Below are 72,089 nucleotides of genomic sequence, written 5' to 3'. Positions count from 1 at the left end.
TTTAAGATTTTAAACCGTTAATGTTCAGTGTATAGTACAAGTATACATATTCTTCTATACCCATGCGCAATGCATACATTTCATTTGATAATTTCATGCAAATTTTGAACAATGACATGTATGAAATTATTTTGAAAGAAACAAAAAACATGAGCTTTCGGCATCGAGAGAAAATTAAATTTCAGTTTAATTTCAAAACATTAAAATTATCCTAAAAATTTAAGCATGAATATAAAATTGTCCATCATGTGCTTCATTAGGAATAGCTTCTAGTTTCTTTTTGGGGAAATATGGATTATGCTCTGGATCAGAATTTAAACTAAAAAGAGTAAAATCAAATGAGCAAATTATTTTGAGAATGTTTTATATCTTACTGATAATAGTTTGTAGCTTCTGCACAATTAACATTATACCACCAATCGCAAGCGAATTCTTTCTGATTAAAAATAGTGCCGTTGGTACAAAGAAATTGAGCTCCTTGATGTCCTTCTCTACCATCATGACATACGTGGTAGCCCTTAAATATACAAAGGAACAGTAAATTTACTATAATCCAATCTATTTATAGTTATATGAATGTTTGCATATTGTAATAACAACCTGACATCCTGTTTCCACGTTAGCATACATTCCAGGTACAGCTGGAACACTACCGCAATGGAAATTTGTATGTGGAAAAACATGATAAAGTGGATAGTCTACGCCTGGTACACCAGGAATTTTACTTAAATCCTGAGGTTTTTCTTTTTTTTTCTCGATGTAATTTTCTTGCGGGTGATAAAGAGCTCCATAAGTCTGAAAATATTGATATACATATAAAAATTAAGAAATGCATGAAGATGTTCCTATAATAAATTTAATTACAATTTTGTAATTCAGGACTGCAAGTTTAAAAGCGCAATTGTAGTTTTAATACAGCGTTTCCGATTTCTATCCTTTACGTGGTGGCTTACGTGTAAATTTAAAAAATTTTTAAATAAACTTTTTAATTACCTTGACAAATTTTCATTGCGCCCTACAATTCTTAATTTTTCTTTGATAACTTTTCTTATCTAGCAGAAAAATCTAAAACATCTCTTTCCATGAGATAAGCACATAAATCATAAGCAATAGGAAAAGGCGTTTGTCATTGAAATTTTGGTTTGAAATAAAGTAGAATTTACTGAATATATATATTCAACTTCAAATTAACTCCGCTATACATATATACATATACAAACCTATAATTTTCCTTTCCTACTTCAGAGAACCTAACAAGCTGAAAAGGTTGCAAATATCTCGATGGCACCTTCATTTTTATTATCAAACCTTTCACTTTCAAAACGTCTTTATTTTAAAAAGTGGCAGGAAGGGTGTTACGGATATGTCGGAATATGATAAAATGGAATAGAACTTCGGTGACCGGGTTTACGCTTCACGATTTCAATTATCCATCACGACTTCAAATTTCGTTGTGGTGACTTCAATTTTATTAGATGGATTTCATTATTTTCCAGCGTTCAATAGAAAAAGTACATATGAAGTAAAATATTTTTTCAAAGAAAAACAATCTTTTTCTAAAAATATTCTCTCTAAATATAAAACTAGAGACCCTTTTGTTTTGCTGATAAACAGTATTATCTGCTATATTTAACTAAAATTTTTGAAGAACTGTATTCAATTGCTTTTGAAAATTTTGAAATTATGGTGTATTTTCTACAAGTGTTCATTTTATCCTTAGAATTTCTTTGAATACATCAAATAACTTAAATGCTAGAGACTTCTGTTGAAAAACCATGATCGTTAAAAAATTTCACAAGCATGCAACATAACAACTTACAAAAATTTCCATCAAAATCGGGTGAATGATATTGAAATGCGGACAGGACGCATATAGAAAACAGACAACAGACATTCATTTTTATACATTGACGGTGAAGATTAAAGATATGCTAAGTTTTTAAAATGGTTTAAAAGTTTGCAAAAAGAACCTGGTTAACTGGTAAAAAGAAGCTGGTATTGTTATATAATTTAATTTTTATTCCTTGTTTTTTCTATTAAACTTCTTAAATTAGTTTTTGACTTCAAATAAGTGTTTTTAATAAGATTTGAATTTTTGCGAAAAAGGTTGTGCACTTTAATATAAAGACTAAATAAATTAAAAGACCTATTATTTTTTACTTATAAAATTATATGTATAAGTTAAGTTTGTCTTTCGAAATTTGTTTCTCATAATTAATCATTAATTGCCACGCTTTTAGTTTCATTTACTTGCACATTAATAATTTAAGCTTTGAATTTTGAAATTTATAAAAAATTTAATAATTCATTATTATTTTATATTTTTTTTTAAATATCCATTAATATAAAAAAAAAATTGTTACTAAAAAATAATTATAGATTTTAAGTATTCGTTTAACTTTGCTTTAATTTCTATGATTTGTTGGACATTGAGTAATTAGATTATCGCTTTGTTACCATTACATTCACTTGCAATCCAGTCCATATCGCAAGAGTGTTTTTAATTATATTTGCACATTTTTTTGTACCGTAAACTGGTTTTATTATATACAAGTATGTATAAACATTTAAACTATGAGTTCCAAAAAGTTCGTGTCTAAATAGTTTTCATTTAACGCTGAGACAAAAAAAAATTAAAATAAGTAAAGAATATGAAAACGGTAACCTGTGTTTTTCTTTTTCTTCGTTTTTCGGCTACTGTTATAACTAAACCGTGTAACATTAATAAGACGCAACTAAAAGCTTACTTCAATATACATAATAATGTATTAAATTCACAGGAATGTTCGGAATCCGACAAGAATTTACAGTTTGAACGATTACATTTACATATTTGGCATGAATTAATCAAACAGGCAATGTAATTAATAATATAAACAAGTATAAACCAAACCAGTTTAACCAAAAATTTTTAGAACGTTGCATTAAAATCGCAAATGACTTTGCTAGAGCTCTACATTAAAAAAAAATTAATAAAAATCATAATATTTAGTAAACTGAGCTCAAAAGGAAAAAAAAATTTAATTGAAATCTTTCAATTTTTAAAGAAATTATTCAAAATCAATTTTACAATTGAAAAAATTTAATGTTTATTTTCAAAATAGAATGATGAAGAAAGCAAAGGATCTCAGTAAAGGTTGAAAAATTGTAAAACAAATTCTTTTACATAAGAACACAAACCAATGACCTACAAGTTACGTACAAGCTAAGTTGTACTTAAGAAGAGATGTGAAGTAATCATCGACAAATCGTTCTTTAGAGTCCAAAAGCACCAACGACTTTTCACTTTTTCTTAATCTATCTTTAAAAAATCACAAAATTAAGTTAAAACAATAATGAACTATACTTACAAAAAAATACTTTTAGTACTTTTTTGTACTTAAAAAGTTAAAAAGTAAAAGAAAAAGCGGTTGTTACAAAATGACCTAAGTCGCTTTCTTCAGTAATTGACATGATAAATTTTTTTGTTTACATTATACTTCATTCGATCGTCATTGAAACATTTAACATATATACATTACATGTAAAATGGGATATGGTCTATTAATGAATATTATCATAAGTTTTTGTTTCTTCTATCCATTTATCTGTTCTCCATTTGCTTTAGGAAAGTTTCTTTGCTTATTTTCTCTAAGAATTTAATGAAATGTACACGTTATTGTTTTATCATTCATTAAATTGTATAAAAAAAACTCTTGAAGAGCAGGTAACAAACAGTGGGCTTACAACACATTGATTAAATAAGAGTGAGTTTATACACTCCTGCTTAAAATCTTCACTTTAAAAAATTATTTCACCAATACCATAAGAATTACAAACTAAATCATAAACTGTTAAAGATAAAATTGTCTTAAAGATATCTTTACTCAAAATTCAAAAATGTTTATTGGTTTGGTTTTTTGAATTTTTGTATTACTTCACTTTTTGCTATGCAAGTTTGTTTTTTTTTGTTTTTTGTTTTTAAGATGAAAACTTGAAAATCTAGTTAAAAAGTTCTCATGCCTTTTGTTATGTAACAAACTAAAATATATTTTTTCCAACATTTTGCTGCAATCTATAATTCCAATATTCAAGTACTTTTATAATAAAAACGTTTACATTTTTAGTGGATTTGTAAAAAAAAATGTTTCGTGCTTCAATGGAATGAAAACCTTGTTATTAGATTTTTTTTTCGGAATTGGCGTTTAATTAAAAAAAAAAGATATAAAATTTGCCTCTCAGAATATAACAAATTTATTATTATTTGTAGCAGTGTCTTTTAATCCCAAACAATTATTTTCAATACAAAATATTTAAAATAGTTGTTAAAACTTTTGGTATTCAGTAATCATTGGTTCGGCTTACATACACCAAAGTAATGCGCGCGTAATAATTTTATTTGAAAATTTGAATTTCTCTGATTTTCTATAACTTCTGTCAAGCTATCATTTCTCATTTCACTTAAAAAAAGTGACATAAAATTTCATTTAAAATTTTAAAATGAAATGCAATAATATGAAATAAAAAATAGAAATTCAACATTGTTACTTCTTGTTACAAACAATTTATGAATAAAGTAAATAAGGAGACGCGACTAAATGTATACATATAGATATATATATATAATATATATATATATATATTGTTTCTGACGTCGGCTTTTACGTTATAAAAAGAGAATGGGAAATTTATAGCAAGCATCCTTTGAGTATTGTTTAAGAATTCTTTTTCATATACGAGTATTTCCAACAAAAATTGAAAACCAGCTTTATTGGCCGTCGAATTCAACCATTATGATAATGCTTTTGTAATGCGAACGAAATCTCGTACTCCACTATTCTATTAAAGTTTGGTTGCGGTTATCTTATCTGCCATACAAAGGCAAAAATTATTTGTATTTAAGTTATAAAATTTAAAATATGTACACCAAACAAATAAAAAAAAAGTTAATAATAGATTAATTTTAAAAAATTTTGGTATTGAATATTTTTCAGGTAACTTTAATTTATGTCAGGTAACTTTTTGAAAACATTCGTATGGGTATCACAGATTTGACATGGTTAAGTATATTTTTCTCGTTTAAACAATTTTTTTCAAAGAAATGTGCTACTTTATAAACCTGTATTTTGGTTCAAATTTATTTATTTCGCTTTTTTTGGTATATGAAAAAAAAGGAAAAAATATAATAAATACATAGGTTTTAGGCAACGGTTTTTATATTGTATAATACTTTCTAAAGTATAACAATAAAAGTATTTAACAACATCGGATTAAAATTTATTAGATTGATTCAAATTTTGTTTATCCTTGGCCTACCTGATTTTCTGACAGGATAACATTCAATTTAGCTTAAGTAATCCGCGATTTTTGAGTAAATTATAGTGGTTTTTGTTTTGTTACTTGTTATGTGGTTTCCCTGTAAATTCTATTTAAATGTTAATATTTTTAACAGCCTTTAAAAATCAAATAATTATGGAAAACATTAAAAGCTTTGCAATGTTATTTTTAATAATGGTTTTATAATAACTCTTAGTTTAGTATAGTATTTTTATTTTAAACTTGCTATAAATTTTAAACTTATAAACCACAGAAATTGCTGTGAAGCAAAAGTTTTTATACTTAGTATTTTCTAAGTTGCCTTGCTATGTATTTTTAACTTATTGAAATAGGGATATTTATATGAAGAATTCGAAGGGATTTAGTACACACAAACTAATTTTGGTGTTAATACATTTAGACAAATACAATCTCAATAATCAGAGAATTTATATTTACAAGCAATTCGATATTCGTTTGTTCTATCTATTCTTTTATGCCAACATCGAGTGAACTGGTCTGACTTGCAATCTTTACATTATTTTCACATTATACTACTTGTTTATTAGGCAGTCATTAAATATATTCAGCTAGAAAGAAAAAAAATATATTAAATTTCTTTTTTATATACATATGCATAATTTTATTATTTTTTTCAAGCAGTTTTTCGACACAGAAGAGATATATTCCCACCTTTAGAATTTTTAGAAGATTACATACAAACTTCTTTGCAAAAACCTCTAAATATTTTGTTTCTTTTTATTTCTTTGATTAAATTTCAATAAAACAATTTACTTTAATTCTTTTATTGAAATTAAATTAGCTAATTTGACTTGAGTATTTTTAATCAAAGAAATAAAAAAAACAAAGTTGAATTAAACGAATGATTTGTTAAGTAGCACTTTTCCCTTGAACACGTAAAAATACTGCTTTAAAAACTTTCTATGAAGAACATTTTTTAAATTACTTTCATCATATTTTGGATGAGACAAGAAGACAAATGTAAAGAGGCGTTTCATGATGGCCGAGTTGAAGGTTTAATTGCGTGAGATAAGATAAATAATTATATTTTTTGATGGCATGACATTTGTCGTTAGCTTTCTGCATTCTTAGAAAGTTGGACAACTTGCAAATTCAGAAAGATAATTGGACGAAAATTCAAATTTTACAAATTGCGAGAGGCCAAAACTTAAAAGAGGATAGTGCAAAAAAATTTTCTTTTAACGAAATAAATAATTTTTTATTGTTTAAAAGCTTTTAAAATTAAATTTATTTATTAATGTCCTACAGGAAGACAGCCCCAACTTTTCTGAATTTGCAGAAGTTAAAAAATGTTTGTGGTTTCGTAACAATAAATGATCAAAAATTGCTTTTGAGTTGGCTAGTTAAAATTTTCTTCTATGAAAATAAGTTTCTGGTAAAGATTTATCTATACATATGTATATAATTTTATCTTAAATTTTTTTATAATAAGCTTTCTATCTTAAATTTTTCTTAAAAGGCTTAAAAAATATTTTTGAAAGTTTTAAATTGCAATATCTAGGCTAAAAAGTTTTAACGACACAGACGAAATTAAGCTCTGCACTTAACAAAGAAAAAACTAGAAAAAGAAAAGTGAAAGCAAAAATCAAAAATAATTGTTTCGCCCAAAAAAAATTATGTTTAGAAGGATGTATGGCGCTTCAATTATTGGGCTAACATTTCTTAAATGTTTTAGTAGATGCAGTGATTGAAATGAAAACTCAATCTTATCATCATGTATTTCGTTTTGTTTTTCTGTGCCTATATTTTGCGCCGTGTATGCGAAATATTTTTTAAAGATATGGTTTTTCGAAAGAGACAGGGATAAAGGGAAATACAATTTCTATTTCATTGAAGATGCAAATGTTTTTTTTTACTTTTCTTTTTTATGAAAATTTTATATCCAAATAATGATATTAAAAATTTGACACTACATCCATGTTAAGTAGATGGTATATTAGTATTACTAATACAATTTTGGTTTATAAATTTTTCCGTTTAACAAAGGCATTACTTTAGTTTGATTAATCATTTTAACATAAATTTGTTTCTTAATTTATTTTTTTTTGATTACCTTAAGTTAATTAAGGGTTTAGATCAAGGAATAATTTTGACAAGATTTGAATTTTGCACTATTTGTGCGGTAAAATGTTGCTAACCCCAAAAAAAAATACGGGATGTTTGGGGAAATGACAGTTCAGATTATTAAAAATGGAGCAAAAATAGGAATAGTGATTTAACTTCATCAACTGTAAAAAGACTAATTTAAAAATTTAGAGAGATTGAATCAATTAGTCCTGACAATCTGGCCGTCCTTCAACAAGTCGTTCAACACAAAACATTGAAGCGGTTTGAGAGAGTGTTGCTGAGAGTCCAGAAACATCGTGCGTGGTCAAGAGTTGGACATTTCGAGAAGCTCTCTAGACCGTATTCTCACAAGATTTGAATCTTTATGCTTACAAAGATCTGATTGACTTAAGAACTAAAGCCTACTGACCATGATCACAGCGAAGAAAGTTCGTTGAATGCATAATGGAACAACAAAAAGTGGATGGTGATTTTTCGAAAAAAATCATCTTCAGCGATGAGGCTTATTTTTATCTTGATGGCTTTGTTAATCAACAAAATTGTCGCATGTGGGTTTCAGAAAACTCACAAGTGATTGTTGAGAAACAAATGCATCCACAACGTGTCACTGTTTGGTGTCGTTTTTGGTTTGGAGGCATTATCATTACCGTTCTTCAATGAGAGTGCAGCTGGCCAATAACGGTTAATTGTTCTCGCCATCGCGACATGATAATTTAGTTTTTTGTGCAAAAATTGTAAGATATGGATGTGGACGGCATGTGGTTTGAAAAAACGGTGCCACATGTCATACAGTCCAAGAAACAATTCAATAACTGCATGAGTGATTTTCTGGTCATGTAGTTTCCCGTTTGGGGTTTCTTGAAGTCTAAGCTTTATATCAACAAGCCCACGACCACCCAAGCCTTGAAAGAGGAAATTGAGCGCTGTATTAACAAAATTAAGCCACATTTATGCAAAACAATTATGGAAAATTTCAACAAACGAGTGCGTATATGTAGCAAAGTCGTGAAGGTCTTTTACCCTGGCACATTTTCCGACACCTTTTATGTATGTCCGTCTGTCCGTTCATCCGTCCGTCCATCCGCCCATCTGTCCGTTCGTCAGTCCGTATCAACGATATCTCAATAACTAATTAAGCTAAGCTCATCGAATTTCAAGATGTAGGTACCATACAATTTCTAAAGTTATTTGGCTATATCTTAAAAGTTATAAGAAGCTATAATATCGAAATTTCGCACAAGGAAATATATTATTGGGACTATTATATGTGATAAAATTCGTTGAAATTACTTCACTCCTTATTGTAGGCTTACAGGTTCAAAAGTCATTCAGCTAGAACTGAGAAGTTATAGAACCTACAGTATTGAGACTTTACACAAGCAAATATTTTATTAGCGTTCTTACATTTTGTAAAACTAGTTAAAATTTCTTGACTTGCGGTGGTAGCTGCCATACAACTTCGAAAGTCTTTTGATCTTATGTTATGGTAATTAATGAAGTTACGGTTCTGAAATTTTAAGCAAAGGGATAAAAAACCAGAATTACTAATGGAACAGTGTACCAACACACAGCACTTAGAATTATTTTTACGCGTATCACAAAGTTGACACGGTCAACTCTGCCTATTCTCTTTTTATAATATTAAATTTTGAAAAGCTATTGTTTATTTGTTTTTGAGGTTACCCTGACATACAAAATGTATAGTACTAAAGTAGTAAAAGGTTGTATCTGTGATCTATATTGTAGAAAAAAAATTATAAAATGTAACAATATCAAAAACGATAAAAGTGGGTTTTAACAGCTTAGTGAAAAAATTTGAAAGCAAACAACTTAGTAAAAAAACCTTACTACTTTTTTACTAAATGTAAAAGTAGTGTGGCCAATGTTATTTAATTAAACTATTTGACCAGACCAAATAAATTTGTTTACCACTGTCGTGCCTGATTTAATACTTTAACCTACCGATATAGTGATCCAAATTCCAAAATGTTTAAATTTCTTTCCACTTCTTTTACAATGTAGCCGTTTTTAAAGTTTTACTACGCTATTAATACTGCAATTAAACTATAGTTAAACTTTCTTCATTGCGTTTTGGATGTCACGGTTTGTATTGAACATTATGGATTATTGCTAATAAAACTGGAAAAATTTTTATCTAAATTAGATATTTTTTTAAACAGAACAGACGCAAACTATGTCTGAAGTCACAACAACCATATTTCATAGCTAAATTTCACATACATGTATCCTAGCCCTTTATTTTTACTTTGAATATAATTCAAAACTTTTGAAAAATATACTTTTTTCAAATTAATTATACTTTGAACTGTTTATGAAAATAAATTATCTAGTTAGATTTAGAATAAAAAAAATTTACTATAATTTTGTCTACATTTATAACAACATTCATATATCAAAATTAAATTATCAGCGTAATTGCTTAATATATTGTCTTACTTTTAGTTTTATTTTATCCATATAATTGAAATAATTTTAGCGCGTTTTACAATTGAAATATGTACATATGTATGTTTACGTTACATAAAAATAAAAATTGTTTCTACTTTGAACAAAATGTTACGAGTTATTAAATATTTTATTTACAAAACAGAAATATGATCTTCGATTGTTTATAGTCACTTTGGATATGCTTTTTTTATATTACTGTGTGCTTTAGAAGAAATTACAATCAAGTTGTTCAATAATAATCCGTTTTTATTATTTTCTTCATTTTTTCCGTTCCTAGCAATAAAAGAGGTAAAATGAGGTTAGTCTTATCGAAAACTAACAAAGAAAGCTTGTTAACAGAGGTATAAAAAATTTATAAAAACGTTGTTCTCCTTGTAATTCTCTTAAATGGAAAGTCCTTTTTATTAAAAAAACTTCTTTTTTTATAAAAAAATATAAATTCATCCTTACCGCAATTTCAATAGCAATTACTGTAACTATCGATAGAATCAAAAATAAAAGAAGATTTAATGAAAACATTTTTAATTTTTGAAAATGTTTTAAAATAATAATGTAAATGAAAACGAAATTTATTAAAATTTAAAATATTAAACAAAAATTAAATTCGCGATAATTAATTTTTTGGTCTTTATTCCACTACACTTCAATTGAAACTAGTTCATCCGTCATATGTACGAAATATATAATATTGTAACAGTTTTTTTTAAGATTTCTTTTTGTTTATAATATGTACTTACCTTACATTTACGTGCATATGTGCATAAATATGTATATGCGTTTACATTATTTTGAACATATATACACGTACATTCATCTGTATGTACATACGTACAATATGAACGTAATATCATACTCATTTTACAACTCTTTTATTTCTAATATTCAATGAAAAACTGTTAGCTGTGCTGACTAGTTATATTGAATTTTTAATTTTTTTGTGATTTTGCGATGCTTGATATTAATGTAAATTTAATGCAAGTATATACGTAAGTATGATCAACATTTTATATGATAGAGTGGCCATAATTTGATTAAAAAGAAGCGGGTCACATTTATATTCATTACATATTTTGTTTTTGAAATGAGATCAATGCATAATCACATATTATGTATGTCTGATAAGTGGTAATAAAAATATTAAGAAAATCAACCAAAACAAAACCATTTTGTAAAGCATAGAATAGTGGCAGGTTTTAAATTAAGAAAAAATCGATGCTAAGTCAATTGGCACTTAACTTTTTTATCTTATATACGGACTGTAGAGAAAGAATATGCACTAATTTTATTTATTGCTATCTGTCCTGTTTGACAGTTTACGAAATAGCGAAACATTGTTAGAATAATCATATAAGAATTATGTATAATCGTCCTAAACAATATTTAAACGAGTGTAAGTTTGTAACACGGAACTACTTTTTTTTTATATATTTTAAGAAAATATATATGTATATATATACTTTAGATCATTATTCTTTAAAGTTATAAGAAAAAAAACAGTGCACATTATAAAAAGGAGTATAAATACGAAATACTGAAAGAAAAGACGCTACGTTGGTATACGAGTATTTGGCTCCCAATTAAGAAGATAAGTTTGGGAAAAAAGGACAAATGTTCACCTTATTAAAACATACGTATGGCTTTTACCTGAACAAATGTATTAATTTACCGTTATAATCAAAAGCTTGCATGTAGATAATTTATAATGTAAAAATTTTAAAAATTTCTTATTTCAGTTACAAAACTTTAAAAAATGTTGTGAGTGGTAAAAACTTAAGTTTGTTTAAATTTAAGGTAGTAAGAAAGCACATAATAAATTTTGAAAAAATATATGGGGTAATGATGTAATAGTAGAGATACAAAAAATTAAAATATACTCTTATAACTTTTTTCGAGAAAGTATTCGCAAAATACTCTTTGTTCCATACCTTTATTATGACTGCTTATTTGTACCATGACATGAAATAACGGAAACCTTAATTATGTCGTTAATACTTCATTCAACATTAATTACAAAATACAATTATTGGATATCGAAAAAAGTGCTAATTTTGTTTCAGTCGGAAGAGAAGTAAAGTATTCTATATTTTAGCTATATAGTTGAACTAATCATTGTCTGGTATCTAAGGGGGCTGAAGACAATTGTTTTTGTCATTAATTCTTTATCTCATTGAATAATTTTGAGATATAACTCTTATTTTTGAGATGAATCCTTATTTTTGAGAGGAAAAACGGAAATCAAAGGGGGCTGAAGACAATTGTTTTTGTCATTAATTCTTTATCTCATTGAATAATTTTGAGATATAACTCTTATTTTTGACAATTGAAATAAATTTTTTTTCAAAAACCTTGCTGAAAAAGGTCAGCTACTCGTTTTTGTTTTTAAAAGTTTTAAGGTGAAAAAAGCTGCATTATACTCAAAAACCGTTTCAGTAACTAAATCCTATGATATAATGTTGAACAAAATAGTTATAATAACGTATTATACATAACATGCCATAAAAAACAGCAATCAATTAAACTATTTTCCAGAGAATTCTTTACGAATTATAATTAAAAATATATTGGTTATTTACAGCAATTAGAACCATGAAACGGTTGGAGTTTCTTAAATGTAATTAAATTCAGTCACCATCAAGGCATTTTGTCTTTGAAGAGGACAAATTCAATTGCAAAATATTTTTATCAATACAAATCAAATCTAGGGTTTTCTGTCAGAATATGGTATCAACATTTCGGCCATTGCGAGTAAAACGCTATTGAAATTTTATCGCCTTATTTTTTAAAACATTAACTAATGGAAGTTAAGTGAAGATGGTTTAGAAAGTTAGCGTTTTAAAATGTTGCTACTAAATATTACATAGTGCTCGGATTTTAACATATTTTTCTATATCAAATGAGATATACAGTTTTTCCAATTGCAATTAGTATCAATCAGAGCTGAATAAGTTATCTTATCTAGTTTTAAATGTTATATGAAAATACGGTAAAAAAGTTAGAATACATTTTCAATTCAAAAATGTATAACATGACATATGTATCTATATTTTAACGCCATATTTTATACATATTTACTCTTAAAAATTCCGAATTTGAAACTAAAAATAATTCATAACGTTTGATATTTTAGAGAGCTGGCGTATTATAAAATAAAATTGCTTTTTAAAATTGGACTAGAATTTGGTCTATGTTTTTTTTTATTTTGTTAAATCATAAACTACAAATGAAACTTAGCTATTGAAGGTTTTAAAAAACTTTTGAAAAATGTATAAAATGCAAAAACAAATTAAAAAGAAAAATTAATAAAAAAAAATTTTTCAAATTTTACTGGTAATTGGATTTTACACAAAAGAGAGAAAAATAATTAAATTGATTGTGCATTGAAAAGATTTCGTTTTTTATACCCTGCACCTTCGTGAACCCGTCCGTCGTCTTTTCGTCCGCCCGATCGCACGATAAATCAAAAACGAATAAAGCAATCGACACTAAACTTTCACAAGTTCTTTCTTTTCTGACAAGGACGGATGCTATTACAATTTGACCAATTCGGACAGTAGGTTCGGGTAGCTGCCATACAACTCAGAATGATTTTTTTAAATATTTCAAAAACTAATAAAGATATTAATATCAAATTTTGCAAAGATGTGCCCAATTGCACTCTACATATACCCTAAAAATTTTAATGGAATGGCTGGACTGGTTTGGATAGCTTACATAAAACTCCTAAAGCTAGTTTTAAATATTTGGAAAAAAATTAAGTCAGATTTATTTCGGCAATCGTGTATCCAATTATTAGTCACATATATTCCTGAAGTTTTGGTGAAATGACATGACAGGCTCATGTAGCTGCCATAGAACTCCAAAAAATTCGAAAGTAAACACTAAAACTCCAAAGTATTCGAAAAAATAATAAAGCTAGATTCATGAAACTTGGCAGTCGTGTGTCCAATTATAGGTCACATATCGCTGTTGCAACAGTGATACCTCGTAACCCACAAAAATTAAATTTTACAGGGCGATGAAAAAACCGAATAGCTCTTTTGGTTCAAATGATAGGTCTGATTTTTTTTAAAGTTTCAAGGAATAAAATATTAATACATAAAACTTCCAAAAATTATCATGACTGGGAGAAAATGTTCTTACGAGGTTCCACAGTAAAAAGTATAAACTGTTGATTTCCTACTAGAAAATGTGTGATTATTTGTAATATTTTAATACAAAATTTTAATAAAAAAAAAACAAAATTATCAAAAAATTACAAATATATTTTTTATTAATGCATAATAAAACAAAAACAACTAATTCATTATGTATTACTAAAAAAAATATTCTTTGTTTATTTATGAAAGATTTTATGTAATTATTTGTTAGGAAGGTTATCATAAAAGGAGTGATAGTCCTTTGGAACTACTGCTTTTAATTCTTGTAAGTGGAGACATTTGCGGTGTAATATTTTCAACGGCTCACTTTGTACGCTGGTGAAATTTTTTAAATTTGCTGACTTCATCATTTTAATGTTTGAACGTCTTAGTGGTTGCTCGATCCAACTTCCAGTAAAAGCCGTTTTAACTTTAATGCCACTCGGACTATATTCTATAACCTTTACGTTACGTTATTGACGTTGAGTCAACTGGTTTAATAGATTTAAATATTTTATTTTTGTCATAGTTTTTTGTAAATTCATATAGAAAAGTCTTCTTATTATATATGGATTTTTTTTTCCTTGCATTTGTAGTGCCTTTAAAATAATCGTCTGGGATGTAGATAGGTTTATTCCTCATTTCTTTTTCTATGTAAGCATGTACCGAATCTACTTCCATTTGTGTATGACCCTTTTGTAAAAACTTTTGATAAATCGTAATTTTCTTTTCAATTGCATAAGTTAACAAAGCGTTTGATAACGTCGAATTTTTGTTCTGATAACCACAGTCAAATCACTCCATATAATTATTTTAGTTGCATTTTCTCATCGTTCTGTTAAATAATTTATAACACAAGATGCAAACGTGTTAGATGTCAAATCCGATTCTGTTTCGGCAAACCAGTAGCAAATAGCTTTCTTTGAATTTAAATTATACATCGTAAAATTATGACAAGCAAGTTTTGTCTTGTAGAAGACAATGTAATAATGAAGAAGCATTTAGCATAGGACAAACTTTTACAGCCTGTGCTAAAACTATGCTTCTTTTTTGTTTGCAATATGATTTTGAAAAATCTTTTCACTTAAGTTGCTGCAATCATGAGCAACACAAATATCGCACAAATATTTTTTTGGTAATGCAAATTTTAATTTTTTTTCTTTCATTACCTTATCAAAGCCTAGTCTGCTCAACCGTTTCACATTATAACTAGTATCAATTTGACACTGTTTTTGATATTCGTTATATAAACTATTACGGCTATTTTTAAAAATTGGTTCTATGTATAAACTCTTAGTATTTCTCCTACAATAATGTGAAGGAAGTTTAGGTAATTTATCGAAAAATTAAACAAAAATCTCTTCTAAATATTGAAAGGGTCTGTTTTTTGTTTTTATTATTTAGATCTGTAGATTTCTGTATACCGTTAATAGATGTTTTGACCCAATTTTGAATTGTCCACTGTCCAAGAGAGACGGTAGACAAAAACATTTTCTTGCGCACTCTTAAGTTATTATTATTGATTTTAATGTGATAAAAGTAAGTTTTACTCCTTCTTGAAATTGTCTCAGTGTATCGTCTTTTAACATTTTCGATTGATACCAATGATGATACATATACTTTTTTTTGATCCCAAGACATGTTAGACCAAAAGTTTTTATGCAGCTTTCTTTGATTTTCATCAATTTCATTGCACTTCAATATTTTTGATTTTGCACATTCATCAGAAGTACATGGTAATCTCATTTTGCTTTCTACTCGCTCAGCTCCCCTCATATATTTATTTTCATCATTTCTACTCCATCCAATATACTCGTATTTAACTCCTCTTTCACGTCGTTTTTTATTTTGAAAACCACTCAAGTTACTTAAATTAAGTTTACGTTTTTTCGCTTCCCTTTTTTCAGGTGACGAATTAGATTGTGATATTTCACATAGAATATTAGTTTCCTCTATTTCACTATAATTTTCCAATATGTCTGGTGAAATATTTCTACCTTGAAATCCAAATTGTATTTCTAATTCATTTGGAAGAAAAGTTTCCATACTAGATTCTGTATTTAGAACTAAATGTTCGTCTTCATTCTCATTTTCAAACATATATGGTGAAATATTTCTATATTGGATTCCAACTTCTGTTTCTAATCCGTTTGGAACAGTTTCTGTGTTTGATACTGAGAGGGATTAAAAAAATAAAATTGGATTTTCTTATTTTTAAGAACATTGCTTTATTAATTTCTGGCATTAACTACTTACTATTTTCATTGTTGCTCTCAGAAATTTTCTTTTGTTTAACATTTTTCTCTAACAAATTTTGACTTTACGAATTTAACGAACTCAAGTCTATTGTTTCTATATTATTTTCTACACATATACATTTTTCATCACTTTCACCAAACAGTTCTTTTAAGATATACTCACAACTCATTTTTCAATTATTGTATATTTAATGCTTAAGTTATTGCACCTTTAATAGAATCTTTTTTTTTTGTATTTAAAATGACAATTGTTTTTCAGATATTTTCGCATTTTCACTTTTATTATATAAAATTAAAAATGCAGTCATGGCAAAGATTCAAAATATAAAATTTAAAATTGTGTGGTAACAAAGGGATAACTCGTAAAGGCAGAAACGAGGTTGCACAAAAAATTTTATTTTTTTTTTTTGATACGAGGTTTCACTTAACTTCGTTTCTAGTAGCAATTACTAAAAATTTTTAGAATTTTCATGAACTAGAAGATATATTTTATTGATTTAAACCGCAAAATGAAAAAAAAGGATTTTTGAAAAATTTGTTGATACGAGGTCTAAATAAATAAATTTGTTAGCTGCCATACAACTCCAAAAGCAAATTTTAATTATTTGGGAATATAAAAAGATTAGATTCATGAAACTTAGGAGTCGTGTATTCAATTTCAAGTCACAAATATTCCTCAAGTTTTGATGGAATGGCTTGACAGGTTTTGGTAGCTGCCACACCAATCCAAAGCCAAATTTGAAAAATTCGAAAAAGGTAATAAAGTTACGCTCATGAAACTTGGCAGTTGTATGCGGTTTATATAGAGTGGTTTGACAGGTTGAAGTACTTGGTGTAAAACAGTTAGGTATTTCAAAAACAAATTTTAAACTCATATTGCCGGCGCAGGGTATAATTCGGTCGGTTTATATCGAGTAAAACGTTTTTACTTGTTATTTAATGTGTTTTTCTTAAGAACATCTACACAATACAGATAGCTCTTACTGTTTTTTTGGGACTGAAAGAGTATTCAGTTATATTTAATTTGAGAGTTTGATAGATAACACCTTATGGATATTAACTTTGCTTATGCCTGTTTAAATATGCAAGAGAAAAAGTGAAAAAATTAAAAATGAAGATTTAGAAAATATTTAACAATGAAAATAACCAGAAAAATTTATACAAACAAAAACTAACTACGAGAACATAAATTAAATTTCAATTTTAAAATTTCAATGGCTATCCAAATTTTATAATAGAGGTCTATGTTCCTTAAAAATTTGAATATTTTCTTCAAAACACCTGGATCTTCACTGATGAGTACTTTCGAACTGTGTAGATTCAAAATTCTTTGTTTAGTTGCATAGTACGAACAATCATCAAATATATAATGTATTGTAATATTTTCATTGTAAGTACAGATAGGTCAATTACTATTATTGAAAATATATTCATGAGTTAGTCTCGAGTGTCCTATTCTGAGGCGGGTGAGTATGATAGCTTCTTTTCTGCAGAATTCATTTAAGCATTTCTATGGAGGTATTGTGTTCTTTATGTTTCTTAATTTATTTGTAAGCGATTCTTCAATCCACTTATTATTCCAATTTAAAAGTATTTCCCTTTTAATTATTGCTTTCATGTCTTTGTAAAAGATTTCACAGTTGGTGGTGTAATCTTGACTAATTGAAGTTTTTGCAAGTTTGTTAACTATATTTTGTTTCCCCTAATTTGCATATGAGATGGATCCCACAAGAAAGATATTAGTTTGTTTTCATTCTATTGCTCGAACTACGCACAGTTGATATCTTAGAGATTTTAATAATAATTTTTGAATATTGGTTTTGTCTTGCAGTAATATTGTAAGTGGGTGGTTATCGAAATATAGCATTTTAATACCAAATTTCATAATTTGTTTTCCCTACGTAGAAATAGAGGTTATTGTCCTGAATCCACCAAAATACTTTTTATAGGGCTCGTACGAAAGGCACCGGTGCATATACGTATTGCTGTGTTATTTTATTAGAATTTGTAGCATTTTTAGTAGTTGCTTAGAAGCAGAGCTATATTATACACTCGTTTTTAATTTTGGGTAAAATAACCATTTTATATATACTTAAGAGTAGTTTTGTATCTGAACCGTTATTAAAACTGGAAAGCATTTTTAATAAATTCATGTTCTTATTAGCCTTAGTTTTCGTATTAGTAATATGTCCTTTTCATGTTAATTTAATGTTAAAAAGCAATCCTAAAAATTTAAATTCATTCACATATTTTAGAGGACTATTTTCAATATTTAATGCAGAATAATAATATTTTTTGTTTTTCTCGTGAAAAGTATTGCTGCTGAAAAAACTTACACCAATAGTTTTCGTCCAGATTATCAGATTGTTAATAATATTCTGTATAGATTCTTGTAGATAGTTTAGACTTTTTGAAGACATGTAAATTACTAAATCGTCAATAGGGTATTTTATTTTTTCAAAAATAGTATTGACAGTCACAATGAATAGAGTCACACTAAGGACAGATCCTTGAGCGATGCCATTTTCCATAAAATACTCGTCTGATGATTTATTGTCAATTATAGTTTGGAAAGTTTTATCTGTTAGAAAGTTCTTTATAAACATTAGCATATTGATGCTAATGTTCATAAAGAACTTTCCCTGATGCCACTTTTTTCTAGATTTTCCAAAATATCTCTCCAACAGAGTCGATCATATGCCTTTTTTATATCGAAAAATACAGACAGGACATGTTCACTTCTGGAAAACGACTCCATTATACGTGCTTCTAGAGTTGCATTAGTACCATTTGCAACTTCGATTTTTTCGAAAACCAAATTTGCAGATATCTACTTTTTCGTTTTGCTCTAAGAACCATTGCAATCTTTTGTTGACCATCCGTTCTAAAACTTTACATTAACAGTTAGTTAAGGATATCGGTCTATAGGTCGAAGGCAATTTCGGGTCCTTTGCTTTTTTTAAAATAGGTATTAATAGAGCTTTACGCCAATTTTTAGGAATGAGTCCTTTTGTCCAAATATTGTTATAAAATTCAAGTAAAAAATTTTTACCTTTTGAATCTAAATTTTTTATCACGTGGTATGTAAATAAGTCAGGACCTGGAGATGAACCTTTGCAATGAATTAAGCTATTTCCTAATTCAAATATAGTAAAATTTTTGTTGTATATATAATTTAGATTAATCGGTACAGTAAATCTAAATTTTTCTATGGATCTTTTATATGACTTAAATTGATTTTTGTAATTATTTGTACCAGAAATTTTGCTAAAGGATTTAGCTAGTGTGTTTACTATTTCTTGTGGTTGATTTATTATGTTGTTGTTGTGAATAAGATATGGTATTTCATTGGATTGATCCTTAACATTTAATTTTTTTAATTTTTGAAAAACAGTTTTTGGTTGTGTAAAACTAGATATAGAATTAACATAATCACACCAGGTCTTTTTTTTTAAAGAAAGAAATTTTTCTTCGTGCAAGATTTTTTGCGATAAGAAATTTTTTAAAATCTTCTAAATTAAATTTTTTTAAAAGTGTTTTTCTGTTTTTGATTGATTATGGGCTACTTCACAATTCCACCATGGAACATATTTTTTGGTTTTATAGATTTTGACATTGGAGTAGTTTTTTTAGCTGCTGAAATTAGATTTTGACTTAATTATTCCTCAATTTGATCAATTGAATTAAATTCTGTAAGGTTTTTTTTAAATTCATATTTGATCTAAATGGATCCCAATCGGCCATATTTGTTTCGAATTTAGACCGAAAAGTGTTTTGGCATTTTGAGAATGTTTTTAGAATAATAGGATCGTGTTCATTACTATGCGTGTCTGGATCCTCTAGCCAATCAAAATAATTTAGAAGAATTGGAGATCAAATAGTTAAATCAATTGCGCTTTCTGATTTATATGAATAACTAAAAATGTTGCTTTACCAGTATTAAAAAGACATAATGAATTTTCTGTAATAAATTTTCCTATAATTTTTCCGCGTTTATCTGTTTTATTTGAGCCTCAGAGATTGTTATGTGAGTTAAAATCACCGAGTAGTATAAATGGATCAAGTTAATTGTCAGATTATAATATAAATCATAAATTGTGAAAATTTCATCTCCTGGTGGGTCAATATTATTGAAAATAAAAGTTATAGGAAAAAAACATTTGATTGCTGTGATCTGTAAATGTGAATTTAATAGGAATTTTTCACAACCATATTTTGAATTCTAATGAGTTTGACAATTTTTCTGAGTTATTTTAAAATTGTTTAAGTTAGCTTAATAATTGTATGGAAACTTGGTCTCTTGAAGTCTCGTCGAAATGGCTTAAAAAACCATCACAATTCCATTGAATTATATTCAAATAAGATAGATAATTCATATTAATTCATAGCAATGGAATCTGAAAAAGTTTCATCAGAACTTGCACTATTATTACATATTTTTTGTATTTTATTGTTGTCATTAGCTTTTATTACCGACTGCATTGTGTATACAATAGGTAGGTTATGTGATGGCAACTAATTTTGCATATGGAGTTTTCGGTGGAAATGCACTTCTCCATGGTAGTGAAGTGTAAATGAACTATTTTTAGCAACCTGTCGGTATGTTAGTTTGTCGGTCTGTGTGTGTACGCGTGTATCTCAAGTTCAGCTGAACTGATTTTGATGAAATTTTATATGAAAGTTTATTCGACCATGGCACGGATTGATCAACTTTTGGGATATATCAGGTCTAGGGAAATGGACTTCTTAGTGGGCCTGTTTTAAATTTTTGACCATTTTGAAGAAAATAACAGATTTACTTAAAATTTCATATATAAGCTTCGCTCGATCGTCCGGGAAACCTCCTAACTTTTTGAAGTAATTAGATATCAGCAACTGGATGTTTACTACGGACCAAATATATATTTTAGCGTATATAAATAGAAATAATCAACTGATGTCATTGAAATTTAATATTTAAATTCTATCATGGTATTAAAACAATGAACATATAAATTGTTTTGAAAGATCGGGGCTCGAAAACTGATCTGCGGGCCGGTTTTATACTTTTCACCATATCTACAGAACGAATTGATGAAACTTTTCGAGCATTTCAGGGTATTCGGGTAGCACAAAGTGAAACTCTACAAGAGCCAAATTTACATTTTTCTAGGTATGTTAACTATAAGCTTACTAATGTTCTAAAAATTGGAAAGAAGTATTTACAGACATTTTTATAATATTCTGTAGCACTTTCACTTAACTAAACAATTCACATTCCGGTCGGTTATGTGCTGACCACATCAGATTTTTTTATTTTGCTTTGATTGTCTTTCCTTAAACTGTTTTCCTGTTCTAGACCTATTTTTAGGTAATATTTGAATTCTATTAGAATTGTTGTTGTTTAATTTATCTTGTATTGTTGTTTTCATTTTTAGCAATAATTCTTTATTTTGAATTGGATTATTAAAATGGCATAGAAATTTCAGGTAGATTAATATATTTTTTAGATGTTTTGTTTTCAATTGTTACTGGTTTCCTATTTTTATTTTTTTCCACAATGTTCAAAGCAACATTATTTCCATTTGTTTTGTTGTTGTCATTATTATTTAAGTTTGAATTGCATTTTACAATGTTTGAAAAAGAAACAAGTCGTTAGATGTCTTGCATTATATCGCTTTTTTGCTTCAGAAATACTAATTTTTTATGTTATTCTTATTTTTTGAATTTCTTTTTCTTTAATAAAAGCTTCATATTCTTTGAAGAAGACATTGTGGGCTCCAGAACAGTTAATACATTCAGCATTATTTCCACATTTTTCTTGTTCTTTTAATTGATAATTTTCGCCACAATGACAGCATTTCTTTTCATAAACACATTTCATAGTGATCCATGGCGAAATTTAAAACAATTAAAACATCTGTATGGTAAAGGAATGTATTCTCTAACACGATATAATTCGCAACCTACAAATATTCATTCTGGTAGGATACTTGTTGAAAAAGTAAGAATATATAAGCCAGTTTTTATGAGTTCATCATTATTTTTTTTATCGCCTTTACTTCTACGATATTTTTATCTTTTAGTTCTTCCATCAATTCCTTATTTTTAATATAGTTAAATTCAGGACAGAAAGCTACTCCCTTGGAATTATTTAGTGTTCAGTGCTCAGATAGTTTAAAATTAATGCCTTCAGTTAATCTGGTGATTTGAATCAATTTGATGCTTGCTTTGATTTGAAATTTTTGTTTCAATCAACAAGGTTCCATTTTGTAATTTTTTGGCTTTATTAATTTCACCTGCAGTCGCATTAATTACCTTTTTGATTAAGAACGTGGAAACTTTTTCCATTGTGCTTCCCTCGTCAGTTCGTTCCATTACTAGAAACTTTGCACCTGAAGTTATATTCGACATTTTAATATTTGAATCTGTTTTAATTAAGTATTTGTCAGGAGGAACATTTTTTAAAATAATTTTGTCCGGTGGCTTTGTAGCCATGTTTTTAATTATTTATATGTTTTCGTTAAGTTTTATTTCTTAGTTAATTATAACAATTTCAAAATCAGAAAAAAATAAAAAAGAAAAAACACAAAAATTCTAATGAAATCAAAAAAATGTGATATGCACGTGCCCTATCAGAACTTTACTGTGATAACTCTGATTTATGTGATATGCGGTCGCTATAGATAGTGAGTCTTGACTATCATAGCAATCACATATCTGGGCAGTCAAAATATTTTATAATTCAATTAGAAATGTTTTTTTTAAAAGATTTTGATTAAAAAAAGTTGGAAAGACAGTAATATAGGGAAAAAAATTATTAGGAACTTTAGTAAATTGCTAAAAACTGGGAAGATATAGATTTTTGCGCAAAGATGCTTCACGTAAGAGTCAACGATTTAGCAAAATAATATAGATATTTTGTTAAAGTAATTTATGGTAAAATTTGTGTCTAAGAAATAAATAAGAAATTAGTTCAAATTTGGTTGAATTAGGGACACAACATGTTCCTAATAAACACTTTTAGCTTATGGTTAAACACTTTTAGCTATATGAATCTACGGCTTAATTCCCAATTTGATTTTACCGCACACACGAGAAATTTAAAAAGTTATAGTGGTATTGTAGCAAGACTATTTTATTACTTTGTTTTTTACCTTGTTTTACCTTGTTTTTTTGTACGTAAACTTTTAGTCTCAATTTATTATTGTGTTGTTTCATTTTATAGGTTTTATTTCCAAACTTATATAGTTTCGGGAATTGCCTCAGTTCGCCGAAATCTTTAATATTTTCGTTCAGCAAATTTTCGACCGTCGGACCAGGCAATGAGAAAAATCTTTTAAAAAATATGTGGGTACATTAATTTCAAAGAATTTCTTATATAATAGCTTAATAGGTTTATAATTTGTAAGAGTTTTTAAGTTTAGAATTAAAATGAAACTAGCATAAAATAGTACATATTCAATTTCCGGCCAAAATTAATTTTTTCCCTATTATTCTTCACTACATATTATACGTGTGTATGTATGTAAGTACATGTACATTATGGATTTTTCTTTCACTTACTAAAATCAACTAAATGACTGTGGTTTTCATTGCATATGTTGATAACATTATGAAAATTAATTATATGATCCTGAGTTTATGCATTAAAATACAGTTGACTAGAGTAATGAAAATTTGTCGCCCGTAATCAGGCAATTATTTTTGAAATAAATAAAATCAAAAATTTTTTAATATTTTCAATTGTTTGTTTTTAGTACAATTCTTATATCGTTAAATTAGGATTGTCTAAAACGTGTTTATTGAGAAAATTCATTGTTAGATTTTCTCTTTTCCTTTTGTAGTAGCCTTTTAATAATATATTTGCGTTTTTAGCACTTTTCCAAAAAATTTTTTGAAAAAAGTGCTTATTAGTTTCACTCTGTCTGTCCGTCCGTCCGTCCGTCCGTCTGTCCGTGTGTCTGTTTACAAAACTTCTACACCTTTGAAGATAGAAAGCTGAAATTTAATACGTACATAGATCTTCACTAGAAACTTATTTCCGTAGAACAAAATTTTTACCTATCTCCCCCCCTCTAGAAGTTATACCCCCCCAAAACCCTAAAAATGGCCTTTTTTAAATATTTGTTGCAATGAAACCATAAGCATTTTTGAAATTGTGCAAACGCAGAAAGGCAGCGACTTGTTTCCCCTAGCGCGGTATACTATAGTTAAACTTTAGAAAAACAAAATGGCCGTTCAAATTTACCGTTATCTAAAGTCTTTTTTTTCAAATTTTTGATTTCGTTTTTCTTCTAGATCCCAGACTGTAGAAACTTGAAATTTTAGGAGCTTTTAGATATTAATAAATAGTTCATTTTGTTAGAAGAAAATTTTTTTCCATCTCCACCCCCTCTCAAGTTATCACCTCTTGAAATTCGTAAAATTTGAATTTTTGACACCTTATATTTCCGAAACCGCAAACTTTTCCAAATTTTTGTAAACGCAAAAAGCTAACGGTAAATTCCATGAAGTTAAAAAATATAATTATTTTTCTTAACTCACACAATTAACCCTTAAAATCGAGCATTATGTTAACTTAACCCTTTTTATATTAATTTTTGCTTTATTTCAAAGACTGCATATATGCGTCATCCTAAATATATGCAATCCTAGAAATAGTTTTGTATATTAATGAAAATAATTTTAATAGTGTGATAGCTATACATAGACTGTATTTAAAAGCAGAATTTTCACTTGTTGAAGGGAAAAGTGCTACAATACAAACCATTGGTTTGACCCAACTTTTTTATTTGTTAAAAGTATGTATAAATATGGAGGTTAATTTAGATTTTGCTATGAATTGCTTTTTTTATAAAAGAACTAGAAAGCAAATTGAATCTTAATATTTGATTATTGACGAAAACGTTTCATATTGATGTTGAAAATGTTCTTTTTGTTATAAACATATGACGTATAAAACCCATATGTATGTATATTTGGAGTATTTTTTCACAAAACAAAAATGAAATAATCAAAATCGATCTCCCATTTCCTAAAATACAAAAATCAAGTTATTGGAAGCGGAAAAACTCTTTATTTAAGCGAACTGATTTTGAGGTTTGAAAAATTTTTTACAATAACGCAGTTCAATCAAGAAGTTGGATATATATGCCATTTTTAAGATAAGTTACACGGGGTGTAAAATTTCAGCTCTCTATATTAGAGGTTGAAGAATGTAGACCGGTATCAGGACGAATAGACGCGCAGACGATGGACAGGGCGAAGCTGCAAGTTCATTTTTTCCTAATTTTGAAATTTTTTTAAGAAACGGTTAGCACGGTCACAGTTGCCCTTTTTTTTAATTTTCTACCAAAGTGATCACTTTAAGTTCGTTTAATAACTAGGAAAGTTCTCTTTTCATAAATGCAGTATATCGTGATATATAGCAAAATTGCTCTATATATTTTGTATTCATAAACAAATATTGTTAATCTAGTTTGTTCATAAACAATGCTGAATTTTCGCAATTAAACGAAATTAGTATGAGTAACGCAAACTATAGTAACGCAGTTAAATTATATTGCGATATATAGCGAGAACTGCGCTATATTTGTGTTCACAAACAAATATTGCTAATTAAGTTTGTTCATAAACATTGCCAATTTATCCCAAAAATATTTAAATTATCATGGCTAGCGAAGTTATATCAGCTGTATTTGTTTTACTAGTTTTTGCAGTTTGGTTTTACACTTTTGAAATGTCTGGGTCTGATCCGATTGAAAGTCATTTAAGGTAAGAAAGCATAATTTCAGTAAAATTTCATATAGCCTGTTTTCCTAAAATAGAATTTTCCACTGTTTGGCCCAAAATAAATAAATTTTTTTTTTCTTAACGACTTTTTTTGTTCATGAACCCTATACTGCAAATTCAAAATACCAAAAGTTTTTATACAACTGTTAAAAATATATTTGGTATATATTTGCTTTACAATATTGTGTTTATGAAAATGCCTGCAATATTTTTGCAGTATTGCATTTATGAAAATCTCTAATATGAAAAAACAGTTATTTAATTGTGTCAGTAATAATAATAAATGTAAAACTTCATAAAATCGGGAAAGATGATAACACTAAATGAGTAATTAAGCACTGAGTGTGTTTGTTTTTTTTAAAAAGATTTTTATTTACAAATAAAGCTTTTTATAAACTAAAAATTATTAGGGACAATTTGTAGTAGATGTTACAACTTATAATGAAATCAGTTATTGATTAGGAAAAGATATGCGCATATTTTATAAAATTAAAACCGAAATATGAAATCTGTTTTAATTAAATAAATTAAATTTTTTTTGTTGCATATTTTTTTAGTTATTTAATTTTTTTTTGTTCATTTTGTTTTTTTAAAAAAAGATGTAAATATTTTTCTGTTGTTTGTGTTTTAAATTAATTTCTATTTTATTCTCGTTGAAGATGGCTTCTCTTTGCTTGCTGTTTCAGTAGCTTTTGAATGTGAACTTCGAATTTCTCGCAATTGGTAATCGTTATTGAATATATCATCAAAACCATTGAAGAGCTAAAAAAATTTAAATTATATAAATAAAAAAAATATAAAAAATATTTGTATATGCATATGTATACATATATTTATATATGTAAAATATGTTTTTATTTAAATATTTATGTTTATTTATTAAACAATTAATTAAAGTTTTATTAATTAAAAAGAAAATATAAAAATACACACATTTATATACATATGTTCTTATACATACATATGTATATGCAAAATTGTATAAAAATATTTACTTTTTACTCTGTTAGATTTTAGAGACAATTTTACATACTCACTCGTATATGTAAGTATAAATTCAGCGAAATTAATAAACAAAAGAAGTATTTATATTGTTTTTTCGGAATTTTAATTACTATAAGACGTCAAGGTAAAATTAATTTTTACATATTCATTATGTCAAAAATTTTATATTCATTATATTCATTATGTCAAATATTATATTTTTATGTTATTTATTCAAATAAAAATCTTATGTGCAAATGAATTAAAAAATAGTTTTTGTGTTTATAAAAATATTTTTATTCTATAATGTGGCAATGCTCATTTATGAGCTAAAAGAGAGCGCTTTTCAATCAAACTCAGAAAATTAACACGCTTACTTTTCAATGTTAATTCTATAAGTTATTTTTTATAAAAGACTATTCTACAATACATCGAAACACTAAAATCGTTTTTCCATACTGGTCGCCTTCTTCTTTCTTCTCTCTAGTTTTTTCATTACATGTTACTTTGTGAAATTAAGAGCCTACTAACATAAACACAAATTTTTTTGTTATGTTGTTTTTCTGCAATTTTTTTATTTAATTTTGAAGTGTTCATTTCAGACCGGAATGCGTTAATATCGACCGGACAGTTAAATATTCTCTTTATAATGAAAAATTCACTTTTATTTCATATATATGGAACATTAGGTAACGGTAAACTTTAACGGCTATTTTGTTTTTTAAAGTTGAAGTATTTGCGTTTGCAAAATTTGAAATGGATTTAAAGAAAATGACTCTAAAGGAGGGGAGTAAAAATTTTCTTCTACAAAAATAACGTAAGCTTCTAGTAAAGATCTAGGTATATGCGAAGATCTAGGTATATAAAAGTTTTGTAAACATGTCTACGGACGAACGAACATGCTGAAACTAACAAGCATTTTTTTATGAATTAATATAAATAAATTATATATAGGGACTATAATATTTTAGCGAGAAGAAATAGATAAAATTTTTTTTACAGAAATAAGTTTTTTACAGATCAGCTGTATAAAATTTCAGCTTTCTATCTGAAAGGGTGTAGAAGTTTCGTAAGCAGATATACGGACGGATGGAAAGGGTGAACTAATAAGTACTTTTTCCAATTTTTGTTTAAAGTTTTAAAGAATGAATAGATAAAATGAATAAAAAATCAATTTACATGCGCTGTTAAGTAGTCTTGCTGAAATTCACTCCACGAAAAGCCATTTAAAGGGTTATTTACGATATTAACAGTGTTAATTGATTTAATTGGGTTCACTGAATTTGATGCTATTTGAGCTGACTGAAGACTTCTAGATGTATCTTTTGGTCCATAGGAAACTAAATATACAGCTGAAATACGAAATAAAAGACAAGAATTATGTATAAAGTATTTTATATTTTAAACATTATATTAAAAAAAATGAAAATTTTCTTAAATATTTCAAAAAAACTTTTACTATACGAAAAATTAGATAAACATTGCGAGTTTACACTTTAATTCAGAGTTTACTTACTCTTTTTATTAACTTTTGGTGGATTATTTGATAATAGTGGGCTTGGTAAAGTTAAAGGTCGATATTTTGGTATTTTTGGTGCTGATAATGGGGGTGTCATTAATGGATAGTTATGTATTTGTGGATACAAATATGTGGTTTCTAAACTGGGTGGATATTTGTAAGTGTAACGACCTATATCTGGTATAAATCGAGCATCTGAAGTTGAAGCCACACGGAAAACGGTTCGACTTGCTTTGTTTGTATATGGATGTACCTGAAACAGAATAACGCATTATTATTATTAATGTAAGTATAACTAATAATTGCATATATAATAAAATATTATAGATACTTGAGGATTTCGTTGTTCTAACACCACCCCATCTGGTATAGCAATTCCTTCCTTTTGTAATTGATTCAAAAGTAAACGATCTGTTTGAAAAGCTGTATCAGGAATTTTTCCACCTGCATGAGGCAATACTTGCTCTCTATAAATCTGTCTTTTCTGAAATCGAAAATTAATAAAGCATTTTAAATAAACAAATCTTTAAAGATTAATAATTATTTAATACTTTATAGATTAATAATAATAATAATAATAATAATAATAATAATAATAATAATAATAATAATAATAATAATAATAATAATAATAATAATAATAATAATTAATAATAATAAGGTGATGAGGATTGCAATTAAACGAATTAACCAAATTTAATTTTAGGGATTCTTTACCAACCGAACAAAAAAAGTACATACTTTTCCTTTAAATGCACCCTAAAATTACAATCAGCTTAAACCGGGAGTTCCAGGTAATAATTCAAGCGGTTGTAACATAGGTGCATTTGGAGATGGAGCAAAATTGATGGCATTTATTACATAAGGGTGATTTTTTCATACATAAAACATTATATTTATGATAGAATTGATGTAGTTGTACTATTTTGCTTCTAACTCGTAGAATGTATAACTGATATGAGTCTACTGAATGCATTAAACTGACATAAGTTGGAATTTCAATTATTTAATTTAAAAATTTTAAGACAATCATATATTGCACAGTTTAATTTTGATTCTAGTTTGTATTTTTTTAAATTGATGAAGTAAATTTTGAAACTATGATTAGAATAGAACTGTGTAATTTACAGGTTTAACGCACGGCCAACTTATCCAGTGAAACATTTTCAAATATTCAGTTTTTATACTCCTGGAGTATTATCACTTTTCTAATTAAAACGGTCACAGGGAGCATAAATTCAAAAACGCCAGCCAAAAAAATAATTTTACCTTTAAGTGTCTAGCTCCTAAGTAGGTTGCGGTAGAGGTTTATTTTGGAATAATTTCTTTTTTTTACTGACAATGATCTACTCGCTGGTATATGCCATTGCACTACTATTTATATGTCTACAGCGTCTTAATTTATATAAAAAACTCTTTATTTGGGCCAAGAACCAAATTCTTCGAACCATTGAAATGTGCGTGCGGTTCATCCTGGAAAGGGGATATCGGGAACGGGAGCTAATGATTATGTCGGGTAGCCGCGCTGCGATCGGAGCGCTGAACTCGTTTTCAGTATCCTTCCCGGCAGTACTGGGCTGTCTTGAGAAGCTCAATGAGTTGGGTAGATGCAACCGGGTCACACTGTGTTGGATGCCGGGCCATGTGGGCGTGGAAGGAAATGAGGCCGCTGATGCACTTGCAAGGAAGGGGGCAAACACACCTCTTCTTGGGCCGGAGCCCTTCTGCGGAATCGAGCCACATACTATCCGTTGGGGATTTAGGAGGGAATCAGAAAGAAGGCGGTCGGAGCGCTGGAGAAGTCTTCCGGGACTGCGGCAAGCCAAGGAGCTCCTGGGAGATTATGACCAGAAGCGATTTAAGAAAATTATAGGGATGGGCAAGAACCAGGTGAGAGTCCTCACAGGAATTTTGACGGGTCACTGCAGGCTTATTGGGCACCTCAGTCGGCTGGGCCTGGAAAATGAGGATACTTTCAGATTCTGTGGGAAGTATGGAGGGACCTCGGTGCACCTCCCGGGGGAGTGTGATGCTCTTGCTCATAGGAGGGAGGAGGTGCTGGGGGGACTTTGCTTTAACGCCCTTAACGGTGGCGGAGTTACGGTCCTCTAGTTCTCACAAGTTGCTTGAGTTCATCAGGAGGGTGGGTCTCAAACGTGTGTTGTATTGATGTGTGAAGCTGCACCAATCAATGTGGCAGCCCATAATTTTATGCACAATATTGTTCTATTTCATTCTCTTTACTACGGAATCATTTAATCAACATCAGTTAAAATGTCTCTTGTGTTATTACAAAATCTTTTATTTCATACAAAAAAAAACAAAACTAAACCAAAAAAACAATTTTTTTTTCCGTTTTTCTCATTGTACCCAATTGATTTCAACAGCTTCTTTTTTGCTCTTCAATTTCTGAATACATTAAAACGAAACTCATTTTTTAGGTTATTTTGGATTGCGAATGCCAATAATTTAGTTGAAAGTGAAATTTAGTTTGATGTTCAAAACAAATTAATAAAAGTAAAATTTTATTATTCAATGAAATTTTCTTAATGTTGATAAAGAAAGAAGAAAAAAAGAAGTAAAGGAGTGCCTTTAAATTTGCTTGTAAAATTTCGTTTTATAGCACTAATAAATAATTTGCTTTTATATTTTTGGTTTGGGTTTTTTTTGTGTGAAAAGGTAAAATTGCTTATAAAATAAGTTTAAAGGTTTCCTCGCTGATGTCAGATATTTGTAATTTCTTTCAAAATGAAGTTATAATAAGCAAATCGTGAATTCTGTAATATTGTAGAAGACTGTCCTTTTAAAAAAAGTGGTGAAATCTGAAGTTTATACTTACTTTTAATTTTGTACTATATAAATGTATATAGTACTAAATAATTCCGCACATTCAGTATAATAATATTCACGGTAGTAAATGGGCAATTATTGTCAGTGAAATGACAAAAACAAAATTAAAACTTTTTTAGATATTTAAAATAATCTTATGTATTTGGTATTTTTTCGGAATTTATTGTAATCTGAATTTATTGGATGGGGAAATAGCATTACCCATTCTGTGGGATTGGTTTAAAGAACTTTTAATTTTGAAATTAAATTTAATTTGTTTTACCTATATAATCGGATACGTGTGCTTTAAAAAAAAAGTTAAAAGTTTATCCACAATTGTTATTTTCGAACTTGTCAGTTTCTGAGTGTGAACGAAAGAAAATAAACTCATATAAACGAGAAGAAAAACATAAAATTTCATATGACTTATTTTATTATGGCACTTTCATATTTTTTTCAATTATTTTTTTTTATTGTTCAAAATTTACAAATTCAATTTAAAAAACCTGAGAACCATTGAATAATTCAACAAAACATGTTGTGTTACAGCTAGCTTGTTGGTCGAAAATACGTTGATAAAGTGTGACACAAACCTAAAATATATTACGAATAATTGATCAATATTCGAAAATTCTAAAAATTCTACTTAAAATCATAAAATAAAATTCCAAGAGTAGCACTAGTGAATCATGTTATGCCAGCAACTGTTACTTTTATTAGGAACTGATTTATAATTTTTGACTATTTTTAAAAATATATAAGCTCCGTCGATCCACTTAGAGTTTCAAAGAAATCAGGTTCTTTTAACTGGAGTTTTGCTTTTGGCTCAATTTATATTTTCGCTCAAATGTAGAAAAATAATCGATGAAATATTGTTATTATATTGTTAAAACTATGAATTATCAAATTTTAGAATTCCTAGTACATAAAGAACAAACTAAACTAAATTCTTGCAATTTCATATTGGCATAATATTCCGACGAAACTTGGTAATAAATTTATCAGAAAGTTAACCTTTTAAAAAAGTTAAATTTTACTTTTTTTTTGGGTTTTATCTAAAGACTAGTTTTCTTAAGATTCAAAACACATTAGTGTTTAAAAGATATTTTAATGATCCTATGCACTTCTTTTGATGAACTTAAAAGAACTATAATAAAAATTTTTAGTTTACCATTACATGGACAAACTTATGTTAATTAGTTATCATTTACGAATTAGCCTCACTTCTCTGTCAGACGACAACTTTGTTTTTTATTGAAATAACACGATTGAGATTTGTTTCTATGTTAAGGTAAAAGAATTGATAACAAAAAACTTTATAGAAGTTCATTCAAATTTAAACAATATTATTATTTAAAATTGATTTACACTTAACATTACTAACAAATAATAGCCTATGGGTGTAAGATTCTTTTTTTAATATGTAAACGACAATTAGAGTATTGAACAATACATATGAAACATGACAGGGCAACAATTTAAAAAAAACTAATAATTCGTTTATTATTTAATATAAATAATACCCACACATTACTGGTCACCCAATAAGATATATGTAATATCAATAGAAAATAAGTTAATGTAAAAATTTACTTTGAAAGATAACCATTATGGTTAATGAAGATTATAAAATTTTAACTTATATGTTCTGCGGTTATAACACGCAATATAATAAATAATATAGGGTTTGTTTAAATGAAAAAAAAATATGTGTAAGTTGATGTGAATCAATAGCAATTTTTCAAATTGAATAGACGATGTTTAAATACTACAGTTTTCAAAGAAATTTATTTCTAATGTGGTCTACATAACTCTTAATTTTCGTTCTTTTAGTTCGCTTAAAAAAAGATAAAAAAATTGTAGTTTCACTGATAGTTAGTTTATATTTTTATTAGCAAAAGATTTATTTTCTTGGACTTCCTTAAAATTTTCCTAGAAAAAACCTTAAAAAAGTAGTATTATATTATTTTTTAACAATGTTGTGTTAAAATATTTGAATCATATTAAATTAAATTCTTATTACGTTTTCACCTCATATCAAAATACTATTAGTTTCTTGCATTTGTACATGCAGTTACAGCCTTCTATCTTGAAGGGCGGACAAACGGAATGATGGACAGAGTGAGACTAAAAATAGTATTTTCCTTTTTTTTTTGGGAATGTGTTGAAAATAAAAATATACAACTTGTAAATAATTCAATAAATTTAAATTTTTGACAATTTTGTAAAGTCATAAAAAAACTTTTATCGCGTATGGTAATGTTTGAGTGACATTTTCAGTGTGTGGTTCAAAAACATTTTAAATTCAAAAAATTCTTCAGTGGTTAATAATTTTCCCGAAATATAAATTTTTTTTTTCAGCTATATAAAAAGAAAACTCCCTTTTATTCGAAGAAGAAAATCAGCTTTGATAAAGTGCGTATGTAGCGCACGAAATATATTAGCAAAAATAAAAAGTATTTTATTCCGAATAAAAGGGAGTTTTTTTTTCATACAGCTAAAAGAAAAAAAAACATTTTAAATTTTTTTAAACAATATTAGTTATGTCTGTGGTAAAACTTGAAAGAAACAATGACGAAATTTCTCGCAAAAAGGAAAAAAATTCTTATTTAAAGAAAAAATAAACCAGACGGAAAACTTTTAAAAATTTTATAAATATACTATAAACGTCAAATTTCATATTTTCTGGTTAGACCAAAAACCGAAAATTTTGGTTTTGATTTTGGATTATAAAAGTATGAAACTTAGGAGAAACCATTTGTGAACCCATTTTGGTTATTTTATTTTTAATTTAAAAATTTTGAAAAAAAAGTTATTCTTGATGAAATTTTTTTTTTCAATAATAAACCCTTCTGACATAACCAAGAAAAACATATGTATGTTTTGACAGCTCCAAGATTTTAAAAGTTTTTAAAACACTAAATTTTACTTTACAAAACTTGAAAAAACTTTAAACTTTGAGAAAATGAGAATATCATCATTTTCTCTCATTTTTGTTCAAAAAGTATTATCCCGCATATTTATAAACGCTTTGCATGCAAAGACTTTATAAAGTTTCTAAAAGTTTTTAAAAACTTTATTATAGCGGACAGACTCATTACTTGCTCATCTTTTCAAGTTCATTTTCATGAAATAATCTTTTTCTCAGTAGTATTTGAATGTATATGTTCATTGTAATTTGATGAATGAATAAATCGCATAATAAGTGAGGTTTTTGGAAAAAAATATGCCCCATTAATGTTTCTAAAACTTTATTTATTAACTTTAAAATGCAATTAAAAAAATGAATACTCTTTCTTTTTATTTTTTACAAGACACTAATCATACAAGAAGTTAGTAAAAAATTATCATACAAAAGAAGTCGCTTATTTTACATATTCATTTGTATTTGTGGAACATGCACAAAGTTTTGAATTCATTTGTGAAGTGTGTATACGATTTTCAATGCATTGGTAAAATAAAGACAAAATTTAAAATGTAACTTTAGTATATTAGAATAAGAAAGGTCAGTGTAAAGGTAAGGTCTTTCTGTATGGGATTTCGGTCACTTGAAGAGGAATGTGAAGTAACCATATGTGAAGAACCATGTGTTATTTTATAAAAATAAGGCCAGATTTTACTCTAAAGATAGCGTATTATTTCGTTTATTTTATTAATTGTTTTTTATTTTCGTTGTCGAAAGGATGAATTTTATTCAACTTTAAAAAAAATCAAAGGCACTACATTTCGGAGTTGTTTACAATTATGAACGACGCATCAAAAATAAGTAAAACACCTATCTCAGTTCTTTGAATTCAAATTCCCCTTAACCAGATTGAATGTTGTTCACATAAATTTTAATAAATACAGATCAAATAATAATTTGATCAGTATTCAAAAAATTTTTTTTTCAATGGTTGAATATTTTTCCGAAATATAATTTTTTTATTGGTGTGAAAAGAAAACTTCCTTTTATTCGGAATAAAATACTTTTTTTTTTTTTTATTTTTCGCTAATATATTTCGTGCGCTACATACGCACCTTATCAAAGAAGAAGAAAATCAGCTTTGATAAAGTGCGTATGTAGCGCACGAAATATATTAGCGAAAAATAAAAAAAAAAGTATTTTATTCCGAATAAAAGGAAGTTTTCTTTTGATCAGTATTTTCAAATTGTGCTCAAAATAAAAAATTGTAATATAAATAGTAGTAATCAAGTCACCTATTGATTTAGAAAACTGTTTTTAGCTATTGTAGACTGTAAACATGGGGTAACAATGCACCACGACCACGCAAAGGGTGTATTGTGCCCTTCTCAGGCAGGTCTTTGACCCATCAGTGTACTATCTGATGGTGTGAGACCCCGCCAGGTGACTCAAAAATGCGGGATTTCAACTCGTTCTGTTAACAAGCAACGAGGTAAACCTTTTCTCGAAGCTGAACTTTCTTACCATGTAATCCCTAGGAACCATGCCCTAGGAGCGGAACCTCCCTGAGAAGACGATCTTGATCTTATGTCCCTATCACATCAATTCCATTCCTTCCCAACCTCAGATTGGCGGCCTTAGCAAGGGAGTTAGTCCCAAAATCACCTCCACTGCCGCAGTTGGGCACGCTCTCATAGCCGCTGTGATGCAGATGCATGCAAGTCTTTGCAATCATTTCAGGTCCTTCCTAGCCGTATCAAGAGCCACATTTCTTGTCCGTGCCACTGCTCCATATGTCAGAAGTGGCACGACCATCATGGTATACAACCACCACATGATGGACGGGAAGCACCACCATGTCCTGCCGATATGGCCCTGCATCCCATAAGCGCTCGGGTGGCCCGCATACACCCTCTTCGTGACTTCACCAAAGGAGCTTGGAATCAAATATCACCCCGGTATTTGATCCCGGATTTGTTTTCAGCAGCCGTCCCGCCTACACGAATTGTGTGCAGTTACTCTAGCCCCTTTTTTCTGGTGAATGGCACCAAGGTCGTCTTGCTAAGGTTTAGTCTGACACCTACACTACCGCACTATGTCTGTGTCATCCGCAGGCCCCTCTGGACTGTGTTGCAGAGAATCATCGACCTGAGCCTACTGAGTTTTTAGCTATAGGAGTATTCTTTGATATTCGTATTTCATTAAAACGTTGTGTTCCGAATTTTTTTAGAAAATTTACGTATTAAATTTTTCCGTGAAATTTTAAATTTTCATGTGCTTGTGCAACATAATAATTATTTTGATGTAATTATTTAATTTATTTTTCGTTTTTTTTTTTGGAAGATCAACCAATTTTTATTGAAGAAACAACCACATGTCACACAAAATGGATTTATGATTATAATATCAATATGAATATTCAAAATTTTAATTAAGATGTGTTTCTATTTACCTTAAAGAAACCATGCAAGCGATTCAGTTTTGTATGAAAGTTGTGTTAAAGGCGGAAAAATCGTGTATTGTTAGGCATAAAAATCTTACGAATGATTTGTGATATTGTTACATAGTAAGTTAATAAATAAAAGCATCGCTAAATAATAATAGATGCATTTTTTATTTCTGCAGCTATTATATGACCTGTTATTATTTTTAACGCTATATAATGAACTAGAAGTCGAGAAAGATTTGAAATTTGTATATATATTGTATGTTTTAATGAGTATGTTATAAAGCAATATTTAATTTTGAAGGTTGACATACCAAAATGAATTTTTTTTACTTTTTAAATACTAATAATTTAGTACTAACAATTTAAAATTAAATTAATTACTATCATTTAATTTAGAGTTTATTTTTCAATTACGAACATTTTGAACTTTTACTAGTTTAGGCGTTTGTCACATACTCTAATTAAAAGTTGAAAAATATTTGCCAAATTTGTTTTTGTCGAATTTCTGTGGAACCATAAAATTGAAAAATAACCCGACGTCAATTAATTGGAAATTTAGAGTTTTCGCATCTAAATATTATGTTAAATTAACAGCAAAATATTTGAATGACATAATGTAGTTCTATCACTTAATCTAATACTTTGTGAATTTTTTAATAATGGAGAAAGCAATTCTGCTTGATTAATCTGGTAATAATAATAAGACTGAGAAATTTAAATGTTTTATTTAGTGATTATTTCAAACACAATATATCAATAATTGTTAATATGATATGCATACTTTTCTAAAATGTAGAAATATATTCAAATTATTAAACTAACTCAGACAAAAATTTTGTTTTTTTTTTTTAAATACAAATAATACCTAAAACATTCTTTAAAAAACAATAAAAAATTGTTAACTTACCTTTACAGTTTTATCTTCTCCAAAAACTGGTGTTTGAATGAGCATAGCTATAATTGCTAAATATATGAAATGTTTCATTTTTCTATTTAAAGTTGTCATTAATTTCCTAATAAGCTACGATTTTATTAATGTTAACTTATATGTAATTATATATACATATAATATATGTATGTATATAATATATATTATGCGTAAGCAATTATATTAGTTGTCTTAATTTTGTAATATTTTTATTATTGATTTTCTTTATGTATAGTTTTAAACTATTTTGCACTTTTAAAATAACTTTCTGATATTATTATAAAATTGTATCTGCTTTTTAATCTGTTTACATTCAACATTTATGATATGAAATGATTTCTTGTAAAATTATCCAAATATTAAGGGAATGGTTATATTTTACACTTATGTATGTATATGATTGTCAGAATGATATGCTGAAAATTATTGAAATATGATAGTTCAGTGCTACATACTTATGAACATATCCATAAATTAAAAAAGTTTAAGATTTCTAGGAATTGTTTCTTATAAATTATAAAAAAATTAATCTAGTATGCTGTCTTCATTAAAGTATAAATACGTAATTTCCATAATGTAAACTTTCAGTAATGTATACTATACAAAAGTATATTTGTATTCACAAATGTCAACGTAATATCATAATGTTGTAGTTTGTGCAGTCAAAAATATTTGTATACTTTGCGTAGAATTTTGACATTTACAAATTTCCCATTCAAAATTAAAGTTATATTTATTATTTCTATGTAATATGTACATTATGTATATTTTTTGAACATTATTTTTAATTTTAAGAGATTAAATTTATAAAATTTGGGCAATTGAACAAAAATCGCTGGTTATGCGGACCAAATTTTTTGCTTTATTTATTCAACCTTTTTTGAATTTTAGATCCTGATTTATTTCTTAGCCGACGACCTTGCATTTTGCTATTGAAATCTAAATCGCATATTGAGTCTAGACAGAATTTAAATTTTCACAACCCAATCATTTTGTTACCTATAACAATATTTTCAATAAAAAAAATACCATAACAGTTTTTCACACTAATGAAGACTAAGGCACTCTTCAAATCTTTCCTACTAAAATTTATCCGGAAGTAATGAAAACGGCGTTCTATTCAAGATATTCTCTTTTTTACTAAATATAATGCTGAAAATGAATCGGAGGAGTCTCTAAATTGATAATTATATGAATGATTTATTTTGAAAGTATTAGATCACTTTTTACAATTTCAAAATTCTTTTATTTCCAATTTGATAAAGATGTCACGAAGGTGATGAGGCAAAGGTACAGAGAAATTCAATTTTGAGAATTGAAAGATGTTTTGAAAACTGAAAGTTTGTGACAGACATAATTGTGTAATAAAATTTTCATAATATTTATAACTATTAAACGATTTTGAGATTTATTGTAAGAATCCAAAACGTTCTATGCAATACTTCATTTAATAGTTTACAAACAATTATTAAAAACTTTACAATTCATATATTGCAATAACAAGAACAGTTTTCATAAAAACACACTAAGAATTCCTATAAAATTATGAAATTTACACGAACTTATAAGTAAGTATAACAATAGAAGTGATATCGTAAAAGTTTTACAGCTCACAACTTCTGAATTAAGTTACAAAAATAAGATAAATATTAATTTTTAAAAATACAAATCGATCTACCAATATGAGAAAAATAAATTTTAATCAAAATAAATTTATTAATGCAATAAATGTAACTATAATCAATTTCCTTTATTATACAATACGAATTAAATATAAAAATTAACTCATAGTTATCAAATAAAATTTATTTACATATGTACACACATATACATATACATAGGTAATTAAACGAAAAATATTTTGAATAGAAGAAAAAATTTATTCAAATTCATTAAAAGGCAAATCAATCTGTAAAATTAATATAAGCCCATAATTAAAACGAAATATTTTGATGCACTAACAATCTGATTGCTTCAAGGTTCGTAAATAAAAATTAAATGCGTGTTAACAAAAAATGACACACAAGTCTGAATTAGTTTAAATGAAAGTGATTTCTGCTAGTTTAATATTTCAATTTGTTAATTATGCAATAACTAATAACTATTCAAATTTTTACATATTTTCATTTCTTTTTCTTACTTAATCTTTTGAACAAAACACTGATAAAATCATACACGATCGTTATACAAAAATAAAATTTGAGGCAAGTACATATTAAGATGCGTGGTTTTTACACATGCATGTACACACATACATATGTATGTACTTGTATAACATTATAGAAATGCTCAAAATAAAAATATGTATATATATATGCTTTTGTATGTATATGTATAAACAGTTTATCGCATTTGTATATGAAAACCAAGCTGAAGATGACAAGCGGAGCAGAGTTATGAGGCAAGTATAATGTTTGCTTATGCTTATGTGAATACATATATTTATGCACAGCAAAATACACTTAAATGCATTCGTATTAACTTCGAATAATTTTTATCTTAACCTACAATATTATTAAATAACTTTATTACATATACCAGTTTATGTTAGCGGATAGTAGCACACGATAATTTGTTACAAAAAAAAATAGAAATAAAATTACTACGTAAAGTTTACGTCGACATTAAATAAATACAAATGAAAGTGCCTGTATATACAACAACGGCCTTGACAAAAATGAGGTTTCGATTTATTTTCTTTTCCCCTTTTCATATTTTTAACTGAGTTGCCAGATTTTCATACTAAATTTGAATTACATATATAAACTGGATTCATACATGCATAGTTATGATTTTAATAATAAACACAAATGAATTTCAAATTGTATCATATTATCACTATAGCTTCTTTTTATGAATGCACATAAAATTTTGGATTTTTCCATGTATCATATTTTAAGATTTATGCCATTATTAAAACTATTTCATTTTAAATTTAGATTGCATTTTTGTATTTTGCTCTAACAATGGACGGTTTTTTTAAATTTTAGTCGCTGGAGCATTCCTATCTAATAATTCTAAATTACTAACTATGAGAAAAGCAAAAACTTACATCAACATTTTTAAAAGTTTGTGTTCGTTTATGAAAAGAATGATATGCCGAATTCTAATCACAAATTTCGTAGAAAGTATTATTTTAGTATGAAAATGTTGAAGGTTGTTTTGACACCTCATACATGCTTTACAGCCTACTCCAACATTTACGTAACGAATGAACTCTAATTTATTTGAATTATGTGAAATCATTAATTTTTTTTTAATGGATAAGTTAACCTGAAATTTTTATTTTAATATTATTAGGCCTTTATTTTCGTTTTTACAAAAAATATTGTTATTTATGAAATGCTGTTATGAAAACTAAAAAGTTATTTATAAAATGTTAAATATTATGATAATTCGAATTACGTTTTTCAAAAAAATTGTGATATTCACTATTCGAACCGATATTTCAATATATTGAAACTGTTTAACCCTGTAAGACAATGACAAGTAACATCTATGGGATATTTTATAAGTAATAATGGTTATCGCAAATCATTTTAAACTATTACTTCGCGTTTACGAAATTTGCAAATTTGTTTATATTATTTTTAATGAGTTTGCAATATCCAACTTCAGACAGCACTACTTCTTACATTCAGAAAAATTCAAAATCCAAGCTAAATTGTATAGAAACAATATATAAATAACTCGTACTATAGCAATAATTTTTAATATTCTACACAGCGTTAATAAACTATAAACTAAGCAATAGTTAGTATGTAATAATTCTAATTCGTTTATGCCGGTTGGTATTCCTCTTTCTAATTTTTAGTTTTTTTTTATTTTGAAATCGATAAAAATCTATACAGACGTTAATAATAAAATATTTTGAAAATAGCATAACTAACTGAGATAATTAATTTTTTTTTCAAAAACAAAGGAAATATAAAATTTGTTTTAGTCTACTTTAGGATACCACAAGCAGAAATTTCTAAATAAACAAAAATCTATACATTTAAGCACAAAATAACATTTAACTTTTTTCTTAGGGCAATCTATATTATATTTTACAAGATTTTTCCAGTTCATGAACAGGTATACATATAATCTAATAAATAACAAAAACAAAAAAATGAAAATAGCAAAAGAGAATACTGGGTAGATACATTACTCAATTGATTATACATACTGTAAAACAAAAACAAAAAATGAAAAGCGAAAAGCGAAAAGCGAAAGAGAATAAAAAAAGAGTAGTAATATTTTTTTTGTTTTTTTGCTTTACTACCATAAACAAAAATAAAAAGCAAAAGGAAGCGAAATATTTTAAATGAGTTAAGTAAGAGTGAAATAATTTTTTGTTGTTGTATTTAACATGGAATGGAATTAAAAAAACTAAAACTAAAAATTGTGAGAGATATAAGAACACGAATAATGTTACGTTACGTACTTATCTAGATAACGTTACGTCTTATCTAGATAACGTTGTTTAGAAGGAAATTTTTCGTTCTTAATTGTTAACTAATTCTTAAATTGAATTTTAATCATATCTATGTAATTAACAGTGACACATATTACATCTTAAAATTTATTAAATTAAAAATATTTCCATTACTTTTATTTATCATTAGTATTCAAACCAATATGATATTTATGCATATACAAGTATATACCTGCATATGTATGCCATAATATTTACAAATTTTTCTAAACTTATTTTAAAATTGATTGCCACAATCCTGTTTTTACAACAGATAATGCTGCTTATAAGCAAACCACAGGGGCCCCTAGTTTCTTTAAATTGTAGGTAAGAAATGATTTCCACAATTTTAAAATAACAATTCAAAAAGAAGTTGGAAAAAAAAATTTAAAATTATGTAATTAAAAAAAAAATGATTGTTTTTTAAATTAATCTTCAAGTTTTGTTTTTCTTTGATTGATTTGCTCTGGATCCAGAACAAATTGTTAGGAAATTTGCGACAATATGGTTAGAAGTAAATATTAAGAAAAAACATTTAAGAAATGAAGAATAGGAGGATAAAAAATATTTCACACAATGGTATACCTTCTTAACCAATATTACAATAGAGATTTGTTAACATTTTGGCATTTTGGAAGAATACCTAATTGAAAATAAAACGTTATTTAAGAGTTTTTTATTTATGAAAGAAAAAAAACTTCAATATTATTAAATTCAAAAATTGATTTAGCTGTAATGATTTTTATTGTCCAATATTAAATGTGATCTTGTTTTCCAACAAATATTGCCGTGTATTCATCGCGTTTCGTTCTTAAGCAAAAATCAAAATATACAAAACTAATTTCTCTTTCAAAAATAATTCTTTTAAGCACCATTTTTAACCTTTGTTTTAATTACAATTATTATTGCACAACATAATTTAAGTATATGTATTATTATCAATAATTTATTATAAGACGACTGTTTCTAAAAGAAATGTTTTCTATCGTACCATAAGATTGAACCAAAGTTATTTCATATTTAATGAGTATTATATACGAAATGAGAATTTTTTCATAATCTTCCATAATGCGGCAGATTGTGACTATATTAAGGGTAAAAATTTAATCAATATTGTTGCGTCATCATCGGATATAAACTTTTAAGATTAATTAGTGATGTTGGCAGAGTATGATTTATACACTTACGAGCACTTTTTGAAAATTGCATATGTACACATATTTTACATATTTATTAACTATATTAGACCAGAAAAGGTATTTTTGCACATAAAATATTGATTGTGTATAGGTAATAATTATTAGTTGATAGTTGAATTGCTATGCGGAAGACAATGAGAAAATAGTATTATAAAAATTAAATGAGAATGAAAAAAAAAATTAAGTAAAAAACTTTATTTATAAAACACAGTTATGTAGATATAAAAACTACATTATCAAGACGACGGCAGTTTGATGGAATGTATGCCGTTAATATTCTAAGGTTGTCTATATGAAGTTAATGAAACTTAAGATTCAACATTAAAATTTTTCTTTTTTGGTAAATTTAGTTTTTTTATTTTTCAATTTTTGATTTCCTGTTATTTAAGAAAATTACTCTTTTTTTTATATATGTATATTTTTTAATGATGCTAAAATATTTATGGAAAGGTATAGAAATTGTTATTACGAGTATTATAGCAGAATTTAATACGTGATAAAAACAAAATACGAGGTTAACTTATCAAAAGTTACACAGAATTTTAATTAGATGCTTCTTTTGTTTATAAGTATAAACACCATAATATCAAGTGAACGAATTTAATTATATACCCACTTATTTTATATGGTACAAGTATAAATACGTTGCATACTTATACAATTTATTATGAAAAACTAACCATCACAATACCACATATGAGTGATACACCGTAAGAAAAAAATCACACAAAATCGGTTATTTTGACAGGCTTGTTAATGTTTATGGTATAATCAAAGTTTTTAATATTTCGGCACATTAATATTTTCATAATATGTATACGAATCACTTTGCTTTCCAGAATGGTGACACGCTTAAACCCAGAGTAAACTTCAATATGCAAAGAGTATATGACTACCATATTTTTCTTAAAACAAATTATAGCATGTTAAATATTATAAGCAGAAATCAGTAAACTGTTGCAATATTGTCACAGCTAAAAAATATTGCGACAGTGCAATACTTCGGTATCAGCTTACTACATTCCATTAGTAAATAACAAAATCAAAGATCACGATTATTCTTGAACAAAAAATTATTTCATTTGAACATCTTTTACAAATGCATGATTTCTTATTACAAACGACTTAACTTGTAAGTTGATTTAAAATAAATTGCAGTTTCTTACTGAAATATTCGACTTATCAAACGTAGAAAAATTGTCGCTTTAAATAAAAGTTTTCTAAGTTATAAGATTATAATAGATTATTATTTATGAAGGCAGATTTCTTTAATGGAATTTGACTTGAAAATTACTATTTGTAATTTCATAATAAACGTTGTAAGTTATCACAAGTATGCGAAAAAAAGACTGAAAACTTACTGTATATAAATTTAGGACGATTTATCCATCAGTAGTTAGCTGTATACTAGATTTTAGAATACTTAAAAAATTATTCTAGATTCTAGAATATTTTAAAAATAGACTAATTCTTTTCTGAAATTAGGTGTTTAAGCTTGAGATTTTGAGAAAAACATTAATTTTAAGGTGGAATTTTAGAGGATGAACAACTCTTAATTCTAACAAAACAAACCATTCTGCGTCGATCATCTATTGTAGAGCACGATGGTGTGCTTAAGTCAATCGTTTGACGATTTCACACCAAAATTGGTTACTTTTGCAAATTTAGTTTTTCCATATCGATCCCTTGTTCCTGCTTTAACATTTTTCTTCCAATTTTCTCTAAGACAGAGATACTGGTTATTAGTCAAAGCTTCATTCAAAATAAGGAAAAGTAGAGTTGATCGTGCAAACTCTATGATACTCCTACGAATAAATTGTTTTAAAAGTTATATGATAATTGTCGTCACACTGATTTATACAACTTTTTGTTTATTATATAGTGTCTGTTTATATATAGGGTGATTCATTAAAAAGTACAATATTATACATCATTGTTTAGGGCATCAAAAATGGATAAAATTTTTGTTAGGAACTAGATGTCAAAATTGAACGGTTTCCAAGATATATAGGGATTTTAAGGAATTTTTATGAAATTTTTACTTGCGTAAGCTTTTTTGCTTATAACTTCTCTTTCAAGGGAGATAAAAGCTCCAAATGAACTGTTTCTGAAAAAGCTGGTAAAGGTTTTGAAAGCAACAGATTATTTGATTTTGCATTTTATGTACTTTCGGAATACCAAGCATTCGAAGTTTGGAAAAACACTAGTTTTATCAACTTTGTATTTTTTTAAATTTCTTCATCCCCTCAATTTTCTGTGAAAGTTTTAGAAAACAAAAACTATTTGATAGAGAATTTCGACCACTTTCTTAACCTTTGATGTAAGTCCTCAAATGTTAAAAACTCTTTTACAGTATCGGAGATGTTGCATAAAAACCATTTCTATTTCAAGATTTTAGGGACCCTAATAAAATGTAAAAATTCAAAAAATGGTATTTAAATTTTTATTGATTTTAAGTGCAACTTTTATTTAAATTTATTTTTTATTTGAAGCAGTTGATATTTTAAAGAACCGTTATTTAGGTAAAAAAATAAAGCTACCAATGCATTTTTCGACGCTATTATACCAAAAATGAATTTCGGTTAATCTTTTACAAACTGAAAGCAAACTTAAATCCAATAAGCCAAATTTGGTACTAAAAATGCTAATATCCCAAAAATGATTACCATATTTGTTCAGGGAAAATTTCAGCACTGCAGTTTCCATTGTTTCTACAAAATATCACTCAATAACTAACTTTTAAAGTTGTATGGCAGTTACCACAAGGCTTAAAACAATTTAATCGACTTTTGCCAAACATAACAAGCCTAATAATAATATCTGCTTGTATGAAATTTCAATACTATAGCTTCTATAATTCCAGAGATACAGTCAAATAACTTTCAAAGTTGTATGATTGCTACCCGAAAAACTGTCCTGGTCACATTCAATTAAAACAAAATTATAGAATTTACTGTTATAAATCATTTATGAACATTTAGAAAATTAAGGTTCGTAGTTCTTGAGTTATCTTTGCGACGAACAGACAGACAGACGGACGGACCAACACATGTTCATATATGGATGTAAACGTGATAGCTGTATATAACGGGTACAAACAATGAATATGTTGAGGCTAATAAACCGAAAATTTACTTGTTTCATTTTGGTTTCTTTTTTTTTCATTTAATGGTAACCTTGCGTATGACAAGTTAATTTCTCATATTATCTTTAGGTAGATTAAAGTCTAAGGTGCCAGTTAAATATCAGTTTAAATCTACGATAAAATCTGATGAGCATAATCATAAGCAGGAAACACGATTTTTAAGAATTATTAGAAACTAACTTAATAACATAATATAGAAAGTGATAACCTAAATTATTCTAGTAGAATTTAGAGGGAATTTCGTTTGAAAAATATAAACATAACAATATAGATGTCAATGTTACTTATTAAATCATTAGTAATCAGTTATCTCCAATTACATTTTATTTTAATTGTTATATATTTAGTATTAAGATAAAAAATTAATACTTTCAATACTTATTAATTTTCAACGTAATTAATTGCTATTATAAATAGTGGCAATGAACAATATGTGGAAACAAGTATAAGATGGCAAAATATTATACAATAGTAATCACAGTAAATGAATAAACTCTTTTTAATTGGCATATCGTTCATCGTTAATCGTTCATTATTGAATGTATTAATTTAACGCGTATCGTAATCAATAAAATTCGATATTTTTCATAATCGATTAATTTTTTTAATTATCTAATATTGATCAGCTCTTTATATTTATTATTAAATACCAATTGAATGATCATGATGAATATGGAACATGAAAATTTATTTGTAAAGATTTTTAACATTTCATTTTATGCAATAAAAAAGAAATTTATGAATAATACTAATTAATCATATTAGGTACATTGAATTTTTTATAAGAATTACAATAATCTTATAAAATATTATTTACAGCTACATAAATTCACATTTAATTGTGTATGATATAGGAAAAAGCTGTCATTTCGTTGGAAAAATCTTTGGTAATCACCATACACGACGCTTTTGCCAGTTAGTTTAATAGAATCATGAATTATTCAGCCGGGAATCCTTTGTTTGCAATTAATATAATCTATTACTATATTAAATAATCTATTACTCTTTCTAGATTCCTGAATGAAAATCAATTTCGCTTGCACCTGGAATCTAATTCATACTTTGAGTAATTATAGTTAATCATAGTACAATAAACTTTTGTTGCAAAACTTCTTGTGATGACTGCTGTAAAAGTATGAAAAAGGTTTTTCAAATTAAAAATTCACATAGCTTTTAAAGCTTTTAAAAATAAAAGGTATATGATCAAAGATCATGTTCCTATAAATGCAGGTTCGTCTTTCAAATAAACATTCTTTTCAATGATGTTAGAATGGAATTTAATTTGATTTAAATGGAATTTAATTTGTTTTGAAAAAAAAAGCCAGTTGAACAGTTATTTTTATACGTCATTTTTTAAAAAAGTAAAATTCTATTTTATTCTAATACAAGAATTGATTTGCTTACCTGTTTGTAAAAGCAAAATTTCCTTTTTTTTAAAGAATTTTTTTGTTATTCTTTTAATAATAAAATTCTTAATAAACTACATTATTATTATGAAATTTAAAAGTCTGTTTCAAGTGATAAAAATGTTTATTTTATTTGCAAATTTATTACTAAAGCAATGCATTAACGCAAGGATAAGCTCGATGTGCAATTCGCACGTGCCCGCTGTATTTATATAGTGATAAATCTATATTAAATATTAACCATTGCATAATCTTTATAAACGTTTAAAGCGAGAGTAGGTAGTAGGTTAAAGTAATGATACAATTTAGACCATAAACATACACACACACACACATAAAGCAATTATATTCATAATTGAACATAAAGAGGTTTTTTTATCATAATTGTAAGTTACATTCTTTAAAAGGAAAACCATAAACTGATATTTTATTTTAGCTTCAACATTGAAGTAACATTTTTAGCATTGCAAAAAAAATTTATTTATTGACCTGGTTTGCCTATTTATTTTGTTTCTTTTCTTTTCTAAAATTACAAGTGTAATAGTGGTTTTAAGAAATATTTTTTATAATATAAATAGGTGTAATAAAATGTGGTTGTTATATTTGGAAGATTGATAAATAACTTAAATTTTTGCTTCATTTATTTGGTGGATCATTGTTTTACTAAAATAATGGGTGATTTTCAAAAAATGAGCAAACATTTTTTTTAACTAATTTGAAATCTTTTTAATTGTTTTGTTTTTCTTATTGTTGTCATATGATTAATTACAAATTATGTTATGCCATATTTCGAATAAACTTAATTCTATGTGACAATGTTAATATATACATATATATTGTCTAAATTGTAAACTCTTCTTTAACTTGAGGAACTTTGATTTGACATAAATTAGAAAGGAGAAAACTTAGGAGAAACTTAAAATAATTTTAAATTTAAGGTTACAATCATTTTTTGTGTTACCGAATATTCAGTGGTATTATTCGGAATTGAAATATGTTATGTGTACACTATTATTTTGATATACGAATGAATCAAATTATCAGTATGTGTATATACATACATGCATATGTATATATTTTAATTATAGATAAAAATATATACAAGGGAGATAAAAATATTAATTGAGAATTATAGGTATTTCTAGGTGGAAAGTTTTAAAATAAAAATTATAATTTTAAGATAAAATATTAAATTTCAATAAAAAAAAAAATAGATTCAATACGAAAAAAATGTTGTGGTTTTGTGACATACATAAATAATAAGCAGTGCTTAATATATGTATATACCCATATCCTCCCTAAGTTAAAAAGAAGAAATATATGTAACTACCAATATTGAAATAGGCAGATTACGAATTATGTCAAATATAATTGTACATGGCGAAATTTGAAATTCACCAAATTTGATTTCAATGGAGAAAATTCTTCTTTTAAAGTTCTTATATTTAACGTGAGCGATATACAAAAAAATCAAATTTTTTTCAAAAAACATTTCTTTATAAATTTAAAAAATTTTTATAATTTTTATCGAAATTTTAAAATAAAGCTTATAAATAAAGATTTTACGAACCCAGTAATTACATCAACTAGTTGTATACAAATTTTAGCAAACTTTAGTCTAGAGTCCTTCAACTTCTTCCGAAAATTACTTGAAATCTTTATTTGTTTTAATACTTAATTTTTAAATTTGGACTTAAGAAGCTTTGACTTATTGACGACTTATTGAAAATACAATCCTGACATTCGTATTGCAAAAATGGTGTAAACTTTTTAAAGCGTCACCGCGTTCCATATCGGATACGAAAAAATATTCGAATTCAATAGTCAAATAACGTGATATAAATGTTCAAAAAAAGAACTCAATGCTTTTTGTAAATTTTCAGAGTTCAATTTTAAAACTCCTTCTCTTTGATATTTTTTGTTATTTGCCGCAAATTGTAAATTTGTTAAATTGTAATAAATATTGTAGTAATCGCCAAACGTAAAAACCATATACAAAATATGTCAAAACGTTTGGGTTTAGCGTTTTAAATTTTAAAATCGCTCCATAAAATAAAAGATATAAATTGTTGAATTTGCAGTTCTAGTGTAGGTATAAAATATGTAAAATATTTGTATGAAATAAGTATGCTGAATATTTGAAACAAAAATAATTCTTCTAGGCGGCTTTTGAAAACATATTAAATAAAACTAGAATACTCAAAAATTCAATAAAAATATTTCAATTGAATGATTCAAAATATAAAACATTGGGAATCTTTTTGTAAACTTTTTTACTTCGGAGTACTTGGGATAAAAATTTCAGCTTTGTGGCCTTATAGATTTATTATGGTATTGATTTAAATATCATAATATTAAATGCAATTTAATTTATATACTATAACCGTTTCTAAAAACACAATCTGATACTTATAGGTTACATAACATGTCATTAAATATTTACTTATTTATTACATAATAATATTATTGATGAGTATTAAATTTTATATTGAAACATTTGAATACATACATACATATATAACATAAGTGTAAAAAGCACACAGGTTATTAAAGGTAACATAGATAAAATTATGATTTATGTTTTTTGCGTAAATATAACAAGAACCGCATAATTTTGTAATTTTAATACGTAAATAATTTTTTTTAACTGACTAATATTTATTGAACTGATGTGCATTCATTATACTTATATTGTACGTGTATTGTACTTACAGTATTATGCCTCTATATATACATATAAATATATTTTTACACTTTTTTTTATATGTACATAATATTATAACATTTTATTTTTCAATTGCAAGAATTTTTTTTTAATTGATAGTCGCAGTTGACTTCATAATGTCGAATTCAGTTCAATTAAATATATTATTTGTTAATTTCCAATTAATATTTAAATACACAGAAAAAATATTAATACTATAATTGCTAGATTTATTATTATTAATAATTATTCATTTATGAAATTTGTTAAAGATATGTTTATAAAGATACAATTATATTACAAAAATAAATTTGAAAAACGTATGTTTATTGTATTGAAATTCCGCGTTAATCACAAATAATAGCCCGTCGTAATTAAGATAAAATAATTGCATATTCCGTTTGCGTTACTTTTTGATTACTTCCCTTTTTTTATTTGATTTTAATTATACAAAAAAAAGGTAAGAAATGCGTTTCACGCGACTTTACTGATTCGTCAACGAATAACAAATGATGAATAACTGCATTATCAAAATTTGAATTTCTCAATAAAACTAAAATTTTTGGTGGTTAATCTTCGGTTTTTGTTTTTGTGTGTTTCTTTCACTTTGACGGCATGATTGTTTTTTCATTATGACTATTTTAATTTTTTTTTAGTAATACACAAATTCATACATATGTACACATATATATCATCATTTTAAAACACGTACGTATATACTATGTGTCACATCCTTAGTACAACAGCGTCATAAGTATCAAAATAGTTAAATTTAGGTTCGGGTATATCAGTGGAAACGGGAATTAATTCTCTTTATTTTGATTTAGCCCGGGTGTCAATTTTCAAAAATTATTTTTTTGTACTCTTGGAGGGTTGTTTTTAAGCACGCCATATAACGGTAAGGACTCGAACACACATGCAATTATTAATTTTGAAAAATTATTTATTCCTAGTTTAAATGAATTTTTGAACACACAACTGACAATATGTGTTATGATGTATGTGAATTTACAAGCAAGTAGTAACTGTGAAACTTAAAATTGCATGTGTGCTGTATGCTTTACTGTTTTCTTAATTATAAAACTGAAATATTTGACTTTGTATCTTTTGATATACTTAACATATTTTGCTATACTGAGCCAAAGAAAAGTGTTTCTATTCATATTAAAATACGGTATTAACATTTTTAAAAGAAAATCTCATTACTCATAGCTCATATTCATTGTTAAAACTATAAATATTGTGGTATTGCTTTAGGGGTACGAATATAATCATGTAGGAAGGTAAACTCTTTAATTTAGCTGTTTTATTATTATTACTATTAGCTATGTATTTTGATTTTTGGATTTACTAATTTTTATATTATTTTTGAGTTAAATTTTGGATTTAGATAAAATATCAAAAAAAATCATTGATGGTGAAATGCTGAGATTTGGAGTTTGAAAAAAAAAAACATCCATTCATATGCATATACCATCTCAATGTATAATATATATTATACTTGCATGCCACTATAATATTATGTTAGATCTTATGATATGGTTTTTTTTTGTTTGTGGGCACAAAAAATTTTCTGAATTAAAAAAATTTAAAAGTTCGATCATAAAAATAAGCTTTCGTTCCGAAATAATGTGTTGAGAAAATAATATGGGAAAATATCGATGTAAATAAGTAATTAATCGCATAGCAGCATATTAAAAAAAACTAAATATTTAAAAATTTGATTTGGAGCACATGACATTGACATTTTATTAATTTTTTGTTAAATTTTATAATTTAATTATTTTATATAATGATTTAATTATTTTACTTCAGTTTACAATTTAATACGTTATAGTTAGGAAGCGCAAAAGAAAGAAATCGTACCGAATCGTACAGAAATCGTACAGAAGCGCCCATCGTAATTAATAATAATGCAAGTTCTTAAAATGAGATATAAAGAGTGGTTTACGGTTTTGTTTTTGAAAAACAAGAAAAAAAAAACAAAAATTAGTTATGTACATATGTGTTTTTTTTTGAAATTTTTATATCAATCGATAAATTTTATATGTACATAATTACAAATTCCTGAAAATGCCTTTTTAGGTAGAATATCAGCCTATAATTTTAAAAGTTTAACATTATTTTCCATAGTTGCAATCAGTTTCGGATATACGATTAAACGAAATTTTTTTTATCTGTAAGTAAAGCAATTTAAGATATATTGAATTTTATGTCATCCCTGGAATGCTTGTTCATTTAGTTAAACCTGAACTATTCGCTTATTTTTATGTACTTATTAATTATAAGTATATGTTTCTATTAATTGAATTTTTGTTTTGTTGTTACCTAGATTTTACGAACAATGAATTAAGGCGTGACTTATGTTAATAAACAAATTAGAAAAGTAATTAAAAGCGAATGGTTGACTTTTTTGTGGTATCGTTTTGTAAATCTTAAAAGGTTGCAAGTCTAAAAGATACACATGTATGTTTGCACATCTTATCCAAAATTGATAATATTTTATCGTAATATTATAAAACAGTATGTATTAATTTAAATAAATATGTATGTAAATATTTGGAAATTATTGAAAATAGATCTACATAATTACACTTTCCAGTTGCGTAATTAATTATGCATGAATTCATTAAATTCGTTGTTTTCATATTCATCACCATTGCATGGTGATATCACACTTTAAATATAATACTAAGTAGGTATAATAATACCTACTTTGTTTTTAGGATTTTGATTTATTTGTGACATTACAGACTTTGTCGGTTATTTATTTCCAATAACTTTCAATATGTATACATATTCGAGGATAAATCTTTTTTGGGATATTTAAAATATTTAAAATATGCATAAATTTATTTTTAGCACTTTTCCAAAAAAATTTTAAGAAAAGCGCTTATTAGTTTCACTCTATCCGTCAGTCGGTGGACCATAGATATTTACTAGAAACTTATTTCCGTGGAAGAAAATTTTTATCTATCTCTCCCTTCCTAAAATGACAACTCCTTAAAATCCTAATTATGCCACTTTTGATCTATTTACTGTACTGAAACTTTAAGCGTTTTTGAAACTTCGTAAACGAATAAAATTAGAGGCTGGCTTCTTCTACTCTGGCATAGCATATTTGAACTAAAAAAAAAAAAAACAAAATGCTGGTTAACAGTTATCGTTATTTACAATCCAAATTTTTGATGTCGTTTTTATACCCGTACGAACGTATGTTCGAAGGGTATACTAAATTTGCCTTACCGTTTGTAACGCTAAGAAATAACGGTGTTAGATATAGACTCAAGTGTATGTTTTTGATCAGCGTCAAATTCTGAGTTGATTTAGCTTTGTCTGTCCGTCCGTCCGTCCGTCCGAACGATAACTCAAAAACTAATTGAGCTAAGTTCACCAAATTTTCACAAATGATTTATTGTAGTAAGTGCCAGAACCCTATTTAAATTGGACATGATCGGGGTACCGGTTCGGGTAGCTGCCATACAACTTCAAAATTTATTTGGCTATATGTCAGAAACTATAAAAGTTATGGTATTGAAATTTCACACAAACGAATATATTAGTAGGGCCATTATGCCCCATAAAAGTCGTTGAAATTACTTGGCTCCTTCTGGTACCTGCCATACAACTTCAAAAGTTATTTAACTATATCTCAGAAACTATAAAAGCTGTGATATTGAGATTTCACACAAGTGAATATATTAGTAGGGCCGATGTGTCTGGTAAAAGTCGTTGAAATTACTTGGCTCCTTCTGGTACCTGCCATACAACTTCAAAAGTTATTTGACTATATTTCAGAAACTATTAAAGCTATGGTATTGAAATTTCACACAAACGAATATATTAGTAGGGCCAATGTGTCTCATAAAAGTCGTTGAAATTACTTGGCTCCTTCTGGTACCTGCCATACAACTTCAAAAGTTATTTGACTATATCTCAGAAACTATAAAAGCTGTGATATTGAGATTTCACACAAGTGAGTATATTAGTAGGGCCGATGTGCTTGATAAAATTCGGTAAAGTTTCTTGGCTCTTTCTGGTAGCTGCCATACATCATCAATAGTAGTTTGGCACACACAGTATTTTGTATAACACATTGTACTGAAATTTTGCGTAAATTAATATGGTAATACGGCAACTTAAGGTATGGGACATAGTCTGTCCCATAGTCAGTTATGGCATCTTTATTCGCACATAGGATAACAAATTCGTACGGGTATCACAGAGTTGACAAGGTCAACTCTATTTTTTTCTCGTTTTCTTCTAGAACCCAGGTTGTGAAAGTCTGAAATTTAAACAGCTTTTAGACAATATTAAATAGTTCATTTCGTTAGAAGAAAATTTTTTCCTCCTCTATTCCCTCTCGAGTTATCGCCTTCCGAATTTTGAAAAATTTGAATTTTTGGCCCCTTATATTTCTGAAACTGCAAGCTTTTCCAAATTTCTATAAATGCAGAAAGCTAACGGTAAATCCATTCCATTAAAACGAGGTTATAAAACGTCATGTTTTTACATACAAACATATATGTATCTTTGTAAAAAAAATAGGAATTTTTATAAATTTTGAAATGATGCCTCACTAATATGTAATTGTTGAATCTTAAATGGTAAGACAAAATTGGCTAAAATTAGGCTTTAAATTTTTTGTCAGATATTAAATTTGGGCAGCATAAGGTTTTACGTAATATAGAAAATATGCTGAAAATTTGAACAAAATTCAATCAAATCAAAAGTTCTAAATCAGAAAATAAACTTTCAGTATTTTTTAAAAAACACTTCGGAAATTCTAATTGCATTGCTTATTATATTTCAAATACAAAGGTTGTACAGAAGTCAATAATCTCTTTTTAATAAATTAAACTTAAATCTTCAAAAATTAAAAGTTGCTAAAAAAGTGCAGCAGTAAGAATTACTTGTGTTTTTTTGTTTTGTCAACTTCGGGCAATGAATATTATGCGCAAACAAGTGTAATCGTCATTTTCCATTACTACTATGTCGACAAAATATATGAGAACTTATACATATGTAAGTATCATATACCCATCGGTTACTCCAGAATTTTACAAGTCATTCAAGTATTTTGGGTATCAGAGAATTCACGCTTTCATGAAGAATATTCACACTTAGAAATATTTCATAACTCTTTCTGTTTATAGTTCGTTTGTCCGTCTGTTTGAAAGATTTCTACATCTTTCAAGATTTAGAAGGTAAAACTTGATACACACATAGAATAGATAGATATTAGTGGAAAGTTTATTTTTCTACAATAATTGTTTTCATGTCCTCCCTCCTATCCAAAGTATAATTCCACAAAGTAATTGAAACACAAAAAACTTCAACAAATGCCCAGGCGCTTAAATTAACTTCTTTAATTAAACATCATCTCAAACCGGACTTGATTTATTTTCGGCGCAAATTTATTCTTAACGATAATTCGCATATGCCTCTAAATTTTATATACAAAATAAAATTCCTTTGTAACTCCTCGTCCGCCCGAGCTGTAATCCTTCAAAATTTGCAAACTATTAATTTTTAGCCATTTCATTTTTTCGACACTGTAAGGTGTTTTAAACTTCTACCAAATAGAAAAATTAATTCGATTATTCATTCTATATTGCGTTCAATAACAAAGTTTCTGAGGTAACGACATAAATTCAAGGAACTAAATTTTTTGTTGACACAATATTCAGGCGACAACAGAATTTACAACTGATGATGAGTATAAGAATCATATGATATTTTCCCTATCAGTAGACGAAATTGACAAAAAATATAAAAACAATTGTTTTATACTAATTATTGTGTAAAATAAAACTTTTTGAAATTTTTTAAAATTTTTTCATTTTTATTTTAATTTATGTAAATTGCATACGTAAATAATTGAAGTTACATGCATAATTTTGTATATGTGTTACGTATTATACACATCTAAATTAAATTAAATATTCATTTATAGATGATGAAATCGGATTTGACACTTAAAGAAAGAGAAATGATTTTTTTACTGCACTATGAGTTGCGACTTTTGTTAATTATCACTATAAATATATTGTTAATTGTATGAATTTCGGAACTTTAAAAATATTATTGTGAGTGCGAAAATATTTTACACATATACTAATGCCATCTATATCTATCAGGCCATCTAACTCAGAGAGCAAATCAAAAATAAATTAAAAAATTTATATGGAGTTTAAATGGCAGCGGTGTTGGAATTTATTTAGTGAAGGAAATTGATCAATATTTTTAGCTCTACTGATTCTACATATTTTTTGAAATTTAAAATTTAAATTTAAAAAACATCGGTTGGTAAATTTCATTTGAAAAATGCATTTAAAAAAAAGAATTTGCAATTTTTAGCGCAGAAAACCTTTCTTATCTTCCAAATGGAACGGTACTGAATTTCATAGTAAAATTTTTGAATAAGAAATAGAATTTAAAAATAAATTGAAGAAAAAGCAAAAAAATAATAATTATAATCTAGATGGCTTTTAAAATCATACTAAATAAAATGAGATTCTTAGAGAATACTCAAAAATTTCACAAAAAAATAAAAAAATATTTCAATCGGCATACTTCGAAACATAAAAATACAAAAACAAATATGTTTTTGTAAACATATACAAAAACATATTTGTTTTTGTATTTTTTTTCCGATTCGAAATATCGGAAAATATTTTCAGTTTGAAGGCCTGATAGATATATAAGCTGTTACATATACATACATACCTATATATACATACCTATATACCTAATACTTTAATTGTATTTTCTGTGGATTTATAGTTGTCTAGTATTGTACTATAAACTTAAGTGTATTGGAAAAGACAAAATAAAATTTAAATAATTAGTCGTACACCTGGATCATTAATACTTACTGGAGTTACAGACGATCAGAGATAAAAAATTGCGCGTTTCCTTTTGTTAAAAGCAATTACATAAAAAAAATTTACCCACGCATATTCCAAAGTAAACATTTTGTTGTTATTTTTTTTTTTTGGAAAAAAGCAAGACATTTTCTATAAAATCTTCTAAAACGTCTCAAAGGTTTATGTTACAAAATATAGACACAATATTAAATATTTAAAAAGTAAGATTTTTATAACGCTAAATAATTGCAATTTTTAAAATTTAGTATAGATTGGGGTTTTGTAAAAATACAGTCACTAAGGAAGTTGACTCTAATAGCGGGTAATATAATATAATCTGTTATTGTTACAATTTTATTAGCAAAGTTTGCATTAATGTTTCTTAATGGATAAAAAAAACACAAATTTTATTCCCTAAAATACTTTTAGTTGTTTTTTTTTGGCAAGAAACCTAACTTATATTATGATTTTAATATGAAAATATCATTCAGCAACACAAACTTTTACAAGTTATTCACATATTTAAAATAATCAACAAACATGTAATAAGTATTTCTACTCTATAGCAAGGAACTGAAGTAAATAATTACTATACTAGGCACGCAGATGATTTCAGAACAAAAGGAGGTAACAACATATATAGCGAGTGAGTTTGTAAATTTAGCTCTTAGTAGAGTTTCGCTTTATGCTACTCAAATTCCCTAAAATGCTCAAATATCGAATTTCAAGAAATTCCATCAATTCGTTCCGTAGATATGGTGAAAAATGTAAAATCGGCCCGCAGATCAGTTTTCAAGCCCCGATCTTTCCAAAAAATTTATATGTTCATTGTTTTAATACGAAGAATTTAAATATAAAATTTCAAGTAAATCGGTTGATTATTTCTCTTTATATACACAACAATGTATATTTGGCCCACAGTAAACATCCAGTTGCTGATGCTTGATTTTTTCCAAAAGTTTTTGCGGAGATTTCGAGGAAGTTTGAAAATTTGTTTTTGGAAGCACATAAAACAGGCCCGTAAAAATGCAGTTCGCGAGGTACAAATAAACGTACATATGAAATTTCATCAAAACCGGTTCAGCCGAACTTGAGATACACGCAGACGACAGACGGACAGGTTAGTAAAATAGTTTATTTACACTTCCTTACCATGGAGAAGTGCATTCCCACCGAAAACTCGATATGCAAAATTTGTTGCCATCACATAACCTATCTGTTGTATACACAACACGGTCGGCAATAAAATTACCAATAAAAAAAAAGTTGATCTGCCAGATCGAATTTTTCAGGGCTCGAATGAGACTTTTGCATAGAAATTGTATGCTATACGCACTTCCCTATATAGCATTAGTATTAGCTAATTATACATTCACGCGCTATATCCGCATGTATTATAAAATCCAAGTACATTTTATCGTATTATTTATTAGAAAAAACATACCTATGTACATTACTGGTGTGTTTTTGAAGAAAAAAGTAAACCTAAAATATTTCACACACACAGAATGGAACAATTTCAAAACTACAGACATAATCTTTCAAGGCTCGCAATGCAAGCACATACGACTAGTTTTTATTATATCTATCTAGTCGTTTTTTGCCATTGTGTTTATTAATTGAATTTAATACTGTTCACTTACGAGTAATATTAAAATGTGCAGATATTAAGCGGACAAAAATATAGTCGATATCGATATAATGACAGGGAAAGCTTGGTGACTGCGGAAAATGTAACTTTTATAATCTTAGGATATTTAAATGATTCAACTCTGTTCATATCTTATATAAAAATAAGAGTTTAAAAAGATCTACAGCTTGCATTTTAGCTAGATTAAAAATAAATGTAATATGGTAAAGGGAATCGATCATCTGACCATTGGTGGAGTGGTTATGGCACCGGCCCTTTAACCGAAGGGTCTCGGGTTCGCCCGGTCAGGTCACTATAAAAATTATATTCAATATTATATGCAATACTAATAAATATTATAGAAGTAATTTTCATATATTCATAATATTCGATACTCAAAACTAAGAAAAAATAAACAGTAAATATTAATAACCTCAAATAATTAATATAAATAAAACTACGGCAGGCTAGTCATCTACCTAGTTAAACTCTATGACGCTATGAAACTAGTGCATGAGAAATCATGCACTAGCCCTATGCTCCTTCTAGGAGTAAAGAAAAAAAAAAAAAATGGGAATCGATCGCAAAATGTACTTTACTCCTTCATATTATCGCCCTTTTATGAACTCGCCAAATAAACATTTTATTAAACTGTTACAATTACATAATATGTATATGAATTTTCCCATAAGATTTTATAGGTGTTTCTTTTTGTAGATTATCGCATGAAAAAAAAATTAAGAGATTTTGTAAAAATTATTAGATTTTGCAAAAGTCAATAGGACTTGTTGTGCGAATTTGGTTTTATATTTTTAATTATCAGTATGATTTGAAATAATGTTTAAGAAATTCTTAAACTTACGTTGTTATTCCAATATGTATATATTTATGCATATATTGAAATTGAAATGCATATTTCTATAACGTCACATTATTTTAATTTACCATTTTTTAAATCAAATTTAAATTATGCCGTAACATCCATTTTGACATGATTTCAAATTTAAATTATGCCGTAACAAATGAAACATAGAACAAGCATTATGATCCATGTTTCCAACCAAATTTTTTTAATAATGTACATATTATACAACATGATCCATGATTTAAATCATGAATTAGTTTACGTTTTTTGGATCCAAAAAAATATGTTCGTAGCGCAAATAAATTGTGTTTGCTTTTGGTTTGCATTACCTGCAACTCTTCTCTGAAATAGCTTTTCTGCTAAAATGAAAAGTAGAAATAGAAATATCAATTTTTTGAAAATTAGAATTGACAAAAACAAATTATGTGATAATTAATGACGTCTAAGAAAAGTACAAAATTACGATTGCAAATGCTTTTTTTTAATACGGGTGTTAACAATCATAGAAAGACAAAGATAGGCGGACACTTACTGTCACCAAACCTATATTAGTGGCGGATTAGTGAAGGACTTTTGGATGGTCATAAACACCTAAAATTAGTCAAACTCACTGGCCATTAGTTTCGCTCTCTTGTATTTTTGTGTCTACATTGCGGAAAGGAAGACATGAAAGTGCTTTTTCAGAGGTCTTATTCGTTTCAGTCTTTCTGTCCTAACTTTCCTCTTTTAAATTGAGAGACATCAATATTTATATGCTGTTCCAATCACACATTAAGTTTCATTGTTCCATTTCTTATAGTTTTTATTAATTCAGTTTCTTATTCCCTCATTTACTTGAGGACACCCAAATTCTTATAAATATCACTACTACGCACACCATATTACCTACAATATTATGAAGCACCTTGTGTTGAAAAGATTGTATTTGTTTGATGTGTGTTTGCTTAACTCCACTTTATATCTGTAAACCATACGTCATATAGGCTTTATTTTTTGGTTTTAAACCAAACAATATTATTTTCTTTTTGAGATGTTCCTTCCATCTGAGCTTGATATTCAATCACATACCTAGGTATTTCGCTGTGATTGATACTCTAGCACCATTCTAATTAAGTTATGGTGGATTTACTAAATTTTGGTTTATGAAATTTATTTGTATGGATTTACTTTGCATTTAGCTTTATTTGTTAAATACATGAATGAACAATTAGGTTGTAAGTACTTCCAAATCTTGAATTAGGTTGTTTTAAAATTCCAAATCTATAAATCCAAAATAGAATGAATACAGATAGAATGGGAAATATTACATCAGGTGCATAAAATTTTATTTCAAAGTCATTAAACTGCATAAGCAATAATATATAACTTGTTAAAATTATTCTTCGACTTAAATTTAAATTGTAATCACAATTCACAAAACTTTAATAAATTAATCATAACAATTAAAAATACTTGTAAATTATTTTTTCCTTCTTATGTTTAAATTGTGGGCAAATGTGTTCATTAAAATAAAACCAAACAATATTAGTCATTTTCATACTGTGTCGAATGACCTGAAAACTACATGTACCCACAATATGTTTTCATTATTAAAAATCGCACATACGAAAACATTCGAAATTCATTTAAAATATACCAAAATATATATATTACACAAATATATATATACAACACCACTTTTAATATTACATACTGACCTTGCAAACTTTAAATAATTATAATAAATTTATTTTAAGCTGTCCGTTATGTAACATTCGTGAAGGGGAGTATGTGTATACAAGCTAACTACATTTATGTATATAAGTATGTACTTTAAAAATATTATAAAAATTAAATCAAATAATGGTAAAATAAACAATATTTGAAAATAGAAAATGAGATTGGAATTACTCATAAAAATAATTATTGTGATTTAATTTTGCAAACACACACTTTATACACTGTGCATCTCGTAAATACAATATTGTCTTTAATTTATTACAATATGTTTCATTTGTAAAAGGTGCACTTCCTAAAGTTTCATGACTATTGTAGATATCGGAGGTTCTATAGTATTGGCGAAACAACGTGGCGAAGTAACAAAATAAGGAAAAAAAATCTCTTTGTGATCGATTCCCCTTACCATATTCTATCTCATTTAAAGTATTTGAAATTAAGCATTTCTTAAAAACAATCTTTTTCTACTTCCTCCCTCACTTTATCATCATATGTTACACATTAATCTTAAAATAATATTAAATTTAGTTAAGGAGCTACAATGTAGTAAAACTTATCTTATAAGATTAAACAATCTTATAAAATCAAACAAATAGGATATTTGTTTTATCTTTTTGTTACTAAATTACCTTTAGTTTGTATACAGAAAATTTGTTAAAAATTTTCATTAGTTACATGAAATTTAGTAGTCATTGTGTCCAATTACAGCTCAGATATATTGTTCAAGTTCCTGTCAAATGTCTTGGCCAGTTGAGATATTTCTCATGCCATTTTTTTAAAATATTTTAAAAGCTGTGGTTTTTTAAAATCAGATTGCCAAGGTGTAGGGTGTAATTGGGTCAGTTAATATATTTACGTTTATGTACTTGGTTATGATTATAATATGTACTCAATTAAAAATGCAAGTACATACATACGTGTATTTTACTCGTTTATAAATACATATAAATAATACATGATTATCATGCACAATTCATTAAAAAAAAACCTTCATCGCATCTAAAAGTTTTAATAAGTTTTTTAAATTTCAAAGTAAGTCTTACAAGAGTTTCATAGAAAAAAGAAAAAAGATAAAAGACTTTAAATTGATTTGAAATTGAAATAAATCTAATTTTTGTCTTTCTATTAATAAATCATAGAAAAACAATATGTCTGTAGAATGTACAGTTAGTTGTATATTCAGATATACAGGGGCGAAATTTGATTATTTAAGCATATCTTACATTATTCATCCACGTGTATAGGTACATTGATATATTATGTATGTAATTAAGAATGGAAGCGATCAGTGATAATGATAAAATTAAGGTGAGATTTGAAAATTAAACGTTAAATTAAATATGTTCGCACAAACGGAATGTACATGTAGGTATGTTCATACAATACAATAAGAAAAAGAAGAAAATAATAATTTTATGATTAATGATGACAAATACGTTTTTTGAAGTTTTGAATTCATATGATCAAATAAAAGATCAAGTCATTATGAAAATATGTTTTTTATACATTAAAACTCCTATTTCCTTGATTATACATTATTTGCTATTAGCATGTTGTAAGAACAACTTTTCAAATTAATACTTAGTTTTCTTTTCTTTTTTCACCTATTTATTTCAAACGATTTGGTATAGTTAACTTAATTAAGGAGATCAGACAATCGACAACAACGACAAGTGGTTCATTTTATTTAAATGTTTTTTTATGTGGGTGATGTAGAAATACTAAAATATCCATATTTGTGTACGTATAATGTTTGTATGTGAACATATTATATCATTGAATTTAAATTATATATTTGTTAAGACTCCAATTAAATTTTTGAGTATAATGTACCAGTAATTTGAGTGTACATTGACGCCACCGCGTTCTTGGAAATTTGAAATTATCATTAAAAGTTTAAATAAAGCAATTTAAATTTTGAAATTACTGGTAACTTACACCCATTGACCGAGTAGACAATTAATTATGAATAACATATAAAATAAGGTTTTTAAGACAAAATGGGAACATCAGATTGATCGTATTAACTCTTTGAAGCCCTCACAAATGAATAATCTAAAGAGTTTTGTATGATAATTGCCACACTGCATGTTGGTATTTTATAAACATATGGCAATTAGTTACCATACAATGCCATGCAGAATACATAATATGCGCACCAAATTTACAAGCGTGCATTGTTCGGCGGATGTCTTACCCATACAACCTGTAAAAGAAATAAATTTTGAGAAGCAGCGAGAGTGAATATTTGAAACATACTCACATATGTTCAATTGCTACTTGTAAAGCTGATGCTAAAGCAAAGTGAAACAAATTCATATGCAAACTTAACTAGGACACATGAAGAGACAATAAAATAAGCAATAAAATTATGTGCGAATTAACAATGTTGAAATTTACCTAAAAACACTTTTATTTTGTAAATAAATTCAATATTTATTTGTTCTTTTACACTTTCATGGGGTAAAATATTCTTGTATTATTAATGTACTAAATTATCCGACATATTAGATCACAATTTAAACACTTAAGTGCGTCTTATGATACGATTTTGCCTAATTGTTGTTTGCAAGACCACGTGAAAAATGATTTTCATTAAAAATTTTATATCAATGTTATTTGTGTAATAATTGTGAAAAATTTTATGATACCGTTTTAAGCGCTTCATTAACCGTTTTCTTGTTTGCAACTTTAATTTCTTACATTTTCTCATTTTATTTCAGTTATTTTCCCTCCTTAATGAATGTTTCGTTTATAAAATGCTTAAGCAATACCTATTAGCCATGTTGTTTTGAATATTTGTGATAAATTTAATACAAAAATTTTGTTTGGGAAATTAAAAAAAATTGTTTTATTAAGACAACTTATAATTAACCATTAAAGTACTACTATAATATTGAAAATTGGTTTTGAAATTATGGAAAGGTTTAAAGTGACAAAATTCAAATTTGCATAATCTCCGTATATGTATATTATATTATGAACTGCCCCTTCGTGAAGGGTATAATCGCTTTGGTATGGAGTTTGTAACCACTTGAAGGAGTCGTCTCCGGTATGGACATATTCTTGCTCAGCGCAAAACTTTCACAAGTTGTTTTCTTTCCTGCCGTGGTCGGCTGCTATTGTAATTCTACCAATTCGGACAGCAGGTTTGGGTAGCTGCCTTACAAATCAAAGAGGTTTTTTTTTTAAATTTAAATAAAAAAAAATAAATAAAAAAATAAATAACTAAATAAAAAAAAATAAAAACTAAAAGAGATATTAGGATCAAATTTTGCAAAGGTGTGTCCACTTTCATTTTACATATGCTCTGAAAATTTTATACAACTCCAAATGCTAATTCTACATATTCGGAAAAGTTATAAAGCTAGATTACTGAAACTGGGAAGTCATGTGTAATTGTATGCTAAAAATATTTTTGAAGTTTTGTCGGAATGTTTTAACAGATTTGAACAATTCCAAAAATCCCAAAGCAAATTTTAAATATTCGAAAAAATAATAAAGTTAAGTCCATGAAACTTTTCAGTTATGATTACAATTATAGAGTGGCTTGGCAGGCAACAATTGGAGTTAATTCTAGATATTTCAAAAATATCTCACTCAGATTGTCAATGCGCAGGGTATTATTCAGTTTATACCGACTGAAACGTTTTTACTTGTTTTAATTTCGATTTTTCTATTGTATTAAATGTATTTAAAACGAGTTGACCTTGCCAACCCCCCCTCCCCCCTCCCCCAACCAACCAAATCTATTAATTAATTTTTTGTGGGAAATTGATCGAAGAATCATCTATGAAATTATTTCCCAACTTATGCGAAACACCCTGCATAGCTAATAAGAAAAAATAAAAAGAAAAAGTAAAAAGAAAACTTTATCAACAGAAATTCATTTAAATTATTTTTAAATTTACATATTTCATTAACTTTTTTAAGTTCATCCCGTAATTCGTTATAGCATTTATATATACCAAATTGTATATTGTATCTCGTCCATTAAATCTAATTTTCGATGATAAAATTATAAGTGTCGTTTGCAACTCTTGTACTACATGTGTGGTAGTTGTTATTTACTGGTATAGGAGTATACTGTTTATGCTGTGTGTTACCATTATGTGTATTTAGATGGGTAATTTATATTTTACCTATATGACAAGCGGTAAAATTTTGTGAGTAACATGGATCTGTTAAGTGGTAGTTCTTTCATGATACCCGCATTAATTTGTATTGCTTTATTCTGTAGTACTTGTAAATAATTTAAATTCTTGTATTGAACTATTAAACATGCTATAGAATAAGGCATGTTACATGCTTTAATGTACTCTGCTACCAATTATTTTAAAAATACCGACAATTCTTCTAGTTTCCTTCACTTGTCCATCTGATATTTCAAGTTGAGATCATTATCAAATATAATTCCCGAAAATTTGTAAGACTCAACATTTTCAATGTCATACAATTTTTATCTAACTTTTGCATATTTTTATCTAACTTTCTTTTAAATATCATATACGTTATTATGTTTTACTCGTATTTATTGATAGTTTATGCATTTCCATTAATTGTTCTGTTAGTTTTAGATCGTTATTTATTATTGTTTCCAGACTTTTAAAAAAGAACTTACTATAAAGTCACTTACATAACATGAAAATAAAGTCGGCTCTAGCGAACTTCCTTATTCTTATTCTTATACACTTATTTCACAATTAACTTTTGAATAATGTTGAATTCAACCTCTTTTATTCCATTTTCGTATAGAATATATTCTCAACATTATTTTTTTGTTAATTGAATCGAGAGCTTTACTTAGATCAAAGAATAGAGTCACAACATTTTTGTTCTTCTCAATTTCGCATTCAATTGTCGCCAACATATTGATATGATAACTTGAATGCTAAAATTTTTTTCAAAATCATATTGCCCATTGTTGGTTAGCCTAGAGTCCTCTAAATACACAACAAGTTATATCGGCATAGGTTTAATATGGATTTCAATTATCGTACTAAATATTGTAAAAATCGATATGAGTCTAAAGTTGTTTATATTGTTTGTGTCTATTGAACGCTTATAAATTGGTATAATACGATTAATTTTCATAATGTTTGGCATTTTGCTTATTCATGTACTGTCGCAGATAGTGCGCTAACCATTTAGGTATTGTGAAGTTGGAAAATTTAAGGTATTATTTAAACCTTTCTTAGCCGTAACAAAGTGTTAAAAATTTAGGTGGCTTGCGATTCTGCCTTTGACAGGTTTTAACGCAATACATATTTATCATGTATATGATAAAAATATATGTATATGACGCAGTTCACAATATTTACAATTTGTGGAAAACTATAAATGAAATTCAGGTGTCGCAAGAAATTATTGAAAAAAATTTAATTTGACATCAATTTATGTGAACAGTGGCTATTGCCATGATTAATTTAACTAAAATATATTACGAATGGTGAAATTTAATTCTTAAATTTCAAATAAAACCCAGAAGTCTTAAACCATTAAAAACATTTTATATAATAGATAATTTTTAGCACAAAAAAAGTGCTTATTAGTTTCACTCTTTCCGTCCGTCCACCCGTCCATCCGTCTGTCCGTGTGTCTGTTTACAAAACTTGTACACCCTTGAAGATAGAAAGCTGAAATTTAATACGTACTTAAATATTTACTAGAAACTAATTTTCGTTGAACATAATTTTTACCTATCTGCTCTCCTCTAAAAGTTGTTCCCCCCCAAAACCTTAAAAATGCCATTTTTCAACTGTTTACTCTAGTTGAACCTATGCATTTTTCAAATTTTACAAACGCAGAAAAGCAATGCGATGCTTCTTATATCACGGCATACTATACTTGAACTTTAAAAAAACAAAATGGCAGTTAAATTTTACCGTTACATAAAATACGTTTTTTTTCAAATTTTTGATGTTGTTTTTCTTCAAGACCCCAGGATGTGGGAATCTGAAATTTTAGCAGCTTTTAGGCACTAACAAATAATTCATTTTGTTAGAAGAAAATTTTTTTTCATCTCAACCCCCTCTCAAGTTATCGCGTCTTGAAATTTGTAAAATTTGAGTTTTTGACACCTTATATTTCCGAAACCGCAAGTTTTTTCAAATTTCTATAAACACAAAAAGCTAACGGTAAATTCTTTGACATTAAAAAATATAATTATTTTTCTTAGCTCTCGTAACCCTTTAAATCGAGCATTATGTTAATTTTTTATATAAATATTTGCTTTATTTTAAAGACTGCATAAATCGTTCATCCTAAATATATGCAATCCTAGAAATAGTTTTGTATATGAATGAAAATAATTTTAATAGTGTGGTAGGTATACATCAATTGTTTTGCAAAGCAGTATTTTCACTTATCGAAGGAAAAAGTGCTACAATACAAACCATTGGTTTGACCCAATTTTTTATTAAATTTTGTATGTATCTAATTAAATTGTTATATAATTATTATCTATCAAGTGCAATTTGTCTTTCTTGTAAAACTTAATTCACAAATCAATTTGAAACAATTATAAGAATTTAGTTTGAATCACAAATTACAATATATATATATACATATGTATGTAAGTATTTTTATTGCATTATGTTCGGTAATATACCATCTCATATTGCGCTTTTTTTGGAATGTTTAAACCAAATATCAAAAGTTTTTTAGCGAAAGAGATGATTAAGAATGCTATGACATAAACCAAAGACAGTATAATTATGTATTTTTAAAACTTTGCATAAACATAATGAATAAAAATTATTTTTATAAGTTTTTATGAATAGGTTTTCCGTTTTTAAATTAGTTGACACGATTTCACATTGTAAACTAATATAATAATCGGTATAAATTTATAAAAATCAAAATTTCATTCATATATTTCTGTTCATTCATTATTAACTCCATATACGTACACACATACATACTTATTTACATTCATATTAAAAGAGTATTGAAATACATAATTATGTAATTTGAGAAAAATTAAAACCTTTGGTATACTGTTATGAAGATTAATAAATATATAAATATACACATGTATGTATTACAAAATGAATTATTTAAGAGAAAAAGAAGAAATGTTGTAATTATTCTGGTAAATCGTCTTAATATATGCACACAAACATATATTTTTAGTGGAAGAAAAATTTCTTTAATAAAATATAATTTTGCTTAAATAATTAGTTCTTTGTAATTTAAGGTTATGTTATACCTTAAATTGTACATGTACATACATATGTATATAAATTTAAACTAGGAGAAATATAAATAAATATAGCAATCGGAAAACTACCATTTACAGCAAATGGTCTTCATATTATTTATTTACAAATTACATTCTATAACAGCTTTCGTTTGAATATGCAAGAATAACTATACTTTAATACTTTATTATTTATTATTACTTTATTACTTATAATAATTTATTATTAACAACATTTCATATATTTCGCATTTACATACATTGTTTGTAATTTATATAAAAATCATAATATATAGAAGCTTCAAATCGAGCTCAAATATTGACAAGATTGCTACATTTTTTTTATAATTGAACTTCTTAATGTAAAAAAAACATATGTTTGTAGTAACAAACGTCGTTTTGCAACATAAAATGTTTTAATATGTAAAGACATTAAATTTATTTATTAAAATAAATTAGATGCTAACTTAGTTACATATTGTGCACATATGTATATGTATGTGTATGATTTAAGAAATTAAAATAAAACATACATACATATGTAGGTATGTATTAAAAGTTAAATTAACCTATTACCAAAAATGTAAATTTATCATACTATTAAGAGTATAGTATACAAATGGGCAAGCCTATATACATATATAATTTGTACATATGCACTTTTTGATTATAAATAAACTTATTTTCATTTTTATTATAATACTTTTAACATATAAACATTTTGAAAATTTTTATACAAATTGATTTATATTGTGATACCATTTTGTAATTTAATGATTACTTTTTGTTGAAACCCAGTTTTTTTTAGGTGTATACCGTGCTGCCTTGCTAATACTCATTTGAATCATCTGCCATTTTTATCATATGAAGTTAATTGAGAAAAATTCGAGATTAGAAAAAAAGTTTACAAAAAGAAGAAACATACTAGAATAAAGCTATATTCTTGAATAGTCCAATCTCACATCACAATTCCATTTTATTATGCTTATGAGCTATGAATTTATTCTTCTTGAGAAGAAAGATTTAAGAAACAATGAATTTATTCTCCTTTTCGGGAACTGATATCTAGAAGAATTATGAAATAATATTACCTCATTTTCATGGCAATATAATTATATGGTCCATTTTCACACTATGTTCATAATTATATGGTCCATGAGTTGAGAAATTTCATTGAAAGTATTCAACTACATAGTTGCTACACTAATTTTGAGTTAATATTTAAAAAAACAAATCAAATTAATCTGTGAGAATTGCAGAAGAATGCGATATTCATTTTGAAAATTAATAAAGTTGGATCAAACCAATGGTTTTTAATGCAGCACTTTTCTCTTTAACAAGTGAAAATACTACCTACTATGTTTCGTACTACACTATTAGAATTACTTTCAGTCATATACGAAACTATTTCAAGAATTGCATACATTTAGAATGAATGATTTATGCAGTCTTTGAAATAAAACAAAAATTAATTTAAAGAGGTGTTATCATAATGATCGATTATGTTAAGGGTTAATTGCCTGAGTTAAGAAAAATAATTATAATTTTCAATGGCATGAAGCTTACCGTTAGCTTTTTGCATTTATAAAAATTTCAAAAAGCTGCGATTTTGGCAATATAAAGTGCCAAAAATTAAAATTTTACAAATTTTGAAAGGCAATAACTAGAGATAAAAAAAATATTTCTTCTAACAGAGTAAACTATTTATTAGTGTTTAAAAGCAGTTAAAATTTCAGAATTTTAAAAATTTGAAAAAAAAAACGGATTTAAGATAATTCTTTTCTCAATAATTCTGCGTTTGCAAAATTGGAAAAATATTTTTATTTTCACTGCTACAAATAATTAAAGAATGTCATTTTTAGGGTTTTATGGGGTGTAACTTTTGGGTGGGAGGAGATAGGTAAACATTTTCATCTACGGAAATAAGTTTCTAGTAAAGATCTACGTATGTATAAAATCTCATTTTTCTGTCTTGAAGGGTGCTGAAATTTTGTAAAAGTGTCCACGGACGGACAGACAGAGTGAAACTATTAAGCACTATTTTTCGAAATTTTTTTGGAAAAGAGCTAAAAACGTTCTGTTTGTGTGGACATTTCTAGAATTTAGGTATATACGCAAGAAACTTTACAACAACTGGAACTACCATTTTTAATTCACTTTCGGCAAGTGTAAAAAAACCTGACAAACTATAAATCTGTCATGAACCAGAGTAAAAATAAATATAAAAATACTAAGAAATATACAATAGAAAACTTAGTAAAAATTGCCTATATAAGTATATATGTATATATAATTGAAATTGGAAATTTAATTGAAATTATAATTTAACAAGCTTTTAAAAAGTAAACTTTATATGAAATTGTATGAATCATATATATTATTAAATAAATATCTGCTGGGTTATTAAATTAAACTGAAAGAACACTAATTGAATTCCCTGGGTTTTGTTTTTTACAAAGAAGATTTCAAAAAATCTTTGAAGTAAATTAATATTATATGTATATGTATATGTATTTGAGAAAATAGATGAAAATGGTGTTTGCGTCCAAATGTCATACATAACACAGTGATATTTAAATATTCAAAATATTTTTCGACATCAAGCATTTAAATTAATTAAAGTCTTATTAACATATTGTAAGATTAAGAAGATGTTTTTTAAACAGTTTTTTTTAAATCAAAAAAAATTTCTGTGCCGAATAGTAAATTGGTATTTTCGGATGACCCCTTTCATCACAAAATATTTGTGACATACATGCATATATTTATATACATTTTAATAACAATATGCCACATAAGACTCAGATTTTTATTATCACATCATTCAATATTGTAAAGCTTTTTATATTGTCGTAAATTTAACAGAAAATTAATTAGAGATGATGCGGAATAATCTAATCGAATATTTTATAATATCAGTCGCACATACATTTGTAAACAAATATAAAAATTCATATCAAGCAGCATGTATTTGCATTCAATTATAACATATGCAACATATACATACATATTATGTCTGCGAGCTAACCATATACGAGTACATTTGATATTTATATTTGAAATATTTATTTTGTGAATTTAATAAGCCAATTTAATAGATTTGTATAGTGACCAATTAAGGTTTAACTATACATTTAAAAGTATTATACTTATGTATTTAAATTATCGCAACTGAATTTTGAAAAAGAAAACAATTAAGTTTTCACTAATTTCACCTTTACGATTAAAGTTTGAAAATTT

General features: G+C 26.9%; 2 protein-coding genes across 3 annotated transcripts; both read right to left on the bottom strand.

Moving 5' to 3' along the window:
• Positions 1-161: 161 nt before the first annotated feature.
• Positions 162-10,498, bottom strand: LOC129609182 (uncharacterized). Its single transcript, XM_055521101.1, has 4 exons — positions 10,324-10,498; positions 601-795; positions 375-517; positions 162-319 (listed from the first exon to the last, which is right to left on the bottom strand). The coding sequence occupies exons 1-4, from the start codon at positions 10,390-10,392 to the stop codon at positions 220-222; spliced, it is 507 nt and encodes a 168-aa protein (XP_055377076.1). The 5' UTR covers positions 10,393-10,498; the 3' UTR covers positions 162-219.
• A 15,989-nt stretch (positions 10,499-26,487) lies between these two features.
• On the bottom strand, positions 26,488-50,651 carry LOC129609181 (uncharacterized). Of its 2 annotated transcripts, XM_055521100.1 has the most exons (6): positions 50,577-50,651; positions 37,635-37,690; positions 28,876-29,028; positions 28,542-28,797; positions 28,205-28,377; positions 26,488-26,803 (listed from the first exon to the last, which is right to left on the bottom strand). In XM_055521100.1, the coding sequence occupies exons 2-6, from the start codon at positions 37,677-37,679 to the stop codon at positions 26,681-26,683; spliced, it is 750 nt and encodes a 249-aa protein (XP_055377075.1). In that variant the 5' UTR covers positions 37,680-37,690; positions 50,577-50,651; the 3' UTR covers positions 26,488-26,680. The 2 variants fall into 2 exon arrangements, with proteins under 2 accessions (XP_055377075.1, XP_055377074.1); XM_055521099.1 differs by lacking the exon at positions 50,577-50,651 and having other exon boundaries at positions 37,635-37,737.
• Positions 50,652-72,089: the final 21,438 nt, after the last annotated feature.

The sequence above is a fragment of the Condylostylus longicornis genome, unplaced genomic scaffold, assembly GCF_029603195.1.
Source record: "Condylostylus longicornis isolate FDR11 unplaced genomic scaffold, ASM2960319v2 ptg000038l, whole genome shotgun sequence".
Lineage (NCBI taxonomy): Eukaryota > Metazoa > Arthropoda > Insecta > Diptera > Dolichopodidae > Condylostylus > Condylostylus longicornis.
The sequence above is the reverse complement of the archived record's forward strand: the minus strand, read 5'-3'. Positions and strand labels throughout refer to the sequence as shown.

Coding starts and splice junctions, on each gene's coding strand:
- LOC129609181 (XM_055521099.1), bottom strand. CDS start 37,733: ATGACAACTTTAAATAGAAAAATGAAACATTTCATATATTTAGCAATT. Junction 29,029..37,634: donor GAGAAGATAAAACTGTAAAG/GTAAGTTAACAA, acceptor TTTCGATTTCAG/AAAAGACAGATTTATAGAGA. Junction 28,378..28,541: donor ACCAAAAGTTAATAAAAAGA/GTAAGTAAACTC, acceptor TTCGTATTTCAG/CTGTATATTTAGTTTCCTAT.
- LOC129609182 (XM_055521101.1), bottom strand. CDS start 10,392: ATGTTTTCATTAAATCTTCTTTTATTTTTGATTCTATCGATAGTTACA. Junction 518..600: donor ACGTGGAAACAGGATGTCAG/GTTGTTATTACA, acceptor TGTATATTTAAG/GGCTACCACGTATGTCATGA. Junction 320..374: donor GAAGCTACAAACTATTATCA/GTAAGATATAAA, acceptor TACTCTTTTTAG/TTTAAATTCTGATCCAGAGC.